Source organism: Neovison vison, chromosome 1 (assembly GCF_020171115.1).
Source record: "Neovison vison isolate M4711 chromosome 1, ASM_NN_V1, whole genome shotgun sequence".
NCBI classification, from domain to species: Eukaryota; Metazoa; Chordata; class Mammalia; order Carnivora; family Mustelidae; genus Neogale; species Neogale vison.
Window position 1 is genome coordinate 34,411,462 of NC_058091.1, and position 72,089 is coordinate 34,483,550.

Sequence of the window (72,089 nt, forward strand, 5' to 3'; positions counted from 1 at the left end):
CTCTAAAGAGTTCAAGATGGTTCTATATTTAGTTTAAGCAACTTCTACACTTATTACTCTAATCCAGTATTAATGTCTTTTCTGAAAATTCACTGATTTTGAAAAGATATGCCACTGTTCATTGAATTCTTCTGATGACCAGACTTGGTTTCCCTTGACTCTTCAGAAACACATGGTCTGGAGACAGAAACATGAACCTGTTATTCAAGTATCTCTATTGTATCTGCAACAGTAGGAAGTAGCAGATAGGAGAGTACAGCTGCACATGTGCTGAAATTCAGCTAACTGAAAATGATTTACTAAGGTGAAATGGTTCATGAATGGTAAACATTCAAGGAATGAGATATTGAGGACTATGGAACTATTTTTGCGTAAGAAAAATTTAATAAAAACTTTGAAAAATGTTCAGTATCAGAATTTTAAAATGTAAATACACTACATATAACACACACACAATGCATTCTAATAATTAAAATAATGAATGCTTCAAAGTACCACAAAATTTAATAGAAACAGAAAACTTTATTTTTAATTACATCCTTAAATCTGCCTACCAAGATCATAGTAGATAACCATTTAAGAATTTTTATTTTATCGAAATTAGAATTTTACATACAAAATCAGCTAGATTTTTTAAAAAACAATAAAAACTCTTATTTACTGAGGAAAAATATGAACCATTTTGATGAATGAAAAAAAATGAATGTGAACAGGACAGAATGGTTTTCTTTTTATTTGCTTGGTTGTCTCTCCTATTTTTATTCCTACAAATTAATAAAGTCAGAATGATTTTATTTGCTTCATTGTCTATGATCTAGTTTGACACAAATGTGGATTACTTTGGTATCTGCTGAGACATAATTGAAAAGGTTCTTTAAGACTGAATAACACATTAGATGGGTGTTCAATATTTTGAAAACTGAATAAACAAAACGAACTGAAATTTGTGGTCACAGAGGATTTGTCATTTTTCTTCCTTTGCCCATATGAAAATACATTAATAGAAAATTACCAATGGAAAAACATTTTAAAATTTGTTACATTCCTATCAACTTTAATAATAATGCTTAGTTAGCAATTATATCAATTTCTTTCACTAAGTATTAATACTTTGGAATTAGAAGTAGACTGATATTTGTATTTAGACATTTCGAAACACATACCATATAAGGAATTACATAAAATAGTACTTTCTTGATACTTGAGATTTAACTTACTATTCTATTCAAAATAAATTTATTTTTGATATATAATAAATTGTTGCTTAAATCTCACTTGCCTGAAATTATTACTTCAAGGAACTATTTGTTACTTTTAACTACTGATAATCTTTAGAAAATAAGAACACCTATTTTCTTATAAGGATTTTCTTTTTTGGAAAAAAATAAAGTTCTAATGACTTCAGTGCACTTATGGATCCTCCCATAACAAAGAATTAGATGCCAGAGTGACTACTCTTATTAAAAAAAAAAACATTTAGAAATGCAAACTGGGTTAAAGAAAAATACTTGTATTACATTTTGTTATTCCAATGTTGAAATGTGACTTATACCTCTTAGGAAGCAACTTTTTTCTCTCACTTGTTAGCATCTTGTGTTAGAATAGACCACAGCGGTGCATGGGCCCCTCTGGTATTCTGCACCTTTAAAGATATCCACAACCTAGGTCACTCTTGTGGGGGATATGGGAGGCCCTCTATCTGCCAGAAATAAGAGCAAGGGCCTAGTAATAAAAAAAAGTTTTTGTAAATTTCTGTATTTTAGGTTTGAAGCACTCTCTATTAATTTTAAAATCCATGATTTTTATTCTGACACCAAAGGGTTTTCTTTTTGTTAAAAAAAAAAAAAAAAAAAAAAGACCACATTTTAAGGTGCTGCCTAATATATATACAAATGTAAGTATGTCACTTGAAATCTAACAACACAATGCATGAGTCCTTTTCTAGATGAAAGATTTCAGAAAATTTATTCTTCATTCAGCATCTGAAAATAAAATAAACCTGAAATGGTAATTTTTAGAATTATAACGTGAAAAAGAAGTCTTCCATGGTTGAACCCAATTTACAAAAATTTCACATTTTTCTAAGATTTACCCTGAACACGACGACACTCCTCTTTAAACTGAATTGTGTGTGTGTGTGTGTCGGGGGGGTTATGGGGGACTCGAGGGTTGTGAAGTGAATATTTTTTGGTAACCACTCACTTTAAACTTCGGGAAAAATGTGTTCACTATATGACAAAAGTAAATCAAGATCATTACTCTTCTGTCACAGATGATTTCCTGGACTTGAGAACAAGGTCTTTAATGGATGAAGAAAGTTCTTGAAGCTCTTTGCGAGTAGTGTTGGTGATATTTTCTTGTTCTTTGTCTAATTCATCACTCAAGGGATCATCTCCCTGTCCAGTCTTCTTATTTTGACTAACTAAATGCTTTACAACTAAACCTTGATACTTTACCAAAAGAGTATGCTGATCCTGTGAAAAGAGAAAAGAGAAGAAAGATTAACAAACATGATTTAATTTTCTATGGAACAAACCGGATTTGTTCAACCAATACACCATGAATCACTGGCTAAGTAAGCAGAAAGCTCAAACTAGTAAAATCCTTGCTGGCAAGTAGTTGACAGGTTAGGGGTGATCAAACATGAATACGCATCATTTTAATGTAAACTGACTCAGCTAAATTCTATTAACTAGAGATTAAGTCAAAGTGATATGGAAGTTCAAAGAAGCCAGATTCCTTTTAGTTGAGAAATCTCTCAGAAGAATTTGTGCAGGTTAAGACTTTTGGAACTGGTCCTTGAAGAACAGGTTCAATTTGCATAAGCTGAAATGGAAGACTTCTTTTTACCATAGATCTTATAGAATCCCCAAAAGATTCTTGAGCTATGCTGAGTTTTTAAAAATCAATCTTCTGATTCACCGTTCACATTCTTAGAACAGGAAGTCATATTAATATGTTTTTGTGCCTTATTGTTCATGATGATTTATACCTATCCATTCAAAATATTCAGAATCTAAAAGCTTTAAAAGTTTCAAGTGTGTGGAAAATGTAATACCTCTGGAATTTTACTATTAAGAAAAGCAATGATCTGTGGCACACATCTTCCAGGTGCATGGAGCATGCTGTGGGTCGAAAACTGAAACAGAAGGACTGCTGTGAGGTGCAGAATAAGAGCAGGGTCTTCCGTGACTTTTAGCTGTTCAGCCAGTGCTTGTCGATGCTGGAACAGTATCTGCCTAAACAAAAATAAAATCACAAAAACACATTCGCATGTTTTAACAAGCTCTTACCAATTTTAGTTCTTCCCTTCTGTATTCATTTTTAGCTTCTCTAGTTTAATTATCTAGCTCCACAAACATCTTCAGGGACATTTTAAGTATGAAATACAGACACGTAACCCAAAATGCTGTGGATAAACTAATATACTAGAACACGACAGAGAAAACGATATAGTTGGGATCCTCAAAGTGTAATTTTTATTTTGAGTTGCTGCGGATCAAACAGAAATGCACTGATACAGGTAAGATTTCCTATAAAGAAGGTCTCAAAGCTGGTATAAAGTTCCCAGGCTTGGGATTAGGGAGCCTTGCTACCTTATTGATACTGGTCAGAGAGGGCCACCTATGTATTGAATATGCTTGACGGGATGTAGCCGTTTGGATATAAGCATTCTTTGCACAAGGTTCAGAGAGTCAAATTCCAACTTCGGTTATGAAATATCACACATCTAAGAATTTATTAATAATACAGATTAATTCAATGTTACCTTTCCCTTTTTTTGTCTCCCCTTTTCACCATAATATCACAAGCTTCTGCTGCAGAATCCAGACAAGAAAGAAAGTCCTCTATGCTCTGAAACAGGTATTTCATACAGTGATTTACTTTTATTAACAGGTTGCCTAAAGAAATAGAGTCACTTAATGGTTTTGTAATTTTACATCCTAAATACAATTTTTTAAAAAGTCATTTTGTTATTGAACTTGAAATTATGATATAGGATAAAATGATCCCAGCCTGTTCTCCCCCTTCACCTCTAGAAGAGATTGAGTTTATATTTATTCTGATAAAAATCTACTCAAAGATCACAAATTCTAGTCCCATTATCTAAACAGAATCAAACTTTACTTACCTTTTCATTCAGAGAGCTATGGAGTTTTGTGAGAGCTACTTTGGTTTCTTCTGATAATTTACTTAAAATTTTTTTCCTTACCTACAAAGGGAAAAAAGTTCTCTTGGCATTGTGACTTTGACATGTGGTAGATAGAAGATCAAACAAAAGAAAACAAAGCATATCTATTACTATAATAGAAAAAAAAAAAAGAAAGAATGCAGAATGGAATTTACCCTTGTTTGTGAATTTCAGCTTTCAAACTAGGGACAAAAATATGCTAAAAAACATTCTAAAATTGGAGAGCTAGCCAACAGCCAGTCAGCCAATCAAGCTAGGTATAGCCCTACTCCTCCCTTTTGGCCCAGAAGCGGAAGAGAAAGATGAGAGCAGGGAGAGAGAGAAAAGCATTCATCTTTTGGGGAAAAGAGAATTTGGGGTTAAGAGGCTACTCTCTCCATTTTCCATTGGGGTGGGAAGAATGTTCTTCCCTAATGCCAGATGAGGGGGGTTCCCACTCCCAAGTTCCAGAATGTCTATAAACTAGAGAACTTGCTCCATGGCTGGCTGGCTGTTAGACTCTATGGTGGGTGGAATCTTTTCAGCATCCCTCTCCACATAAATGTATCTTGTGAAATATGATGGCTTTCTTGACCAGAGTCTCATGGCCCTATGAAGTGTGAAATTTCTGGTGGACGCCTAGTGGAATGGGTTGACTGAAAGTTACAGTGAATCTTGGAAGACAAAGGAGACCTACTGACTCCCTGTCACATGCCACTTCAGTTCTTCTGTAGCCCCCGAAGGGCATGGGACAGGACCCCATGTGTTTCCCACAGCAGAGGTTGGCATAGAGGCAGAATATATGGAATTGTCCAGGCAGTTGGAGAGTCACTGCTCAGGCTGAAGGAGGGAAGGGGTACAGTACTTTGCTGGGGTAGGAGGGAGAAATAAACGTGTCTCTGTTTGGAGGTTTAGGGGAAGGTCCTGGCTAAAGGGGGGGTCACATGCTAAAAAACAGCCTCAAAACAACCTACACCACCTGTGGGGCAAGAGATACATAAGGCCACAGAATTGGACCTAGATGATAACCAATGATATGCAGTCACACTTATGAAGCACTTCTGCCTCCTTCATTTTTCTTAAATCTCCAACTTTAAGTGGATCTATAGGAATAGAGAAGAGGAGGAGGAATCGTAGAGACAGATCACACCATAGCTTCTCTAAGCAACTGGGAGCCACAGCACTACCTCACATTTTGAGAGAGGAAGAAATGAATTTTGACTTTAGTTTGAGATTAGCATTTTAACAAAAAACTGCAATTCATCTAAATATTGAAATGAGATGTTGTTACTACTCAGAAATGACTGTGAAATTATGGAATCTGGCCAGAAAACAGTAAAGGGATTGGCAACTTAGCCAGAAAAACAAATGCAACATAACAAAAAGGAGGAAAAAAAATAAGTGTTGATTCCAAAGTAATTAAGCATTATTTTCAACAGACTGGTTATATCACCAATTTAAAATAAAAATCTGATTCTTTTTTTCTTAAAAACCCTTTCCTTTATTTTACTTTCCTTTAGACTATTTCTTATGTGAGAAAATAAAATATGCTTTTATTTCAAAACATAATGCATCAAGAATACAAGAAAATCACTATCATACTTCACTTGTAATGGCTGCAGGATCGTCTACTGCCATCATTAAATCCGAAGCCAAGAAGTTGAAAATGAGGTTAGTGATATCAGTACATACTGTCTTCAGCAAGTGCTTTGTAAGAGCAGCTTGTGTATCATCTGGAAAATGAAGGTGCTTTATTAAAATGAATGTCCAGGAACAATTATGAAAATCAATGAAACAACAATATTAAGTATACCTGTAAAGAACTTCACCCCTTTTTCAAATAGCCGAATATTATTGTATAGATTTGAAACCTCTTCTTGCAAGTCCTTGATGGTGCGCTTTCTACCAGTTCCAGAGGCAGAAGAAGTTGAAGACATGAACACTGAACGTACCACCTCAAGATAAGTTTTATTAAGAGGTCTGTGCACAAGATAAATATATTTAGTTTATTAAAACGTACTGGGTTTATGCATATAAGAAATTTTCCTTCTATGGAAGTAAGCCTTAAGAAAATACCTCTAGATTTTCTAAACAAGTAAGATTAATTTGGAGTATAGTTCACAGGAATTTGTCCTCTAATCCTAAGACTTAAATAACTTAAATGCATTATTTTTCTCAGTTTTAAAGTACTCAAAATTACTGCACCAAAGACAGCAAGAATAGCAGTAACAAAAGCTTTAATTCAAATTCAGTCCAAAGTAGTTTTTAAAAGTTAATTTGGAGAATAGGACATAAATCTGTTCCCCACACACAGGAAAAATAAGTTCTCAATTTGTAAAATTCTAAAAGAGAGAATATATTCAAAACTTTTTTTTAAAAAACTTTTTATGCTCAACAACTTCAGAATAGATTATTTTAAGTAATGGCAAATGGTTAGTAGTAACTATCTTTTTACATACAAAAAATATGATTATGTACTGTATTCATGCATCAAAAATATTCAGTGAAAAGAAAAAAAAACTACAAAAGCTGTATTTCTGAATTCAAAGTTAGATGCATTGGGCTCCTGGATTGCATTTATCAATGCTTACACACTGGAACTAACTTGAGGGGAAACTCATGTTAGCTAGTAATGGTCAAGTTATACACAATTTCTTTTACTTCTGTATAAAAATAAATTTAGCTTGGCTCAATTATAAGCTAGTGCTGTCTAATTTGTTCTCTGAACATAGTTTGTTACTTTATTTCTCCCTAAAAGTGTACTGTGTACTCTCTGTCAAGTCTAGATAGATAAAGGTCTTTTCTTTTAGTCGTTACTTTTCAAGGTATGTCAAGAGAGCAGCCAGCAACTAGTGTTGGTGTTTTTCTCCCAACTAGGACTGAAACATTAATGACCCAGGATGCCTCCACATTCTTGCCTTTTATTTCCCACACTGCCTCACCCAAAGCACTTACATGTTTGTTAAACTGAACAGCCCCTATAGGCAAACAAAATCTAGAACTTGGTGGCTGGATTAAATTCTAAGCTTTGAAAAGTAAAGACCTAAAATCTATATTTACCATGATGCTGGGTCAAAATTTTATTTAATAACTCATTGAATTTCTATCATAAAACAGAAAAAAATATGTTTTTATACTTACTTTATTAAGTACTCAGCAAGTTCAGAAATAAATTCCCCAGGGGCATCTTGTATGTGTTTTCTCAAAACATCTTCAATTTCATCCTGGAACATAAAAATGATCTCTGGCTTCTTCTTTCCTATGGTAGAAATGCGCAATAGGAAAAAGAACAAAACATAAAGCAACCTAAAAGCAAACAAGGCTCATTAACATATTTACTAAGATGGTAATTCATTCACTGCCTACCATAAAGACTCCCACATTGCCGGTGACAACAGTACCCAATGAAAACAATTTTAAAAATAGTGGCATTTCTTATGAGTAATAATTTTCTAACTTTAAAAATTTTTTTTTTCTTACTTTATTTAATGACTGTTTTAATGTCAATCAAAAAATAATAAAGATGATTTTCCCCGATCTAACCTGGATGATGCAAATCGTGGCAAATCAAAACAATCAACTGGGTTTCCGGAAAAAAAATCTTTTAAGAAAAAGATAATTTCTCTTTGTTGAACAATGTATACCGAGCAGAATATCCTTCTTTATAAAAATGAATAGTTACTAAAACTCAAATCATCCTTACAATTTGTAGAAGATCTTCAGGAAAAGTCTTTATAATCATATGAACTCAACTCCAATAGAATTAAGCTAAAAATTGTCCTTTGGGAAAGGCAAAGATGACGAAATATCATAGTTTTACACTCATCATTTATTTTTCTTCTTACAAAAATAATTCTTTGTATTTTTGTACACCACACCTGTATGGCTCAGTGGATTAAAGCCTCTGCCTTCAGCTCAGGTCATGATCCCAGGGTCCTGGGATCCAGCCCCACATTAGGCTCTCCGCTCGGCAGGGAGCTTGCTTTCCTTCCTCTCTCTCTGCCTGCTTCTCTGCCTACTTTGATCTCTGTCTGTCAAATAAATAAATAAAATCTTAAAAAAAATAATTCTATGCCAGGGAAAATTTGTGTGCAGCTACTATAATGGAAATAATTGTTAAGTGTGGAAATGTCATGCCTTCTCACTGACTTAGATAAGCATGGGTTGCAAAGAAAGCTAACAATATTTCTAATATTAACGTTGTAAAAATATAAAAGTGATTATTTCCAGCTAAGTTTGGTTATTGTAAAAACTTAGACATAAAAATAAAAAATAGTAAAATAAATAAAATAAAAACTAGCTCAAAAATCACTCTTCGCTATGTGTCAAGATCTAAGTAAGTTGCCGTCACAGCTTTAGAACAGATGGACATGTTAGAACAGACCCACTATCCTTTCTTTTTGAGATCTGCTATCCTCCGCTCCTGATCTTTCACATCACAGTTTCTGCTTTCTCTGTTTGTTTCTTGCATGCATTTTACAAGTTATTAAATTATGTTTCTATCTAGTAATCTTTCACACTGAGTTAATGCTGTATTTTAGCTGAGAACCTAATTATATCCCCCATTTCAGAGATTTTAACACAACCCCCTTTCAAAGGCACTGAAATTATATCTTTTTAGGTAGAATGGTTTTACTACCTTTATAGCCCCTCTCCATAATTTGTGCATAAAAGGAGTATCACATGCCTCATTTAACAATTACTTACGGCTACAGATATTAGAGAAGTATTTTATGAAATGCCCCTTTTCTCCCACCCCTCGTACATCTGAGGAATAGAAAAATTCATTTATCAATGAAAAATTAAAACCCACAGAGGACAGTCTTAATACTATTTAAAATAAGAACAGGGCTAGTATGAAGAATGTTTTAATTAATATTATTTTATACATGTTGAGAACAGTAGCTATTTTTACCTATCTTAGAATATTTTAAAGATAGCTCTTAAGCAACGATGCTATCATGAATAGTAGCATATTAATTGCTGAAGCCATGTCACCTGATACCTATACCTTCCAGAGCTAGCCCATACATAACGAGCTCTGTGGAAGAGGTAAAATAAGAAATTTCAAATTATCATCATTTCAAGTTTTTTTTCTCTCTTCAGTTTTGTTAAGTAAATTTATTTAAAACACAAACATAAAAGAATCATAATTTTACTTAGAAAAACTAACATATCCCTTGCTAACTTAACTGTGCCAAATGCTAAATGCTAACAAGTCTCCAAAAAGGAAGATGGATATACTTAATTCTCCTGTTAGAAGCAATTAACCAATTAGCATAAAATCAATGTTTCCTACTTGAATATGCAGAAATCCATTTTTTAATAAAATATTGTGATTTGTTTTGTAGGGCAGTGGGAAAGCATAAAAATGGCTGTATAAGCTGAAACTGTGCAAGGTCTTCTCATCAAACAATGGGAAAACTTATGATTATTCTGTGATTTTTTAAAAATGTCTGTGAAAACATTAAGAACTCTTACTGTTGCTTATAAATGTAGAGGGAAATGAAAAAGAAAACCAATACTTATTATTTAGTATACTATAATTTAGCTTATCAGAAACAGTGGGCAACAAAGTATTTTATTTCTTTGTGAAAAACTTACAAAAATAGTCTGAATAGAGCTTGCCTTCTTCTAAGGCTATAACTTACAATACAGAGCAAGCACCTTTTCTATGCCTTGGGAAGATGTCATACTCCCTTCTTAACTCTGGATCAGTTCACAGCATTTTATCCTTTCCCCTTTCAATGTTGTGAAACATCTCTGAGAATTCCTTTAATATGAAGTTTTCTGCCAACTTCACATCCTCTAAGACATTTTCATCCTTTCTGTCACAACCACTTCCCCCATTTACATCAGTAAGTGCGCCTCTGCCGAGCTCCTGTGGCTGCGTACCTAGTCTCCTGAACAGTGGCAATGCCACCATTCCCACAGTCAGCTAGTTCTTCTTGAACACCATTTATTCATGCTTCATATTTTATTTCCAGTGTTATCACTTTTCATTCCTTGGCTGCACTTTCATCTTTGTTGGCCAATTCCCTTTTGATTATCCATTTTGCAAAATGTCATATGGATTCATCACTGGGAGACAAGGAGGCAACATAACTACATGGTTTGTTGTCTGTGCATAAAGTGAAGAAGAGACGCACAGTGATCAGACTTTGAAATAAGTGATGTGACTGTCATAGCTCATGATGCACATGTATTATTTATGTGCTGATCAACGGACTGAGGAGCCAGCACCTATGTCTGTACTTTATGCAATTACTCACTGTTAATACACCCTGGTAACTAAAATATGAACCGTGTTGTTGTGGCATTGGGGTCAGCAACTAAGCTGTGGTAACTGAAATTCGTGTCCCCTCACTGGGCAAAGCAAGGTCTTCTTGCATTAGCATATACATCTAATAATATACATCTTAAGAAAATTGTTTACAAAATCACACACATATAAAAGAGGAGTCAAATAAAGCTACATACCAGTGTGAGATGACTCATCATCACTATCCTCTTCTTTCCTTCCTTTCTTCTTGACTTTTTTGATTTTGTACTCTCTGGCATTGCTGCCACCGCCTCCTCTCACACTTCCACTGCCCTCTGGTGGAAAACGGTATTAGTGAGTAGAAAACGATGACACTACGTTGTCATATTTAACTTTACAGCAGAACAATAAAAGCCAAATAATTGAACTTTTAGCTGCTTTTTAAGGTGGGAGGTATTTTTTTTTAAATTATAATGGAAGTTTTGTAATTTGGTCAATAAAAAATTAATAAAATGTGAAATCTCTTGAATTTGAGTAACTCACTTAGATAGCTTACCAGCTCTAAAGGCAACCTCTTCCAGTCTCTTCTTCCTTCTCTAAAGATACTCTTTTCTATAGTTTTGTCTGACTTTTCCTTGGCCAAACCCATTCCTTTACTGGTTCTTCTCCCTTCCCCAAAAGAAATGTGCCCTCCTTTGCCATTTTTGTTACTACAGCTTCATTAAAATCCCATTACAGTACTTCACAAGTTTAATTACCCTCAGTTTTGTCTTTCTGGTTGAAAGATTATTATTCTTGTTTACAGGAGACATCCCGAGTCTCCCACCACCCAATGAGATAACGAATTTTTGAGAACAGGGAGCATGTCTCACTAATGTTTGTATCCTTGGGGTTAAAGCAATGCTTGACACATTAAAAGGTGCTCGATAAATGCTTACCACAAATATTAAATTAGATGAGTAGAGAAATATAGTTATCAATCACCTATTGGCTAAAGACTAAAAAAATACACATTATGAGACAAACTAAAACACTGTATATAAAAGTAATGTTACTGAGGTATTTCTCTGCTATTACATATTTACATTTAAAGTATCTATTCAACAAAATAGAATACTTATCTAGAAATGGGATTGAAACATGAAAAATAATAATACACTTCTTCATAAAAGACTAATTTTTCGAGAAAGTAAAATGACATATAACTACAGATCTTTTTCTAAATTCTAAGTACAATTCCTTTAAATTTTATCATGTCCTATAATTTTAAGTTCTATTAATTTATTTTCCCTTGCTTTTATGATAGAAAAATACAATTTTCAAAAGCAGACCTATGGCAATAAATTTCTTATAGGGAAGACATTTATATTTGACATTATTCCATGCACTATACCTAAACTATTACAATATGATAGTACTATAATTGAGATGATGACCAGATGACTCTGAATTTTTAGAAGGAAATAAAACAGACTAGCTATTTTGACATAAGTGCAACCAACTGATTAAGGTGAATTTATAAGTATATCTTCAAATCATATGATAAAATATGCATGGCTGTGAACAGTACTATGATTTATTGGAGTAGTCTTCCCAGAAAAATAGAGAGAAATTTCAAAGTTTCAAAATCGAAAGACTTTGTAGAAAAAAGTGTTTGAAGAGGAAAGCAGCAATTTTAGAGATATAGGAGTGAATTTCCACAACAAATAAAAATGAAGTTTTGGGGGTGCCTGGGTGGCTCAGTGGGTTAAGCCTCTGCCTTCAGCTCAGGTCATAATCTCGGGGTCCTGGGATCGAGCTCCACATCAGGCTCTCTGCTCAGCTTCCTCTTCTCTCTCTGCCTGCCTCTCTGCCTACTTGTGATCTCTCTCTCTCTGTCAAACAAATAAATAAAATCTTAAAAAAAATGAAGTTTTTATAACACATATCCAGTACAGCCGTATTAATGAAACATGTCGATTATCTAGTTTCTTTAACCCTGATATAGCACTAATAAAACTGTTCCTACTATAGAAAGAATGGAAAACAAAAATAATTTCCAAATGCAAGTTACTAGTATACCAGTGCTACCTCAAATAATTTCCAGTGACTCTTAATTACCAAAAAGAAAAAAAAAAGAAAGAAAGGAAAGAAATGAGATGTCCTTGGGAATTTCAATAATTTAATAAATATTTACAGAACACCTAAAATACCCCAACAGGTGCTCTAAGAACTAGGAAACAATAAACAAGATGTACAAGGTTTCCCAACAATAAAACACAAAACGGTGATAAAAGCAATACAAAAAGACTGGAAGATAATATATGGAGAATGATTGTGTCTACAATTTCAGGTGGTGAGAGAGGCCTCTATGAGGAACTGACATTTAAAGGCGAGCTCTGAATGACAAGAAATCTGTTACCTGAAGTTTGAGAGAGAACATTCAGGTAGAGGGAATAGCTAGTGCAAAGGCTTTCAGGTAACCACAAACTTGCCAAATTTGGGGGGCGGGAAAAGGCTACTGGTCTGGAACATAGAGAGTGAGGGGGCAAACAATGGGACATGGGCTGGGTCATGAAATTAACTTAGTTCTCACAAAAAAATAAAAAGAATAAGTAATCACTAATATTTCCATTATCATAATCAAAACTTAATTCATTTAAAAATGAATCAACCAAATAAAAGGGTGTAATAAATGTAGAGTTCACTGCAATAAATAAACGAAACTCATCTTTGAATCTTCTTGGTTAATAATAATAATAATAATAATATAATAATAATAATAATTACCTGTTGCTTTTCTCCTTCGTTCATCTTTTTTATCCTTTTTACTTGTATTAATGCTTTCTAAAATGGAGACCTGTTTCAGGTCTTCTTCAGTGATTAAATGAACAGGATTATTTTTCATTTCCTGAAATAAAACATGCTTTTCTTGGTAAGCAAAAATATATGGCATTACAGAAAACACAAAATAGTTAGTTACATATTCAATTATTATTATTCATCCTAATTATTCTTGTTTGAGCTCACTGCTAAGAAGAACTATAGAGCCTGGTCCAACAGTTGCCACTCTGAGGCTATGTCTCCTTGCTGAAGATCAGTCTCTTCCCTTGCTCTTGACTTTTTCAATCTGTGATCAAAAAATAAAAAATCCTATCTGGTGTCTGAAAAACTGATCATACAACAGATGCAATCCTCTTCAGCTGATTTGGGTTCTTTACCACTGCTTACTGGGTGACCTTGCTTTTTTTCTCTTTGAGGCTCCCAAGTCCAGTGCCACTTGGATACCTGATTACAAAATCTCTATCCTCCAACCTAACAGAACAAGCATGTAGGATGAGTTGTACACTTAATCATATAATCTGTTTTTTCCTCCAGACTCATTCCTGATCTCTGCTTTTTAAAAAAATTTAGGTTAAGACTAATGAACTATTTCCATGTTCAGAAACTGTTTTTTCAGCATGGGACAGAGTTCTAAATCTGCAGTGACAAAAGTACATTTTCATGTTAAAAATGGTATTTCCCACCACAATGAGATATCACCTCACACCAGTCAGAATGGCTAAAAGTAACAAGTCAGGAAATGACAGATGCTGGTGAGGATGTGGAGAAAAGGGAACCCTCCTACACTGTTGGTGGGAATGCAAGCTAGTGTAACCACTCTGGAAAACAGCATGGAGGTTCCTCAAAATGTTGAAAATAGAACTACCCTATGACCCAGCAATTGCACTACTGGGTATTTACCCTAAAGATACAAACTTAGTGATCTGAAGGGGCACGTGCACCCAAATGTTTATAGCAGCAATGTCTACAATAGCCAAACTATGGAAAGAACCTAGATGTCCATCAACAGATGAATGGATAAAGAAGATGTGGTATATATACACAATGGAATACTATGCAGCCATCAAAAAATTGAAATCTTGCCATCTGCGACAACATGGATGGAACTAGAGGGTATCATGCTTAGTGAAATAAGTCAATCGGAGAAAGACAACTATCATATGATCTCCCTGATATGAGGAAGTGGTGATGAAATGGTGATGGGGGGGTTAAAGGGATAGGAGAAGAATAAATGAAACAAGATGGGACTGGGAGGGAGACAAACCTTAAGTGACTCTTAATCTCACAAAACAACTGAGGGTTGCTGGGGGGAGGGGGATTGAGAGAGGGAGGTGGGGTTATGGACATTGGGGAGGGTATGTGCTATGGTGAGTGCTGTGAAGTGTATAAACCTGGCGATTCACAGACCTGTACCCCTGGGGATAAAAATACATTATATGTTTATTTTAAATAAATAAATTAATTAATTAATTAATTTAAAAAATGATATTTCCCTTTTGGTTTCCTAAAGAAAAATGTTTAGAATGTTGACAGTTCAAACAGCAGAATCACTTTTTTTTCTTCCTCAAAGTTATTTTTGTAGTTGGAAGGAGGAGCAAAAAGAATGAAAACTGATGACGTTTTTATCTTAGTGCAAACAAAAATAATGTAGCCATTTAGTGACTTGGGAGATAACATGTGCTAGACTTTTGGTAAACATCTCTTCTTTATTTAAATTTATCTTTAGAAAGGAGAAAAGAGGCATCATCATCCTTCCTTTGAAGATGTGGAAACTGAAGGTCTATTTGTCTAAAGTTGAACAGTAAACAAGGTGAGAATGGAACTCAGGTGTATTGGTAACAATCTTATGTACTTTTACTCTGCTGCTTTGTAGGCAAGACAGAAAATTATCTCTCCTTTTTAAACTGTTAAAGAACTTAAAAGGAACAGAGATGAATACAAATTATTTACATACTTAATAAGCTCTCATGGACTTATTAACAGTCTATGATAAATAGGCTTGTTCTGCCTCTCACGAGCAGCTTTATAAGTAGATGGAGCTGGTAACTAGAAACATGAATTGAATAGTCATTAAAGCAGACCTGACCAGACCTCTGCTTCTAGAAACTATGATAGCACTTGCTCTCAGGAACTAATCAATTTTTGATAGTATCAACAATTTCTTTCCTCAGTAAGTTATCCCATTTGTGCATCCTATGTCCATAACCCTAGATAGGTAAAATTAATAAGGTTCTACCTGATTTAGTAAATAAACAGTATAGTGATTGATAGCTATACTGTATACTTGTACATATAATCCACAGATATAATTTTTGTGGATTTCAATGTTGGACCAATACCCTTAGGTAACTTAACTGTGAAATGTATAATTTCATTTATATGATTTCAATTTGTAAAATTATTATACATTATAAAATTATAAATGTAATAATCATAATTATAAAATTTATAAATTTTATAAAAATATAAAATTATATAATCAGCTCCTTAAGTTCTAACTTGTATGTCCTGATGGGAGTGAAGAAGAGGAAAAACAAATCGAGAAGAAATAAAAAGGAACGATGCATTAAAAGGAAATGATGCATGAAACACAGTGTTCACTTTCGGGTGTATGCCGCTTACTCCATTTTTCAAAAAATGTCAGATGATTCTAACGTGAAAATCCTATTAAGATTAGTAGGAGAAAGGAAATCTGGCTTACCTTTCCAGCTTTCTGGTGCATCAGTTCACCGAAGAGTTCTGTGCAGTTATTTATGAATTTCTCACTGACTACGACAGTGTCACTGAAAACTACAGCTGAAGCCTGCTTGCTGAATGCTCTCATCACCTGCTGAAGCAACATGGCAGCATCTTCAACTGATAAAGAACTGGGTAACAGAGGCTAGAAGCAGAAACAAAGTGAAAACAAGTATAAATACAATAACATACAGATAATCCATTTGTTACATATATGCCCTCCCTAGGTGATCTCATTAAGTCTAATAGCCTTCAGAACCATCTCTATGCTGATACCTCCCAAATTGTATTTCTGCTTTCATTATCACTCTGAACTCTGGAGTCATATGCCCTCTGTATCCCTAACATCTCTGCTCTTGTGCCTAACAGGCATCTCAAATACCACATGTATGGAACGACACTGATTGCAGCCGCCTACCCACCAACACCTACCTCCCACCCACCTTTCTCCATTGTTCCCCCATCTCAATTAATGGTACTGTTCTCCATGCAGTTAGCCGGCCCCAAATCTATATGTCACACTCAGTTCCTCTCATACACCCATAAACAATCCATCAAGTCCTGACAACTTTACCTACAAAATAGATTTCTTAGCTCCTTGGACTATCTGAAATTACTGTTTTCATTAACTATCTCTACCTAGGAAACTTGTGTGGGCACCACATTCCTAGCAAGTAAAATGGTTCCTTGCACACAGATGGTACTTAAAATTAGTTACATGAATGAATGGAACACCAAAATCTGGAACCTCTGGAAACTTGTGTATCCAAAAAGTAATTTTTTACTTTATAAAGACAATCTGGGCCTTGCCTAGTAATAATGGGATGGCCTCTTGTTTCTTTCTCTTCACCTGTACTTTTCACTTTGGCATAATAAAGGCAGGTCAATACTGAACACTGAAGTAAAACTCCAACAGGAGTTTTAGTTTTACTAAAGCAGGTCATGTTAGTACATGAGCAGAGATTAATGAATGGATAAAGGATACACAAATACTATACAGTGGCTAATACCAATAAACTTGTAAATACTTGGATAAGATTGTGAGAAATCTCATCAGTATCAATGGCAAGACTGTTATGAGTATTATATTGTTTGCTTACTTATTTTGAGATTTATGGAATTCTGGATGTTCACTATCCCTATCTAAAAGGTCATTCTACCTCAAAACCTAAAAGTCTTTAAGCATTATTAAGATTGTTTTTGCCATAACAATGTCTGCTACAATTTGGCTACAAAGCCAAGACTATCTTTATGTATCCTAATTATTAAAATGACCACATACTGGTGAGTATCAGTTACCATTGGTTTAATGAAAAATTAACAAGAAGAAGATAAAACATACTGCAATATCGACCCATGTTCCAGAGCTGATGGCTTCCTCTACTGATGCTTCCACCTGATCCACAAGTCCTTGACCAACACAAGCTGCTTTCAAAAACAAAAGTTGTGTCGTCTTATATCTTTTCTTTATGTAGCTCACAGCATCTGGGATTCCAAGTCTGGACAAAGCATCAAATTCTAGAAATACATCACAAATAGAAATGGAATAGAAATTGTCAATCATTCCCATCTTTTAGAAATCCTAGAAAAAATAAGTTCTACCAATATCTATTCTTTGTGAATGCACTTCCAAATTTTTATTACTAAACATAGCTGTAGAAAAATTAGTTCAAATACTTCTTCCATCCCAGCTATGTCACACCCTCTCCAATTGAGGGGTCAAAGGGAAACATGAAAATTACAGACCAAAAAACTACAGAAATGGGGGTGAAGGAGAATGTAGTAATTTACAGAAACAAAAAGTAGAATTTATTTTGCTTATTACAGTTAACTAAAGGTATCAGATAACTTAAGACAAAGTAATTCCCTAGTTTAATTTAAACTAGACTTAGCATATAAACAAAAGTAAAAAAAAAAAAAAAGACTTAAATTTATAGCCATTAAGGTTATTGGAGGTATCTATTGTACTCTCTGCCCCCAAATAATCTATTTAAGAAAATGGATTATAACAAAATTCTAATCCAAGTCCATGGTTGAAGAAACTGAAAGGCATAACAGAAAGTGAAGAAAACATTAAGTGAAACCCAGTATTCTAGTATAGATTTAAATTGTTTGAACCATTAGTATCTTACAGGTTTATTACTGAGAAAGCAACTAATTTCTTACATGATTTGACTTGGGTTATGAAACTGATCAAACTAAGTGAGCTACATGTACATATATAATGTATATGACTATTATATATAATATACATATGCTAATTGTTTTAATGATTAAGTTCAGTCAATCTACTTTACCCAAATGACAGAACCTCAGAACAAGGAGTGAGAATAGCTTCAGTGTTTCTGAAGAAGTGAGTGACTAATAAAAATGCACACTGTAAAGCTGATAGCCAATAAAGTATTTCTAAGATTATGTATCTGAATAATTGGGCAACTTCATAAAATATAAGATATAATAAGTAAGATTTTTTTTGTGACTTAAAATATACTTGAAGTTGAAATAGTATCACATCACTGGAACATTGGTAACAATCAATACCAGTTTTGGCCTTCCCATATTAAAACTCTTCAGTAACTATGAAATTAAACTCAGTTCCAAAACCAACAAAAATCTGCAATTCGGCTGCTTTTACATTCACAGAGAACCATTATAATCTTTTGTCAATAGTAGAGCATGTGTGTACTCCCAGGACTAATAAAATACTTTCTAAGAACATGTGCAATAGAAGAAAGAAATTTTAGTTTCAAAGACAAGAAGAAATAGTTACCTAGATAGCCATTCTGTCTGAGAAAGGAATCCACCCAAGTACTTTGTGTTCTGGAGTAAATGTCAGGGATAAACACTGCCTTATCCTGTCTCCCACCAACCACAGTGCCTCGTAAACGTCCACTATTAACGAGTTCCTCAAGGACAGCTTAAAACAAAACCAAATACAAATAAATCAGAGCAGGTATAAATGTCAAAGAGTAAAATACTATTTCACAATTTAGTTATTCTCCTTTAAAAAAGCAATTTTAAAGTTTAATTGCATAAATGAAGACATTATAATTAGATAAAACTTTCCTGCCATTTATGAAAATATTCAGGTCACAAATTTAGGAAATTCTGGCGACTAGCTAAAAGTACTGAACTTGTAACACAAACTGGTTAATATTAACATTGAATTTTTTTTTAAAGATTTTATTTATTTATTTGACAGACAGAGATCACAAGTAGGCAAAGAGGCAGGCAGAGAGAGAGGGAGAGGAAGCAGGCTCCCTGCTGAGCAGAGAGCCCGATGTGGGGCTCGATCCCAGGACCCTGAGATCATGAGCTGAGTGGAAGGAAGAGGCTTAACCCACTGAGCCACCCAGGTGCCCCTAACATTGAATTTTTTAGTTAAGAGCAATCTGGGGGGAAAAATGCCATTATTTATATGTTTGAAAGTGGATGACTAAACACTTTGAGAATAGATAATATGCAATCACTAAGTGTTTCCAAATTCAGTTTCTCCTATTTAGAACATTTAATGTACTGTTGAATCCTATTGGCTAGTATTTTGGTGACACCTGGATCACATTAGAATCAACTATGTTTGAAATAAAGCCATGAAAAACAATTTTTAAATTTTTTTTAAAGATTTAATTAATTAATTAATTTGACAGACACACAGTGATAGAGGGAACACAAGCAGAGGGAGAGGGAGAAGCAGGCTTCCCACCAAGCAGGGAACTTGATGTGGGGCTCGATCCCAGGACCATGGGATCATGACCCAAGCCGGAGGCAAATGCTCAACTACTAAAGCCACCCAGGCACCCCAAGCCATGAAAATTTTTATGTTATTATATTTATACTGTTTTTTTTTTTAATTTTTTCATTTTATTTTTTTTAAGATTTTATTTATTTATCAGAGAGAGAGAGGGGGAGAGAGCAAGCACAGGCAGACAGAATGGCAGGCAGAGGCTCCCTGCTGAGCAAGGAGCCCGATGTGGGACTCGATCCCAGGACGCTGGGATCATGACCTGAGCCGAAGGCAGCTGCTTAACCAACTAAATGTCATTACATTTCTACCATTTAAATTGCAACACATGTAAGAGAAGTATAATGCTTAGGTTAAGAGGATGGATCTAGATTTGGACACCCTTTAAGTTCAAATCTCAACTCTGTCACCTACTCCCTGACAAAAACTGGGCAAGTCATTTTACTTATGCTTGCATTTTCTCAGCCATGAAATAGAGATAATAGCAAGTGTCTCCAATAATTGTTGTATTCAAATAAAGTGCTTGGAATAGTAGCTGGTGTATGATGAGCACACAGTAAATTTTAACTGAATATCATCCCCACCACCACACACCATCATCATTAATCACCCTCATCATCGTCAAAAGGCTAATGCCAGTTGAGACCTGGATAGTACTGCCATTAACATAAAATACACGCTTTTTCATTTAAACCATAACATTTAACTAAACATTTCATTGTTTAAATACCAAAACACCCTGAAAAAGACAAAAGCAGATAGGAAGGAGTTATTCCTAAGCAAATTAGAAAGCACAGTCAATACATGACTGGCAAAGAAATGTTCATGAAAATCAGCCTTTACCAGAAATAAAAATTAGCTTATATGAGTTACAAGATTTTGTTGCTGAGTAAATTAGGATAACATTAGAAAAGTCTAGATTTTTCAACAGACTGCAACAAATAAATTTCATGACTGTACAGCACAAATCCGTGCTAAATTAAAAGTTATCAAATTATCAATTATTACTTGAAAAACTACATGAAATCCCACCAATCGCCAATTTGTAGATTCCAATATATGTCACATTTTTTAAAAAAAATATTTATTTATTTGACAGACAAAGATCACAAGCAGGCAGAGAGGCAGGCAGAGAGAGGAAGGGAAGCAGACTCCCCGCTGAGCAAGAGCCTGATGCAGGGCTCGATCCCATGACCCGGGATCATGACCTGAGCTGAAGGCAGAGGCTTTAACCAACCCACTGAGCCACCCAGACGCCCCATATGTCATATTTTTAATTTTAAATTTATTAAACAAAAAATTTAACTCCATATTCTGAAAAATATAGGAAATTAAAATTAACTTTTGGTTTTAAACATGAATTTCTTTTCTATCCTTCATTTTAATTCTTCTATTTGCACAGATATCTGAGCCAAAAGATTAAGTCATTGTTTTTAAAAGTTATTCCACCAAGACTTTTAAAAAAACCCTCAAAAACCTGGTAACAGCTTCACAAACACACACATAATATAGGTAATGAATCAAGACTACTCTGGAGATATTACAATGTTGTTTAAATGCTAAGAACATATTTTTACTGGTATCCTCTTTGTAAAATGTTTTTATTTCTTAAAATATTTTATTTACTTACTTATTAATTAAGTAAGCTCTATGCCCAAGGTGGGGCTTGAACTCATGACCCTGAAATCAAGAGTCGCAAACTCCACTGACTGAGCCAGCCTAGCACCTCTGTAAAAATTTTTTAGACAAACACTATTTACTTTCATGTTAGAAAATGTAGCAAGAATCTGTGAGAAACAAAGTGAAAATTATTCTTAATCCTACAATTTTAAATATCTCTATAAATATATATGCATAGCAGTATTTTACACACACACACACACACACACACACACAGTTTGTTTTTTCATTCTATTCCTTTGGGGTAGCCAACACTAAATGTTTGGTGGATATAACAGATATATACATGAAAATTGGTATAGAGAAGCTTTTCAATGAGAAATATTTCAGTTATGTACGTTTTAAGGTTAAAACAAGTCAAAACGTGAAAAATTAGTTAAGTTTCACTTTAATAGTCTATTTAGCAGCTAATTAAGTGACATATAATTTAAAGCAAACTCACAGTAAAGCAGCTGCTCTTGAAATCCGTATTTTGAAATGAGAGAATTTAATGCTGTAGGCCTTTATGGAAAGAAAGAAAAAGACCTTAGTCATTCTAGAGTTACACATATTTATGAATTATAAAAATAACTAGGATAGCTAGTTTATGAAAAACACCAATGAATTTAAAAGAAAAATGAAGGCAAACATAACACCAGATTTTACAACATTAATCAGAATTACACTACTGAAATTCCAGGGGAATTGATTTGTATTCACAATCCAGGATCAATTCACTTTCTCACCAAATTCCCTCCTCAGATTTAGGGGTATCTGATCAGCTTTTATTTTATGTTTTTCTTTATTCTAGTCTTTCTCTCTGGGAGGCTCTTTCTCTACCTAGGAATAGCCAGGTGACTGTTATCTGATTCTGTTTTTGAAGAAAAGTGAGATTATACATGTAGTGAAAGGAATCTGGAATGATATTCTCCCAGATTAGGTGGATGACTGGAAGGGAGCCACTTAAAACGCTCCTTTTTGTTTATCACTATTTTCTGTAATGACTGCTTTAAAAAAACAAAACAAAACAAAACAAAAATCCCGGCTTTAATGAGGCATAATTTACATACAATTCAAGCATCTTAATAAATTTATGAAGTTGAAGAACCATCACTATAGCTCTCAACTCTAGAATATTTCTATCACCCAAATAATTCCTGCACAGATGTTTGTAGTTAATTCTTGCTCTACCCCTAGTCCTAGAGAACCACTGATCTGCTTTCTGCCACTACATACTTGCCGTTCTAGAAATTTCATAGAAATGGAATCAATGTATGGTCTCTTATGTCTGGTTTTTTTCACTTAGCATCATTTTGAGGTTCACGCACGATGAAGCCTGAATCAGTATTCACTCCTTTTTATTGCTGAATGGCATTCCCTGTATGGAGATACCACATTTTGTTTATTCATCCCTCAGATGATGGACATTTGGACTGTTTCCAGTTTGGGGCTATTATGAATAATGCTGCTACAAACATTTTTTTTCATGCCTTTGTGTGGACATATCTCTTCATTTTGGGGGGCAGATCCCTGAGAATGCTTTTCTTTTATAATTATCTTTTTTTTTTTTAAGATTTTATTTATTTATTTGACAGAGATCACAAGTAGGCAGAGAGGCAGGCAGAGAGAGAGGAAGAAGCAGGCTCCCTGCTGAGCAGAGAGCCCGATGTGGGGCTCGATCCCAGGACTCTGGGATCATGACCTGAGCTGAAGGCAGAGGCTTTAAACCACTGAGCCACCCAGGTGCCCCAATTTTTTTTTTTTTTTTAAGTAAGGGAAATTATAAAGAAAACAACACAGACTTTCTTTTTATGACTATAGTTTTTTTCCCTATTCATTTTAAGCCAGTTATGCTTGTTTTCTGGTTGAGGTTTATAGTCTATGTTTTTATTTTTATGCATATAACTAAAAGACTTTTTAAGTTATTCCAAGTACTCAATTGATTATTGAAGATGTTATGACTTTTGTCTATAACAAACTTGGGAGAGCAGAAACATTTGTCTGAATATGAATTGATATTTAAAACCCCTATGTTTGGAAATTTTGGCTAAATTATTATTTTTATGAAATTTTCATGCAGATCATTTGTTTTTTTACTAAGTTAATTTATCCTACTGTTTAAGCTAAATTATCTAGAGCCCCCAAACCAATCAGGTCCATTTATGTGCTTGAAGTTTGCTCTCTGCTTATATTATAATTATTACAACCTTCTCATGTTTTGTTTTTTTTTTCTGTTCCCTTCTATCTGAACACATCCCTACAAAAATGTGGAGGGCTCCTTGAAGGACTTTATCTTAAAATTTCTGCGTGTATAACTTATTGTGGATTTTCAGTAAACATGTAATTGAACCACACAAAATTTCTAGCTTTTTTTGTACAATAAAACTTGGCTGTTGAATTTTTATTTCAATTTGGAATACAGTGTAGTTTAGTATACCTATATATGTCCCTGTTCTAAGTATTTCCCATTCTTCTTTCTGGCTACCTATCACAACGATATCAACCCTTTTAAAACCAGAGATGAAGGTGATTTCTCTAAAGTTAGACCAGAAAAGTGGAGGGGGTGGGGAGCTTCTTATATTTAAGAGCCAAATATGATGATATGGTACATTAAATGGAACTATCTGGAAGCCACACAGCCTAGCAAAATCTTTTGAGGCTCAGAATTTGTTTTGCCCTCACACTTTAATAATATACCTCTTCAGGGCTACTGTGAGTCAGAAAAAATATTATTTGCCAAACCTGATGGTAACTACACTCACCACAATAATTAGTCAAAGAAAAAAAATGTCAATAGGAAATTATATTTTGTTCTTATTTTTTGATCAAGTAATAAACACACATAGTACAAAAAAGGTACAAAACTGAATCCCCCTATATTCTCATCACTCAGCTACCCAGTACTCCAGAAACAACTACTGATACCAGTTTCTTGTGTCAGGACACAGGCTGTCGGAGCCTATGTGGACAAAGGAGGGCGTCCACATGGGGCTGACAGCTGCAGCAGCAATGGGGTATCAGTTACATAAAGGGGAATCACTCAAATAAGCAAATTTAGCTGACCTTTGAACAATGTGGATTTGAACTGCATGGGTCTACTTTATATGTAGATTTTTTTTAAAGATTTATTTATTCATTTGAGAGAAAGACAGAGAGTAAGAGAATGCATGAGAGGGGCAGAGGGAAAGAAAGTCCAACCTGACTGAGCATGGAGCCTGGTGCCGGGCTCGAACTCATGACCCTGAGATCATGACCTGAGCAGAAACCAAGAGTCAGATGCTTAAAACCAACAGTGCTATACAGGTGCCCCTATATGTAGATTTTTATTTTTATTTTTATTTTTTTTAAAGATTTTATTTATTTATTTGACAGAGAGAGATCACAAGTAGACAGAGAGGCAGGCAGAGAGGGAGGAAGGGAAGCAAGCTGCCCGCTGAGCAGGGAGCCCGCTGCGGGCCTTGATCCCAGGACCCTGAGATCATGACCTGAGCCGAAGGCAGAGGCTTAACCCACTGAGCCACCCAGGCGCCCTATATGTAGATTTTTAAAATACACATATAGTACAGCACTGAAAATGTATTTTCTTTTTCTTATGACATTCTTGGTTTTTTTTTTTTTTTGGAAGATTTTATTTATTTGAGAGACAGAGTGAATGAGCACGAGTTGGGGGGATGGGCAGAGGGAAAGGGAAAAGCAGACTCCCTGCTGAGGAGGGAGCCCGATGACATGGGACTAGACCCCAAGACCCCAGGATCATGACCCAAGCAGATGCTTAACTGACTGAGCCACCCAGGTACCCCATCTTTCTTATATTCTTATTATTTTCTTTTCTCTAGCTTACTTTATTGTAAGAATAAGGTATATAATTCATATAACATACAAAAGATGCATTATTCAACTATTTGTCACTGGTAAGACTTCTGGTAAACAGGAGGCTATTAGCAGTTAAGTTTTGGGGGAGTCAAAAGTTATTCCCAGATTTTCAACTGCAGTGTGGGGGTTGGTGACCCTAACCTCTGTGTTGTTCAAGGGCCAAGTGTATATTAAGGATAATGGGAAGCAGGTTTCTCAGGGCCAGAGAAGGGAGCTGCAAATATGGAAAAGAAGAAAACTAGGACAAAACTGGGTGCTTGGAAGGGAACTGGAAGTATCAGTGTGAACTCATGGTTTTCGATAAAAAATACAAAAATATAGGTAAATAGAGGGGTGTATACTAACGTGTCTGTGTATCCCCTAACTTTTCTGCTGAGGGGGCTTGGGAGCGTTGAAAACCAAATAGCAATAACCAATTTAAGAGTCCAGCTCTTGGTTTCTAAATAGTATACTCAACTAAGAACCAGGCAGGGTTCCTTAAGGAAATGGCTGATTCTAGGTTTGGGGCAATAAAATTATGAGCTGAGCTTACAACTTCTTGTTTTACCAGAAAGAAGAGATGTGTTCCAAGAATGATGGGGTAGTATTAAAAGGACACAGAAGTCAGCATGAAGGGTGGGCCAATAGCTAAATCAGAGCCAATTTAAAAGTATCTAAATAATGGTAATAATAGATTTTAATCCAATGGATAAAACAGGGAGCCATGAGTCCATACTGATTTAAACAAATGAATAAACTGAAAGTTTGATTTAAAAAAAAAAAAACCAGCGTAACTTATAAGATCTCAAACTGCCCTCCCTACAAATACTTAATTATAAAGAAAAAACAAGTAGCTTTATGGCAAGTCTAACAGATATCTCCTTACTAAGAAGTTATACTGCATACCATCAGTAACTAGAAAAATCTAAACTGTCTACTCCCTGCTAGGATTCAAAACAGGAACACAGAATCACTTTGGTTACATTCCTGTCAAAGATGCATAACCTGAACATCAGCATGAAAAAAATAGCAGACAAGTGAAATTGAGCATTTTATAAAATCACTGGCCTATGGTATTAACAAAAGTGTCAAGGTTATGAAAGTAAAAAAAAAAGACCACATTTAAGTGTTCCAGACTGAAGAGGCCTAAGGAGACATGACAATTAAATGCAATATATGATTGTGAACTGGGTCCTTTTACAGTAGAGGACATTATTGGAAAACTGGTAAAATGTGAATGAGCTCTGAGGACTAGATGGCAGGAATGTCTCAATGTCAATATTCTGATGTTTGTATTGTAGTTATGTGGTTATATAGGACAATGCCCTTGTCTGTAGGACACAGACTAATGTATCTGTGGTGATGGGATACTATGTTAGGAAGGAACTTCCTCTCAAATGGACAGAAAAAAAAGGTTCTCCTGAATTTTTCTGTAATTGTGAGATGATTTTTAAAAAAAAAAGGAAAAAAGAAAATTGTTGCACTAACTTGCACACTTTCTTCTCTAACCTAGTTTTTTGTACCAATGCCTTGCATATATTGGGTGCTCAATAAATGCTTTTGATTTGCTGAAGGACAAAAGAACAATGTCCCAGAAGGTAGTAAGAGTAGAGGAAGTGAGACTGGTTAGAAAGCTACTACAATAGTCCAGCTAAAATACAGACTGAAGTGGGAGCAATGGTCATGTCACATAAGTAAAGATTACATAAATCTTTAGAACACAGAATTCAAAAGCCTTTGTGTTCTGGAAAAGGGGGAAGTGAAACAAAGAATGGTATAAAGGATGACTCCCAGAACTGTGGCAAAACCAACTGGATTAGTAACATTCACTACTAAAATGGAAACACAAGTAGAAGAATAAATTCAGGTGGGGTAGGGTAGGGCTCAGGGATGATGAGTTATTTTAAATATGTTTAAATATGCTGAATTATGCTTATAAACATTATAAATGCTTATAAAACATTTTAGTAGAGATCTGTGTGGGTAATATGAGTCTTAAATTTAAAAGAAAGGAAAAGTCACCTAGGAAGACAGTGCCACACTAAGAATAAAAGATGGCCTGAAACAAAACTTTAAAGGCTAGGAAAGGAGGAATACCCAGAAAAGGTGACTTATAAGGTACAACCAAAGGAGGTAAGAAGAAAGCAGTAAAATGTTATGTTAAAAACAAAAACAAAAACAAAAACAAAAAGGAGAGGAACATTTTAAGAAGACTTAAATGAAATTAAATGCTGCTGCCAAGTCAAGGAAAACAATGTCAGAAAGTATGCATTAAAGTTCATGATATTGACGTCATTACTTTGTAACCTGGTAAAAGCCAGATGGGTGAGCTCAGAAGACATCAACTCTTGAGATGGTTTACTTTAAGGAAAGGGATAAATAAGGTGGGGTAGACAGAGTGGAATGTGGGGTTGAGAGAGGTTTGATTGTTTTAAAATGGGAGAAATTTGGACCAAAAGCCACTGAGACAGTTAATGACACAAGAGAGAGGACATAATTGAGAATGTCCTCCATATTGGAGAGTCACTCGGGGTCCACACATTTCAGAAATTCTTTTTTTTTTTTTTCGAAGATTTTATTTATTTGAGAGAGAGCAAGAGTGAGAGAGAAGGCATGACTGGGGTGAAGGGCAGAGGGAGAAGCAGAACCCTGATGAGCAGGGAGCCCAATGTGGGGCTTGATCCTGGGATTTTGGGATCATGATCTGAGCTGAAGGCAGATGCTTAACCAACTAAGCTGTCCAGGCATCCCCATTTTCAGAAATTCTTATTTTAGAAAGGTTCAAATGATTTTGAAATGAACACTGTTATTCATTAGAACTGTAGGATGGCATTTAGTCTGAACCCCTCTGAGGTTCAAAGGAGTTAGGTAACTGACATCTGCTGCAGCTCACATGGTTACTGTATGATAGAGCAAGGGCCTGAGGACTTCTGACTTTAAACGGCCTGCTCCTTCCATGATCCCAGGATGATTTCATATACTCCTCTAGTTGTTCTGTAGACCCACATCTGGGGCTATGAGGGTGATTAACGTGGGGAGTGGAAGGAGATGTGGGCTGGAGAGAGTCTGGTTACATTCTAGGGCTCTGGAATCCCCACTCCCGTTTCACAGAAGGAACCAATCCTTCTGTACGTCTAAAAAAGTAGGGTCCTGAATGAGATTTTAATTAAAAAACAAAAAAAACAAAAAAAAAGAAAGAAAAGAGAAAAAGCTCATAAAAGAAAAAAAAGCCCACCATGGTCAAAGATATGTAAAAATGTACCTATTTTAAAACAGGCTTAAAAAAAATGAAATAGGCTTACCGGGTAATGGCACTGAAGAGTCCACGGATGCGTGCTTTATGTCGAGCTACGAAAGCTTCAGTAAATATTACTCCTCTATTATCAATATCAATGTGTCCATTAATAATTCTACCTAGTCGCTGAGTTAGGGCCTGGGGGTAAAGATGCAAATTTTTATTAATTTGAAAGAACAAAATTATATATATATAATTGTATAGTCTCAATAAAGTTATGCTGCTAGTATTACCCATACAATTGAACATTTCAACAAACACAAATTCAGAGGCTCTATAAGATAAAATGAAGATTTAGGATCTAGGAAACTTCATGTCAGAGCAAAATCGAGAATTCAATGAGTCAAATAGCTGGTATCTTAAATGGCTTTGCTACTTCCTAATAAGGGCTTTTTTTTTTTAAAGATTTTTAAAAATTTTATTTATCAGAGAGCGAGCGAGCGAACACGCGAGCGCACAAACAGGCAGAGGGAGAGAGGGAGAAGCAGGCTCCTTCCAAGCAAGGAGCCCAATGCAAGACTCGATCCTAGGACCCTGGGATCATGACCTGAGCTGAAGGCAGTGGCTTAACCCACTGAACCACCCAGGCGTCCCAAGAAGGGCTATTTCTAATGTAAAATAAAAGTGACTGCTTAACCAGTTTTCTAGATATAGGCAGCCTGAAACATAAAGGCAGCCAACATATACACATGGGTCTTCAAGGAGACCCTATCTGGAGTTTTGAACACTGAGTAAAATAAATGTAATTCCAAGATTCTGAAACCTACACAAATATTAAGACCTAAAAAGTTCTCTTCTCTGATGCAATTATTAACAAGTTTATCTGTGCCCAGAGATCTATACTAGCAGATAACATGATTTCCTGGTAATCCTGAGAGTATTTCTAGGACTAGGGCTGGGGTCAGGTACATCTGAAATAAGTCTGGACATATTTCACATCCCAAGATGAGTTAGCACTACTTAGGGGAGTAGCTGATACTTTTCTGATATAGACAAATGCATTTCAACAATTTTTTTTTTGCATTTCAACAATTTCTTAATGAGCTTTTAGAATACTGCCTGTGATATTCAGAAAAACTAGAACTGAAAAATGTTAAGAAAACATACACATTTCCAGAATGTGTCAACAGTGCAGTTTCCTAAGAAATCATTTGGGTCTGTTCTGATACTCTTAAAATGTGTTTTACAAAAAATTTTTTGACCTTCTGTGATTAAAATATATTTGCTCACTTAAAATAGAACTTAGGCTCCTGAAATACTATATAAAATAGGTCTGTATTCAAATGGTATTTTAGATGCCATAATAGGAAATCACTCTTTCAAAATAGGTGAGTATATCTGTTTGTATTATAAATTAGTCTCATGCAATTATGGTTTGGTATAATTTTGTAAGCTGAATTTTCTTAAAGTGATATATACCTAAGAAGAGATTTGGCTTTTCTCTTATTTATTCCAGTAAATACAAAACAAAATCATCATTTATTGAGGACCTCCACTGTTCCAGACATCTCACTAGATACACCATGTGTATAACCTTACTAAGTCTATGAAAAAGCTAATTATTCTCATTTCAAAAATATGTAAATTGAAGCACCAAAGAGTTGAAATAATTTTCCTAACACGAAATAACTAAACAGTGGCATAAATGAATTCAAATTAAAGTCTGTTTAACCCCAAAGTCCATGCACTTTCCATTGTACAAAATAAATGTCTGCAATTCTAAAATACCAAACTACTTAAAGAGCAAAGAAATAATCATTTCTAAATGGTCTCATCAGAGCCATAAATGTTCAGAAGTATCCCCAAAATAAACTGCTACAACAGCAATAGTCAAAAAAATCAAGTAATGATAAGAAAATCTAGTTTTTTTCTTCCAATTAAAATTCTTTATTTATCTGAAAAGATATTATACTATTAAGAAAAAATACCTGTGTCAGAAAGTTTCCAGGAAGATCATAGGTTTTACACAGCTCTGATATGGTGACCTGACCACTTTCTTGCAATTTATCATTTACCTCTTCTGCTAAGCGATCCAGATAGTTCCTAATAGTTAAAAAAAAAAATTACAAGTAATGATTTTCCTCTTTTATGTTTAATTTCTGTGCAATAAAATATGCCAACAAAATAGTGAATAGGGTATGTTTAGGTACACTTGATTCATGACTCATATTCTCAAGATTATTTTTTTCTTATCCATGTAAATATGTAAGGTCAATCAAATGATAAGTGCTGGGATTATTTTTTAACAATGTAAATACAATGTAAATTCCTTCAGTCATTTTTCATTAATATTTTTTGGAAGAATGTTTTGCTTTCAGAGTTAAGACTGTAAAGGAAAGATCCTAAAAGTTATGTTTTGTGCTGCTTTAAGATAACAGGAAAAGAAATCCAACTTTTTATTATTTCCAAGTACTCCATAAAATCAAGCACTTATTAAGTACAATGATCCTAATAATGAAAACCAGCATTATGAGAGTTCTAAACAAAATGCCAAACTGGTCACAACTGTTCTAAATTTAAACACTAAATTATTTAAACACTAAACTGTTCTAACTTTAAACATGAAAAAAAAATAAAGAAATACAAAAAAGTGCTCTTAAATACTGTACTTACTCATCTATCAGTTGTCCCAACACTAACTGAACATGTTTTTCTGATTTTATAATGTCACCAATTCTACTTTCAATATGAGTCAGATCCACATTAATTACCTGGAAAATAAATAAAATTCTATTAGTGATAAGTTCATATTGTTTCTTGAGTTTGTTACATATTAGAGCTATAATATTACATATTAGAATTATAAATACAGTGACTATTAGAACTATCTACTTAAAAACTTACTTTCTCTAAGATGAATTTCAAATTAATTTGAAATATTGTGAAAAAGTCTCAGTCAAATAAAAAATTAGAAGCTTATTGCTTACTAACTTTCATTTCTGAACAATACATTTTCACTTGCTAGGACAGTTTGCATTAAGAAGCTATATTTTCATACAACAGGCACCACTTACACAATATTTTCCAGCCTCTTGTATACAGTGTACCTTGCTAATGACATGCACACTTATATTTTTCTAGAAATATCTTCTACTTTTAAAAATATTTCTCTACTCCTTTCATATACTAAAAGCATGTAATAAACATGAAAATTATTTTCCTCTCCAAATTACATTAACTCTGTGACTACATAAAATGACAACTATGAGTTTATCTGGTAAAGAATAAGCAAGTAACTGAGAAAGAAGAATTTATTTTTATTTATTTATTTTTCTAAAGATTTTATTTATTTATTTGACCGACAGAGATTACAAGTAGACAAGAGAGGCAGGCATGGAGAAAGAGGAAGAAGCAGGCTCTCCGCAGAGCAGAGAGCCCGATGTGGGGCTCGATCCCAGGACCCTGGGATCATGACCTGAGCAGAAAGCAGAGGCTTTAACCCACCCAGGCGCCCCAGAAAGAAGAATTTATTAAATCATTCAATATATTAGAACTTATTAAGTTGATTAAATTTATTACTGAGGACTATAAAACTATTTCTTCACAAACATTATACAAATACGATACCAGCATTAATGAATATTTAAGTCACAATATCAAAAACTTGAGAAAGTAAAAAATTTTATAAATTTAAAATTTACCTGTTGCAGATCAACAATGTTCACTCGACCTTTAAAGAAAAGACATCTATTAATGTCATATTTACATACAAGTACACACAAGCCAAAAAACTGTAAATGTCAACAGATTTACATTATGGGCAGTCGAAGTCCTCCTTCTACAAAGGACATAAAGCCACAATAATTAATGTTTTCAAATACAAATCATTAGCTGAATAATTATTTATGGCTGAAGGCACAGGCAATAATTTATTTTTTGAAGTTTTATCTGTCACATCAGGCCAGTAACAAACAGCAACTGATACACAAGTTGGCCAGACCTATAGACTTAAGATTTACCTCCTATCACAATTTATCTACTGTGACCAAAGGGATACAACTAAATTCAGATGAACTTTTAAAAAATTTTTGGAATGAGTACATTTCCACCTATTGGCAAAAGAAAATCTGTTAAGTATTCCAAATTATAGCTAATATTTTATTAGTATTATGCTGGAAGATGAATCAGCACCAAGGGTGTATCTGATAACATCTACTGAAGAGTTGTTTTCATAGTTGCTTCTATTTTAATCAAATAGTATTCAAATTAGCTCAGTAGTTTGTTTAAATTTTAAAAAGATAAAAACTTCATATGCTTGTAATAGCATTTCCTACAATAGGTATAGCACCATATTACTTGCTAATTTACAAACACATAAAGTTAAGTTTTTAAAAAGAGTGTGGTAGTATAGCCTCATGTTTCAGAAATCTATAATCCTTTAAAATCTCTGTTCTCCTTTCATAATTACCACCTGATAATAGATAGCTGAGTAACCTCCCTTGAGTCATGCAATAAACTCATGAACTATGAATAGAAACAGTTGATTAATTCACCTATAGGAAATATAACTCCTAAAAATAATATTATTATAATAATAATATAATTGGGTGGTCCTATACCCTCCAAATCATTTATTATCTATGTTTTAAGTTTTTTTTTTTTTTTATGTTTTAAGTTGTTTTTTCCCTTCCAAATAACCAGAGGAGAAAATTGAGGAATTACTTACCACCTCGGACATGTAGCTCGTCTCTCATTTCTTTACTAATTTGAGCTGGTGTAATATATTCCTTCCCATCAAGTGTGTGAACTACTTCTAGCTGTTTTTGAGCAATCAATTTATTCACAATCTCAATGCAGTTCCGCTCTGACAACCTGAGACACACAAGAAGTTTTAAAATGCACTCGATACATTTGTGCTTAACAAAATTAACAATGCATGAAAACGGGCTTTTTTAAAAAAAAAAAGTTTGGATGAATAGTCACTAGGGTCTATATTACAAAATCTGTATCTCTTATTAGTAATAACCATACTGATTCAGTAAGTTAAAAAACAACAACAATTCTTGGGAGCAAGCAGGTTTACATAAACTTAAGTCATGTACCTAATTGGTACAAACCATTCTATGACAGAATTTCAAGTTTGCTCCCCTCTCTGGACCTGCTTCTACTCTTCAAATCTGAATAGAAAAGTGAGGACATAAAATTTAGATAGGAAAAAATCCTGCTCTTTTAACTTCAATTTACAGTTTAAGGTCAAAACAACAACAACAACAAAAAAAAAACAAAAAAAAACCAAACCAGAATTTTCTTTTAAATTAAGTGTGTGATTGTTTCCCTACTACTATTGATACAGCTTAGGAAAACCAGGACGGTAACTGTTATCCAAGCACTTAAGTACCTGCCCTAGTTTGCTCTCAGTGCTACAAAATACCGTATTAAAGGATTTAAGGTCTTCAAGCCCCAGAAGGCACAAAAACATCAAAGGTGAGAGACAGTCCACAGAGAGAGAGCATTCTGTTAACACTGTGCATGTGTTCTGTAACATAAAAAGAAGAGTTAGGGTGCCCAGAACACATCCCCCCACGATTAGTGGGTTTGCAAGAAATGCCAGTGTCCAAGGAGTCCTTAAAAATGACAGACGGGACCATGGGTCTGGCCTAGCACAACTCTTCTGGTGCACAAAAAGGCAAAATGTCTCAAGAGTCAACAGGACATTCGCTAAGTACTGTATTTTGGCCTTAGCCTCTCCTCTCCGGCTTATTCTAGGTCAGGTAATGTACAACAGGCCGTGACGCCGTAGGGACTTGACGGGTAAATAAGGCTCAGAGGGACACTCTTCAAACAGCTGGAAGTCGCCAGCCTCGGCCATCGAGAGGGCGGGGCGCGCCAGCTCTTAGCTTGGGCATGGCTGGGGGGTTCTTCGGGGCGTAGAAGCTTTCGGGCTTCACCGCCCAAAAGTATACTTGGAACTGCAATCCAGGCTACGGGAGAGAGGAGAAGGCAGAAATGGTGACACAGGGTGGGAAGGTGCGGGGTCCAGAGCCAGGGATCCCCGGCCTCAGATCTCGGCGTGGCTGCCAGGGGCTATTTTGGACTCCGCAACGGAGAGGGAGGGTCGGCACCTCTGTGTGGCCTCGGCGAACTGCGCCCGCTGGAAGTCAGCCGCCAACCGCCTGATCTCTTCCCAGGCGTCCGCCATCACGGCCCCAGTCGCCGAGCCGCCGCAGAACTGCCGACACGTCAGCCTAAAGGCAGCGGGAGCCGAAGCGGAACAGGCCGAGCGGAGGGACAAGAGGCTCCTCCCCCGACGCACAGAGCGCGCGTGGTCCGCGCCGGCAGGGGCGTGCCGGAAGAGCCGCAGCCCCGCCCACCTCGCACGGGCGGGGCGTTCTCCGTGTTGTGTAGCTACAGGTTTTAGCTTTTGGGAGACGGTACTGAAGGTACGCGTTGTGGGTGGGTTTTTTTTGTTTTTTTTTTTGTTTTGTTTTGTTTTGTACAAAGGTGACTAATTCGGGTACCATAAAGACTGGGAATTGCTTTAATCTCATTCTGGATTTAGAATGTTAGTTTTTCCTATTTCTCCTCTGGGGAAGGTTGGCTCCACCAAGCAACGAAGAAATAGAAACATACGATGATACCTATGTAGAGTTATGGATGAAATAGAGAAAGCAAAGGACACGTTTATTTTGCTTTCCCCTGCATAGATACCAGTAAAAGCTATTGAATCTGGAGTAAATTTCTTGTCCCCTTTTACTTTTATACCAAAGTCTTCACTTTAAAAGAAAAAAATTGTCATTCCTTTTAACTGCATGCCCTACAGAGTAGGTGAAGGGGGATTGTTAAAGTTTTTTTCCAATCTCAGTATCTTTTTCGGGGTGACTCATATCCACTGCCACAAAGATAGTCTACTTGTCCCGTAGAGTTCCCAGCTTTTTTTTTTTTTTTTTTTTTATTTATTTGAGAGAGAGAGACAGTGAGAGAGAGCATGAGCGAGGAGAAGGTCAGAGGGAGAAGCAGACTCCCCATGGAGCTGGGAGCCTGATGTGGGACTCGATCCAGGGACTCCAGGATCACGCCCTGAGCCGGAGGCAGTCGTTTAACCAACTGCGCCACCCAGGCGTCCCCAGAGTTCCCAGCTTTATTTAAAATGCAGAGAACCCGGTCAGGAAAACTGTTTCTAAGTACTGCCACCAAATAGCCACACCATCTGGCCATGTGATTGCCAACCAAGAGGTGAAACAGCAGAAGTCAAGAAGGTAACTTGGAAGAGAGTGAGTGGTGTGGTTCCAAAGAGTATCAAGCTTCAGAACAACCAGAAACATTCATTCATATCACAAAGACTTACTGATTCTCTATCAGATACCATGGACTACCTTGGTTGGTAAGGCAGACATGATTTTGCCATAAACAACCTGTAAAACTAATAAAGCAAATTTTTAAAAAACGTACTCAGTATACACTATAGTGCAGTAGGGAGGTATAGTGTACCATGTGAACACTGGGCATTCAAACTTCTTCCTTACCATATAAGTCTCCGTGAGCCTGGATTCTACTTTTCAGCAGCATCACACCACATGTGAAGTACTGGCCTAGACACACCAAACCCTTTCAGGACTCCATATCATTCTGGAATGACTGTTCTATTCCTCACTGCACCATACTCCCATTTATTTTGTAACTTATTTTTCCATGATGTCCCAGATTAAATAAAATAAAACTCTTTAATGAAATTAAATAAAACTCTTTTAAAATAAAACTCTTTAATGAAACCTTTTTAAATTTGTACAGTTGTTTTGTATGCAGTGTCTCCACAATTCTTTATTCAGGTGTCTATAATAGCAAGCAAAACTGCATTTCGTTTTTACTTACTACATTTCTAAATAGTTTGAACTCCTCAATGTTCCATAGCATTAGTATAACAAGTGGTACATAGTGCCTGATATATTTCATATATATTTTGTAAATAAGTCAGTGTAAATGTTTTGGTGCAGCATTTTACTTTGGTTAAATAAAAACATTTATTCTCTTCTTTAAAAGGTTTTATTTATCTGAGAGAGAGAGAGTGAGCAAGAGAGAGCTGGAGTGAGGGGAGGGGCAGAGGAAGAGGGAGAAGTAGACTCTGCTGATCAGGTAGCCTGATACGGGGCTCAGTCCCAGGACTCCAGGTTCATGATCTAAGCTGAAGGCAGACACTTAACCAACTGACTTACCCAGACAACCTCATTTACATTTATTCTTAGGAGGCAATAATTTCTTAAAAAGGAATAATTTATGATTGTATTTTATAGAGACTAGACTAAAATGCTTAGCCACTAGCAAGATGAAGTTATTTAAATTTTAATTAAAATTAAATAAAATGATACCAACAATGAACAAGTATAATTTGAAATTGAAAACACAATGTAGACTACATTAGCACCCCCAAAATGAAATACTTAGGCATAAATTTAGCAAAATAGCTACAGGATCTATATGAGAAAAACTACAAACTTTGATGAGTGAAATCAAAGAAGAACTAAATAAATGGGAAGGTATTCCATGTTCATGGATAGAAAAAACAAGGGGGGGGAGGAAATCTCATATTGCCAAAATGTCAGTTCTCCTCTGAAATATGATTCAATGCAATCCCAATCAACCCCCCCCAAAACTAATCGGTGGATATCAACAGACTTATTGTAAAGTTTATATAAATAATAGTCAGAATAGCCAATACAATATTGAAGGAGAACAAAAAGTTGGAGCACTGTCAGTACCCGACTTTAAGACTTACTATAAAGATAACCTAATCAAGGGGCACCTGGGTGGCTCAGTGGGTTAAAGCCTCTGCCTTCAGCTCGGGTCATGATCTCAGGGTCCTGGGATCGAGCCCCGCATCGGGCTCTCTGCTTGGCAGGGAGTCTGCTTCCCTTCCTCTCTCTCTGCCTGCCTCTCTGCCTACTTGTGATCTCTGTCTATCAAATAAATAAATAAATAAAATCTTTAAAAAAAAAAAAAAGATAACCTAATCAAGATAATGTGGTATTGGTGAAAGAATAGGCAAATACATCAATGAAACAGAATAGAGGGACCAGAGCTAGACCCACATAATTATAGTCAACTAATCTTTGACAAAGGAAAAAAGGCAATACAATGGAGAAAAGATACTTTTTTCAACAAATGTTGCTAGAATAATTGGACATTCACAGACACACAAAGGAATCTAGATGCACAACTTACAGCCTTCATAAAAATTAAACTGGATCACAGATCTAAATGTAAAATGCAATGAGAAAGCCCCTAGAAGATAACTAGAGAAAATTTAGATGACTTTGGGTATATCAATGACTGTTTAGATACAATACCAGAGGTACAACACAAGAAAGCAAGAATGGATAAGCTGGACTTGATTAAAATTAAAAACTTCTCTTCAAAAGTCAAAGTAAAGAGAATGGAAGATAAGATAAACTGGGAGGAAATAGTTGCAAAAGATATATCTGATAAAAGACTATTATCAAAATATATGAAGTCCTAAAACTCAACGGTAAGAACGCAAGGAACCCAATTAAAAAATGGGCCAAAGACCTTAAGAGACACCTCACCCAAAAAAGGTATACAGATAGCAAAACAACATATAAAGAAATGTTCTGCATCATGTCATCAAAGAAATGCAAACAAATAAGATACCATCACACAGCTATCAGATTGACCAAAATCCAGAATACTGACAATGCAAATGCTGATGAGGATGTGAAGCAATAGGAATTCTCATTTGTTGCAGGTGGGAATGCAAAAAGGTACAGCCACTTTGAAAGACAGTTTGGTGCTTTCCTACAAAACTAAAAATACTCTTACTTTATAATCCAGCAATTGCACACCTCTAGTGTTTACCCAAATGAGTTGAAAACTTATGTCTATGCAAAAACCTACACACAGATATTGAAGGCTTCTTTATTCAAAATTGCCAAAACGTGAAAGCAGCTAAGATTTCCCTCAGTAGGTGAATGGATAAATGAACTGTGATACATCCAGACAATGTAATATTATTTGGCACTAAAATGAAATGAGCTATCAAGTCCTGAAAAGACGTGGAGAAACCTTAAATGCAGGCAACTAAGTGAAAGAAGCCAATCTGAAAAGGCTACATACTGTATGTTTCCAACTGTATGACATTATGAAAAAAACAAAATTATGGAGACAGTGGAAAGACCAGTGCTTGCCAGGGGTTGGGGAGGGTGGAGGAATGAACAGGCAGAGCACTGAGGACTTTTAGGGCAGGGAAAATACTCTGTATGGTATTATAATGATGGACATGTGTTACTATATGTATGTTCACACCAGTAGGCTATAGGACACCAAGAATGAGTCGTGATGTAAACAATGAACTTTGAGGGATTATGACATCTTAATGTAAGTTCATAAGTTGTAAGAAATGTTCCTCTCTGGTGGGGGAGTTTGGTATGGAAAGGCTATACCTGTGTGGGTGTGGAGATTATATGGGAAATCTCTATACCTTCCTTTTAATTTATCTATGAACCTAAAATTGCCCTTAAAAATAGTGTTTAAAATATTAAATAAAATTTAAAAGCAAGTTAGTCAGTCATAATAGCTACCTTTCAAATGTGTAACAGTCATATGTGGCTCATAGTTATCTTATGGTACAGTATAGAAAACCATTTTCACCTTCACAGAAGTTCTGTGGGACAACTCTGACTTTGACCTTTGATAAATGCTCATGTTTGTTTACTCTGAGATCCTAAGACTCAAAACAACGATCTGAACTTAGCAGCCATATACCTTAACTGCAGCAGTATCAGTTATTTTGAAGGAGAAATAAGAATTTGAATGGGGACCATTGCAAAGTTGGCTAGCATTGTGGTACAGAGTAGAGGAGCTTTAAGTGATCTAATGTATAAATAGGGTAATGGTAAACAGTACAAGTGGCTGCTGAATAAGAGATGAGAGATTCCTTTCAAGAACAAACTTCATGTAGATTTAGAAAACAGAGCTTCAGTTCTCTAAAAACACAAAACAAAACAAAACCCTTTCTAACAGCTTGTGTCTACAAACGTAAGTAAAATTTTGACATGTATTATGTGGGAGGGACTCATGGTCTTTTTAGCTACAGTAGGTCCATGATTGTGACGTCCTCAGACTCATTTTAAATTTGAAGACTAATAAAACATTCTAACATAATGTGGATTGATGGTTTCTTTGATAATATAAGATGTGATATTGTAAAGTTTCTCCAAGATAAACTGTTCTTTTAATAAAATTTGAAGCATTTCCCCCGGTTTACTAGTATATAGTAAAATTTGAATTGCTTTCTCTACCCCAACTAGAAAAATAAACCGAAACAACTGCAAAATGTATATTGTCAAACAAGTCATTGCAGAGAAATTACAAAGACATTGTGTTAATTATGTCACTGATATTATCTTATTGTAGTCAGGGACTTAAAAATTACCTTAATACTACCATCAAAAAGGGCACTAAAATCTTATACATAAAAAGCATTAACGCCTTAGGAAACCACTATGATTTACGAGTGGAAGAGAAGCAAAAAGGTCAGAAAAAGATGAAACTGAAGAACTAGCAATAAAGGAAACAAGAAGGTATAGGGGATGGAAGAGTTAATACCTCTACAGAGTCAAAAATAATGAAAATAGATGCAAGCCCATTAGCTAGTAGAGCAAAGAGATTATGACTTTTAAGAGGGGATTTTTTTCCTGCTATGATAGCAATGGAAGTCAGATTGTAGGATACCTCATGAGCAAATGTAGGATACCTCATGAGCAAAATAACTGGAGCAAGAACAAAGAGAACAAAGATCAGATGTTGCATGAATAGAAGATAAGTCAGTGAAGAGAGAGATTATGATGATGTTGAAGAGGTAGGCAGCAATCACTCAGGAATCAGAGAATTGCAGCATTATAGGTTAGGAAAGGCTCTTCAGATCACTCATGCTAATATCCACCCGCAGTAATAATTTCTCTGCAAGGCCCTGGCTGATCATGTACTTTTTGCTTGACCATTTAAAGTGATGAAGTATTCCCTTTTTTGCAAAGTATGTTAATCCATTTTGGGACAGATCTAGCAGTTAGAAATTCCTTCCTTATACTAAAGCAAGATCTCTTTCTTTGTAGCTTCCACATTCTTTCCTTGGGTCCACAGAGTGACTCTAATATATCTTTCCCATGACAACCCTCCAGATATTCAACAAGTTCCTCCTGTTTTGGTTCTTCAAGTTAAGCATCTCAGATCCTTTGATTATGTCTCCTGACTGAAGTACCAGACCTCTAGTCCTGGCCACCCTCTCTTATGGAACTGTAGTTTGCCAATATCACCTTTAGAAAGTGATGCCCAGAGGAATGTAGTATTTTGCATGTAGTCTGACTAGAGCAGATAACAGTGACATTAATTTCCCTAGATGTTATATTTCTGTTAATTGGACTCTTGGCTTAAATGGAGCTGGTAATGCACTATATCTGACTGATCTTTATCTAAATTGCTATCAAACTAGGTCTAGTCAACTCTGTACCTAAAAAACTTACTTTCACCTTGTTAGCTTTGATTGATTGATGGATTGATTCATCCCTTTGTCCATTATTTCAACAAATAGTATTTGAGGATGACTATCTGCCAGGCTTTGTGGTATGCCTTGAGAATACCAAGAAGAACAAACGGTTCTAACCAATTGAGATTATTTCAAAAATTAAGTATCACTCAACTTTGTTCTTTCTGACATCACTTGTCATTTCTATATTTTTAAAAAATATAATTAAGCTTTTATTTAAGTTAATAATAAAATTGATTAAGAGAGAAATAAGGATATATATTGTGATAAGCTGATGACACTGGTATGTTAGGATCCCAGATTCAAAAAATTTTAGAGCTAGAGGGGACTTTAGGGACATCTAAAAGTCTGATTCATTTATTTTATAAAGTAGAGCTAACATGTATCTTTGAGTGTGATTGTCTTAAATATCTTATTTCTCCTTTTGTCTAAGGGGAAAGTCATGGAATGACAGCTTTTATGAACTAAAAAATAAAACTTTTATGGAATTCCAGAATTCAGATTTATCAGTCTTAGAGAGAGCAAATTTTTCAAGACTTAAAGAACTCATGCTATTTCATAAAAATCACTGTTTTCTTTACCAAAATCTTACAAAAAGCCATCTATTTGCTAACTTATTTTAGAATATCCTTTGCCTTCCTATATTTTTCTTTTTCTCCTCATTCCAAAATGAGGTTTACATTTTTTTTTTTTTATATTTGTAGGTTCTGTTAGGGGGGAGTGAGAGAGCAAACTTCTTCTCATTGTGATCTTTCATCTTTATCAGTAAAGCAATAACAGGTGTTCCTTGTGGTCCACATCATTTTATCATTGGAACATAATCTTTATAGCCTGAACTATGGAGTTAAATGCATGTGAATACTTTATAAAGTATTAAATTATCTATGTATTTATGCCCCCCCTTACTCCTCACTACTGTTGTGACTCTATTGTCATTTCATTTTAGAGCCATATTTTGTGAAAATTCTTCTGCAAATATATATATTTATTCCCAAAACATGAAGTATTCATTTGGTTCCAAGGGAACAAATTCTATAGTAGTCTTTTGTGGATTTGTACCCCCCACACACAAATTTCTTCACAATGCTGTATTTAGAGTCAGACTTATTAGCTCCAGGCATCACTTGCTTTCCTGTGTGCATGTTTGCACAATATAACTGCCAGGCAAAATGACAAAGGCAAACATGCAAAGGAACAAGTTAGTGTTCTTGTCAGTGCTTGGGCGTTGCTCTCAAAGGAACTGAAATTCTTCTATTTTATCAACCGAATGGAATGTAAAGAAATATATGGGCAGTTTGGATCATCGCTAAGGCAGTGGTGTCTAGAATGGTATGTAGAGTTAATAGTCATAGGGACACATTCTAAACAAATGTACAGCCGAACAAGGAAAAAGTCACACTGGCTCAAATCTCCAGGAATGACTTAAGTGTCTTTTCTTCTCCTTCTTCTTCTTCTTCTTCTTCTTCTTCTTCTTCTTCTTCTTCTTCTTCTTCTTCTTCTTCCTTCTTCTTCCTTCTTCTTCCTTCTTCTCCTTCTTCTCCTCCTCCTTCTCCTCCTTCTCCTCCTCCTTCTCCTCTTCCTTCTCCTCCTCCTTCTCCTTCTCCTTCTTCTTCTTCTTCTTGGCACGTTTGACCACTTTCACCTACTTCACCCACCTCCAACACCTCACCCTGGCAACCGACTATCTGATCTCTATCTATCTGATCTGACTATCTGATCTCTATATCTATGGTTTGTTTTATTTTAGATTCCACATTTAAGTGAGATCACAGAGGATTTGTCTTTCTCTGTCGGGTGTCTTTCTTCTTTATCTCTTGTTCCTTCTCTCTTGATTTTCTCCTCCTCCTCTTCCTCTTCCTCCATGTATTAATCATTAATTACACCAAGACGGTATGTTACAAAGAAACTGAGGACTTGTAACACATGCCACATTATAGCAGCAGCAGTGACAACATCTGGAAGTTGTTAAGAGCCACCCTGGCATTCCTAATAGTCACCTTTTTAAATTCCATTCTGAGGAGATTGTCTCTGAAAGTAAGTTCTGGTCAAGCTCCTAAAAGTGCCAAAAATCAAGGGTTGTTGGCACTTAACTTAGTTCGTGTGTGAGGTAAAAATGTCTTCAGATATATAGATGCACAGTCTATGTGACTACAAATCTTTAAGTAGTTCTTATTTTCTCTCAAGTTAATCTGTTTCTTTGAATCTTAAAATCTGTGTTCATATTTTAAGAAGGTTGAGTTTGTTTATGAGAGATGTTATTGCTGCTGATAACTGTTATTCATCATAGTAACTACATTCCCATGTAATTTTTACATAGATTAAACACTTAATATCTTGTTTACATCTGTTTGAACATAGCAATTCCAATTGATTTCATTTGGTCAGCAAATACACAGCACATAAGCTCACACTCTTCCTTTTAGTACCCACAGTAGACCACTAATCAATGATGGCGTTTGTCTTGCTAAGCCTGGAAATGCCCGAGAATCTTTCTCAAACAATATTCCAGCCAACTGCCAACAATATATCAGAGTTGGCACTTGCTATGAAATATATTCCCCATTCTAGAGCAAGGCCGTACCTCTGAGAAATAGCCTAATGTAAAAAGACCTCTGGGCAGTGGCATCAGAAATATAAAGATCAGCCGTGGATTATGTCGACGCCTCTCTGAATGGGGAGTTGCACCCGGAGAATCAGATACAGATCCCAATTTCTCAGGAGCCAGGCGAAAAGATAATTCTGGTTTGGACTTAGAGTAAATGTAGAATGGAAACAAAAAGAGAAAACATACTTTGGGGTTATATCTGTAAATCTATAAATTGTGTGGCTGTCACTCAGGTTCCTCTTATTCTACTGAGCAGTTTTTTGTATCTCAGAGTGGTGCTTTATTGTGATATCATAGGTGCTTCCTGGGACTAAGGATCCAAAGTAGTGAAAGGGGACACATTTGCTTTTAGTTTTGTTTTACCACAGCAGAGAGGAAGGAGCTTCTTAAAAGACAGAGTTCATTCTTTCTCTAGTTGTTCTTACTGTTTGGTCTCAGGAAACTTGTGGTCTTGAACAGTCTGAGGATCTCTCAAAAAGCTTTTATATATGGGTTATAACTATTAATATTTCCTGTGTTAAAATTAAAGCAGAACTAAACTAGTTATTGAAAATGACTACAGTAAAATGACAACATAAATAATATTTTTTTTGGAAAATTGATCTGTAGAACAAAAAATTTAGTGAGAGGAGTGGCATTGTTTTATGTTTTTTCAAATCTTTTTAACTTTTGACTTATTAAAAGAAAATTTAGAAAACTTTATTTGATATGAGTATTTTATTGAGAAGAAACAAACTATTCATAAGCAGGGAGACTTCAAAACTAAAAGTGGTGTAAGTATGGCTTTCAGTGGTTACAGCTCAGTTTCTAAAGCATGAACGAGGGAGTGTATTGTTTTCTGTTGTGATTGTTACAAGAAACTCTCATTCCTTTTAGGGTAGTGGCACTCTATATACTGATTTGTTTGCCTATCTGCTTCCTTGACTGGCTAGGAAGCTATAAAGTCATGCTGATATGAAGAAAGCATAAGTTTTGTTTAAGGTCAGAGTCAGCACTTCTGGAAGTCAGGACAACTTTAAACTTTGGTTACATGACTATTAATGTTTGGTGTTCGGGTATATTCAGATGGTGTCCTTCATTTTGAAGCTTAATAGGAGCTTCTTAATTTGTTATGATACCACATATCATGTAGTCTCTGGAAAACTCCACTATATACTCAGGAAAAAATAAGTGTGAAAAAGACAAATAATGACCTAATACCATTTTGAAAATAGTTTTCACCTCAGAGACCCCCTGAAAGATTGTAGGGACACCAGTTGTCCCTGACTGACCCTTTCAGAAGTGATGCTTCAACCCCTTCTGTGATGACTGCTGACCTGAGATGGAATGAATACGTGAAGTCTCTTGCTAGGGCTGTTCTTGGCATTTCATCATTTAAAAGTATCAGATCTGTGGAAACAACATAATCAACTGAGATAATCCATTCAACAAAATGTTTATTAAAGAGATTTTCATAACTTTTACAATACTTACATTCATAATTTAGAGAAAGTATTACCCCCACCCCATACAAGTAAACATAGAAAGTCAAGATCTGGAGGAAAATACTGCAGGTATTCAGGCCATATAGCTCTATATAGTTGGCTCATTCATTTATTTAATACATACTTATTAAAAACCTATCCTGGGCATAGGGGATGCATGAACGACCTTCATTGGTTGTTACCTTCATGTGAGCTTACATTTTAGTTGTATGACTCGCACCCCAAATACAGCTTTTAAGCAAAACAAAAACAAATATGTCAATTATAGGATTATCATTGGCCAAAATTGAAGAGAGACCCTCAGGGGAAGCAAAGGTTTTTGGAGATGTGCTATAGTAAATAGTTTTCCTACAGTAAACGTCAGAGTAGATTTTGTGAAGCTATTTATTATAGCCTCCATTGATGAAAGCCGAGGACATGGGAACAAAATGGAGCTGGGAGTATCACAGACAATGCTTTCTGTGAAACTAGCATTATCATTCATTTGTTGTAGGTCTTAGAAGATGGTGACCCTAAAATGAAATTACTTTTCTTTTTTCTGTCCACATTTCATAGTATAAGCCTCTATTGGTCCATTAGAGCTGTGGTACAGCTTCCCCAAAATTAGTCCCAAGGTTACACCTTATAGCAAGAGGGCCAAGAAATGTGGAGAAACACAGATTATTTGATGGGAAGTAAATGTTTGATAAAGTTGATACTTTGAGGGAGTATTTCTTTAGATGGAGGGTTTTCTCTTCTTGTTTTTTTCCAGAATTGGAAAGAATGATCTGTGTCATGGAGTGAATTGTGTTTTCTCCAAATTTATATGTGGAAGTCCTAAAACCAGCACCTCAGATTGTGACTGTTTTTGGAGATAGGGTCTTTAAGGATGTAATCAGGGTACAATGAGGTCATTAGGGTGGGCCTTAATCCAATATGACTGGAGTCCTCCTAAAGAAGGAAATTTGGACACTGAAATGTACGGAGGAAAAATCATGTGAGGAGAGAGAGAAGACAACCATCTACAAGCCAAGGAGAGAGGCCTCAGAAAGCAAGCCTGCACCCACCTTGATCTCAGATTTCTGGCTTCTGGAATTGTGGAAAAATAAATCTCTGTTTTTTAAGCCACCCAATCTGTGGTACTTTGTTATAGCAGCCCTAGTAAACTAACACAACATGCATATATGATGAAGGGAAGGAACTATTGAAGGGGAAATAATCAAAGATGAGAGAAAGGGAGGAGGCAGCAGAGAGGTGGGAGTCAAGGGGAGAAAATTCCAGACATGTAGAAAAGTATGAGATAAAATCACAGATAGTTGGTGCGTGGTCTTTTGAAAAACAGCACCAAAAGATATCCAGGTCCATTTCCTGGAATTGATGAATATTACTTTATTTTATTTTTTAAAAAGATTTATTCATTTAAAAGAAAGAGAGAGAGTGTGTGTGCCCACCTGTGTGGGGAGGGGCAGAGGGAGAGAATCTCAAGCAGCTTCCCCACTGAGCTTAGGGATCAGACCATGACTCTGAGATCAGGACCTGAGCTGAAAACAAGAGTCAATCTTAACGAACTGAGCCACTAAAGAGCACCTATGAATATTACTTTATATGACAAAAGATGTGATAAATTAGGTCACTTGAGATAACAAGTTTATCTTGGATTACCTGAGTAGGCCCTTACCATAATCATGTGTGTCCTTTTAAGGGCGAGGCACACAGAAGGGGCGAAGGGAATGTGATGTAGCCTGGAGCTGAAGAAAGCCTGTAGCCACCGGAAGCCGGATGAGGAAAGGAGAGAATGTATTTCCGGTATTTGAAGCCAACAAGTTTGTGGTCATTTCTTATAGCAGTCATAGAAAACCAATAAAGATGGGCTAAGATTGGATATCACAAGGGAAATTTCTTCCTTTTAGACATGAAGTACAAAAATAGGGTTGTTTATACACTAATTGCCTTGGAAGGGTGAAGTAGTTGACATAATTAAGACTATTCATTTTCCAAGTACTAATGCCTCACAAACTTATCTGATTTTTTTTTTAATTTGGTAGAGACCCCAGAGTTCAGACTGAAGTCCAAATATAATAGAAAGCATTGAGATTTAAAAAAAATTTTGCCAACCTTTTACCAACAAACATCAAAACCTCTTATTTTACTTCATGAAGTATTCGTTACAAATTTTTAAAAAGTCAAACAGTAACCAAAGGGGTCAGTAATGAAACTCCCAACTCCTCAAGATATGCATGTTTTATAAGTAAAGTTAGAAATTTCCAGTTGCTTTTCCTGAGGTCAAACCACATTCATAACAAGATTGCTTCTTTGAAATTCTGTAACAGTACAATGTTCTAGATTGTGATATACTGTAATAGAGCAAAGTCTAATGGATTTTCCACATGAAAATCTATAAAATTGCTATGATTGAACACTGCTTCAGAACTTGATAAATACATTGTTTATCTAAAATCTTGTATGTGTTATCATACTTATTCTGTCAGGTGGGTGGGGGAAATTTGGGTGAATGTTTGTTGTTAGCAGAAGGATGAATTAGTTTTGCAGTATAAGTTGGCATTCCATAAAAACCCATTCACAAAATAGTTGCTTACTGGAGTTGTTCATCATTTTGGCTGAGAAAGAAAGGCACATCTGTGTTCTTTGCAATATGAGACATTCATTTTTCAAGCAAATGATATGCACTAGAATCGATAGCAATATGAGAGAAAAAAGACTCGGTACCTAGTTTAACTTGAGACCTCGATTCCAACACTAGAGACAGAATTGAGATTCAACCCTATAGCTACACTATGAAAAGCCACACATTTCACTTCTATGATGTGGAGGCTTCACACATTTCACTTCTGTCTACGATGGCTTTCTTTTGAGTAATTTGGTAGAGAAAGCAACATGTTGGGGCGCCTGGGTATCTCAGTCAGTTAAGCGTCTACCTGCAGCTCAGGTCATGACCCCAGGTTCATGGAATCATGCCTGCTTCTGCCTCTCCACCTGCCCCTCTGCCTCCTTGGGATCTCTCTCTCTCTTTCTCAAAGAAACAAATACAATCTTAAAAACAACAACATCAAAAAAGAAATGTGTTTAGAAGTCCTTCAAGTATTTTTAAAAATGTTTTATTTATTTATTTGATAGAGAGAGAGAGAGAGAGAGAGAGATCACAAGCAGGCAGAGAGGCAGGCAGAGAGAGAGGGAAGAAGCAGACTCCTTGCTGAGCAGAGATCCCAATGAGGGGCTCGATCCCAGGACCCTGAGATCATGACCTGAGCCGAAGGCAGAGGCTTTAACCCACTGAGCCACACAGGCACCCCATGAAGTCCTTAAAGTATTACTAATTATTTTTTTAGCTAGGTTTCAGAAATTTGATATGTTGCTTTCTTAAACAACAAATATGAAATTCTCTAAGCATATAGCATGAAATCATGTTCTAAACCCAAAGTGGTTTTTCTTCCTCATGGCATTTGTTCAATAGCACACAGACAGACAGTGGAAAGGGACATTGTACATATATGCGTGTGTGTGTTTGTGTGTGTGCACACATGCTAGGGAGTGGTTAGAAGGTATAAAAAACCAACCACCAGGGACATCTTCTAGCACTTCTTGAACGCCAAAGATTCTTTGCCTCTAAACTCTGACATGCTTCACCAGTTTCAATTCTCTTTTCAAACACCAGCAACCGGTCTTATGAGTTTCCTGGCTTTAAGGTCAATGTCATTCATTTTTGTACTCACACATTCATATAGCACAGTGCCTTGAGGTGAGATATTGTCACATTATATATTAGATTATTACAGTAGTCACTTACCTGTTTTGCCAATTTCAGTTTACATTTCTATAACATATTTATATTAAAATATAATTATTTTAAAAGCATGATTCATGCCATACATGCTTTTAAAAATACTTAATGGCTCTGCATTGGTCAAAACAATGAAGTACAGACTCCTAAAAATCTCCTGAAATAACCCTATACGTTCTGTCCCCAACTTACTGCTCCAGCAATATACAAATCTTCCTCAGCACCCTTAATGAAGGCTGGCATCCAGCCACATGCCACATGGTTGTCCCTCTCAAAATCTGCAGGATTCCTGTAGAGCTCTGAATATTTGTACCTAATAGTTTGTCTTTCTGAAAGGTACTTTCCTTTCTTCTTTATCCCTAGCCATGTAATTTTCTTCCTCCTGTTCTCTAATAGCCTTTATCTGCTCTCCTCTTGAATAATAGAAGGATCTTAGAAAACTTTAATTTTTTCCACCTATATAATTTTTAAAGTTTATTCCATTATCTTATTCTCCAAATTAGTCAAAGACTAATCATGCTTTTAAAATAATTATATTTTAATATAAATATGTTATAGTGAAAGTGGTAGCAAGAATTTCAGCAAAATCTAAAAAGTGAATCCAGGCAAATTACTAATTGATATAATTTAATCCTAATTGATATGATTGATACAGTTTAAGACTACTGCCCACAAAGCAGCTAGGGAAATATTTTGAAAATGTTGGTTTGTAAGAGAAACCATAAAGAAACATTTTTTTCACCTTTGGAGTAGTTAAAAATTCCTTATACATCCGCCCCCCCCCCCAAAATACTAACCTAAAAGAAAACCATGAGAAATTAAAGTACATTAAAATCAAAAACTTTCTTCTAGGATAACAATAGATATTGAAGACACAAGGTGGTAGACAATAGTTTCAACACATACATCTGACACAGAATTTGTATGCAAGAAATATAAAGGACTTCTACAAATCAGTATGAAAAATACTACAACCCAACAGGAAAATGAGCAAAAGATTTAATAAGTACTTTACAAAAGAGAGTATTTAAATTTCAATTAAACATTTGAAATGGGCTAATCTGCTCTACCTCATTAATTATTAGGAGATTCCTAATGACATGAAATGAAAACTAAGGTAATGATAAAACAATATACATCCACCAGAATAGCTAAAACTAAGACTGATGGTACCAAGTATTGGTGTGTATGTGAAACACAGCTGGCGGAAATATAAGTAGATAAAACAATTTAGAAACACTGATTGGCTTATCTACTAATGCTGAACATAATGAATATTTTATTCTCCAAAGTAAAATCCAATAGAAATGCATGTGTATTGTAGTAGGATGGATAATGTCCCCCTTAAGAATTTGCACCTTAGTCCTCAGAACAAGTATTACCTTACATGACAAAGGAACTTGGCAGTTGTAATTAAATTAATGCTATTGAGATGGGAAGATTATCCTTGATTATCTGCGTGGCCCTGCTGTAATCGCAGGAGTCCTTATAAAAGGATTGCAAGAGCAGTGAGAGAGAGGGCAGAATGGAGTGAAGCCATGCCAGCAGGCAGCCTCTAAAAGCCTGAGGCGCAAGGCATAGAATGCCCCCTGGAGACTCCAGAAGGAACCAGACCTGCTGACATACTTATTCTTATCCCATTCACTTCATTTCAGACTTCTGAACTCAGAACTATGAGAGCAAAAACTTTATTTTCATTCATACCATGTCAGCTAGGGCTAGATAAATTTAAGTGCCCAATAATAATCCTTGGGGGAAAAAATGTGTGAATGAATGAATGCAAATAACTTTTATTTCACTCTTACTCTGATGGTTAGTTACCACAGTGTACAATTCTAGGTGGACAGTTATTTCAACACATTAAAGAGTTTTCTGGCTTCTCTCTTATCTTTCAGTTCTTTCCTTTGCAACTTCAACTGGGTGTCTAGCCTCTGTCTCGGTATTACAAGGATGGAGGTTCCTGTGATTTGCCCTGTCGCTTATGACCACTCAGACCTACACATACACAGGCAGGCTACAGAATGTTGTTTATGAGGCTTGTGATGCATAAATGACTTTTATCTTTTATTTTTATTCAAATATAGTTATTTTATAGTGGCTGCTCAATAACTACACTGTTAAAAGTTTTGGAGGATATAATCTGTTGTTTATTGTGGGCTTTTAAAAAAGAGAGCTCTGTGTTTGCATCCTAGATTTATTTATTTATTTATTTATTTATTTCTTAAGATTTAATTATTTATTTTAGAGAGAAAGGGAGAGAGAACATGTATATGAGTGAGGAGGAGCAGAGGGAGATAATATCAAACAGATTCCTTGCTGAGTTTGGAGCCTGGCCGGGGGCTCCTTCTCACAACCCATGAGATCACAAACTGTTCCAAAACCAAGAGTCAGATGCCTAAAGGACTGAGCCACCCAGACACCCCTAGATTTATTTCTTAATAGTTGTGTGACTTTAGGCAGTTTGCCTAAATTTTTAAGGTTAAATTTCCCTCATTTCTTTGAAATGGAAATCATGTTAAATACAATTCCCATAGTTGGTTGCAAGGTCGATATTTGTTTTTATCTGTTTGGTTAATATAAGGTGAGGAAATTTGGAATAATTCTTTTTTCTAACGAAATAAGTTATAAACGTTTTGTTTTGTAGGTCTAGAAAACTTTGGATTTTGGAGCTCCCTATAATCACAATGATTCAGTCTGACATTATCTTGATAGATAGGACTTCAATCTTACTGTTCAGAAACCTGAGAATTTTTGCTCCTAGCACTTGGAGGGTTCAATCTCCTACTACAAAATGTGTTAGATGTAATGCAAAAACTTTTTAAAATTTATAAGGGAATTCCTCATTGTCCATAAATGAAGAAAAAGCAGGAATCTGGTGTGGTAAGCCAACACTGGATTTGTGGCTGCATGAAGGTATTTTCTGATGCAAAGAGGCTTGTATTTTCATGGCTCAATAACCTTGTACCTGCACAAAATGATTCTAATAGTCAGTTCCCTCAAAGGAATATTTTCTCAGTAAAAAGTTAAGCTAGAAAAGAAAATATTCCCATCAGCAAAGATACATGACAAGGTCGCTTGTTCATCCTTGGTTCTGGTTCTGGCTAGGGCAAAAAGAAAGAGTTTCTTAAGAATTCCTATACACAGCACTGACCTCTTGTGGAATTGTTATTCAGATTTATATAATCCCAATCCTAGGAATTAGGATAAGGTGGTCACGGGTGTCTGGCAGAAACAAATAAAATTGCTCTCCAGAAAAGTCCACATTTAACTCCAATCCTATCATAATTTTTGTAGATTTAGATTACCAGAGCTCAAAATTCAGAATTATAAAACACCCAAGAAACAAGCCATCATGAGTGAGAATCGGTATGAACAACAATAGAATTTGAAATTTGGTACAGCATCCGTGGGAGCTTTTGTTTTGCTTTGTTTCATTCTTCGTTAAGATAGGACAGACTTAAGTATGCTTCTAGGACAATATCCAAACTAGATTTAGATGGAAAGAATCAGGGCAAATAGTTGACAGAAATCCTGAACACACCAGAAGAATAGAGAACAGAGGTTGAAGGAAAAGGGCCCATTCATCCCTTGAGGAAGGGAAGCTGAGGTTGAAATATGAATTAAGCAGGAACAAGACCGTGACTGAAGAGGGATTCCATTTCCTCAATGTAATAGGAAGACTGAAGGAGGTGAGAATGAGGAGTGGAATTGAAAGCTCGAGGTCATGAGTAACAGTTTAGATTTTGTAGGGTTGACAGGAAGATTAACAAGAGAAGGAATGAGGATCAGTGTTGAGTGCCTAAATGTGGACTTGAAAATTTGAGCTATATTCATTTTGTGAGGTTGTGGCATTTTCTGCCAGGTGTGGGAAGATGGAAGCTGTAAAAACCAATTACAACCAAAGGCATATTTAGAGCAGGGGCAAAGGAGTAACTGCAATTCTTGCATCAAGAAAAATATGAAATTCTATTTAATACTCAGATTTCAAGAAGGAAGGAATTGTGCATAGAAATTTTGAAAGCTTTTGTTGAAGTTGAAGTGATTATAAATTTTAAAGTTTTTATGTTATAAAGATTAAACATTAGCTATCCAAAAAATTTATTTAACCTGAACAAATACTGGACAAATGAACTCTGGCTGAATTTCTTTATTTTTATCCGATTATATTGATTGCCATAAATTCTAAATTGTTTTCCTCTTTGCAAAGCATGGAATAAAAAAATCAACCTTAAAAAACTCTTTTAAACAGTATATTAAGAAACTGGTTGGTTACTATGCATGTTAATTTGGAGTCTTGACAGCCAAAGAACAAGTACATGTATGAATTTTAAGTGATTTCCTCCATCATCATTTTAATGCTCCTGGAATTATTCACTCTGTTAGGTGCTCTAATCATTTATTGATTTTCTGGTAACTAGCAAGGCAGCAGCAACAAAAGCCTTACCACATTTCTGTCTAGAATTACTGCTGTATCACAGCACCTGCTGTGAGGAAAATTAAGTATAGATGAGAGATCCTTGTTGATTTTACTCCCAGCAGGTTCCACATGGAAAAAAAAAATACATTGGTCCAGGACGTCCTGAAACAAGAGAAAAACGAGGAGAAATGAAGGGAATATGAAACAATAAAAGGTAAAATAAGGTGGAAAAGTAAACAAGGTAGGACATAATTTTAAGAATTGTGAAATTCAGAGGCTGAAAAGAAAGGGCATCCCCAACATTGGTCTGGTAAGAGAGCGAGGCCTGGGAAGTGCCCATCGTCAAAGGAAGTCAAGAGTTGGTCTGATGCCAGTGCCCTTGGCATCTCACCCAGTTCCTTGGCAAGTGCATCTCCTTTGGAGGCTGCTAACAGCTGAGTACCCCTCAGGGGGAGTTTATGAGAGCATTAGGTAATACAGAACCCTGTTTAACTTAGTTGCTCCATTCCATTTTGCTACTAAAGATTTCATAAGTTGCCAATAATTTCCTTTTGTTATTTTAACATTGTACTGTTGGGGAAGGCAATGAGAATTAGGATGACGTCTATTTTAGGCCTGACTAAAATGAAATCAGGACCAAGAAACTTCTTGCCAAGCATCTCATGTACATGAGTCTATTTTGACTTAGCCTAGGAAGCTCAAGAAAGCCACTATTTCCAAACCACCCAGTTGTTACGTGCTACTCCCTTGACAGCACACTGCTTCAGCCCATCCATTTTCTGCTTCTGTTTCTGCCTTGGGAAAAGGAGGCACCCTATGTGGAGTAACTGAAAATGAACAGAAACATGCTCACTGAAAATACGGTTAAAGGAAGTAAATTTTTATTTATGAATGTAAAGGTGACAGCTTACAAAAAGTGGTGCTATAAAAAAAAAAAAGAGTCCAAAGAGAAAGTAAAATAAATATCTCAGTGTTTAAACTTTGCACATAAGTCCCTAATCTAATGCCTTTTTTTTTTAAGAGGAAATCCCCTTAAGTCCTCATCCAGAGGTCACCTGATTGTCTACTTTTTCTCCCACTTACAAATGGTACATGGGATAGGTAGATCTAGATAATCCTGAGAAATCCACTCAATTGCAGACCCCATGAGGGCAGAGACCATATTCATCTTATTCAGTTTTGGATTTCTAGTGTTTATGCCTTCCACACAGTAGCAGCACAATAAATATTTGTTGAATTAGTGAATAAATGAAAATTAGTTGCAGTGATCAGGAAATCTAGACCTTTCCCATTACCCAGATCTGTGCCATATTCTGAGAGACCTGAAAAATCTCAGTTATGATGTTAACAGTCTTGCCTTTTAGAAACAACTGGGATGGAAAATGTTTCACTTTTTTCCTGAGGTCTGTTAGCTTTATGTTGAATAACCTAAATTGTGAGATTTATAGTTGAGAATATTGGCAACTACTTAGACTGAAAACAAACTATATTCAAAAAATAGTGATCTCCAGGGAGAAAATTGATTTTCTTTTATTAGCTTCTTAAGCCAGGCTTATTTTTAATGTGACTTGCATGTCTAAAACATAGACTCTTTCAAACTTAACTCTAAGTTATGATGCAATAACATAAATATTGTCTCAACTAAGAAAATTTTGATCAAAGTAATAAGCTGCTTATTGCCTTGTTTCAGTGTAAAGTAGTTGGACCCCAGAGACTAATCCCATGACAGCAATAGACTTTGAGTAGTACAGATTCTTTTGGCTTCTATTTCTGAAGAAAGATCATGAATAGCAAGACAGCTGTAAACAATAGAAACCTATTCCCTTACAACGTGATTTTAAATGAGAGAGAAAACATGTCAGAATATTATTAGTATGTGTTATAATCAAGGATGTATGCCAGGAAATAATCTTTCCATCTGGAACGAGTGAGATAACCATAAAATATACTGATTAAGAGCACAGACTCTGGAACCAGACTGAGGCACTGATGCCCTGGCTATACCACTTAGTGGCTACATGATTTTAGTAATCCTTAACCTTTTCTAGGCTTCAGATCCATATGTAAAAGGACAGTAATAATATTACCTATATAATAGGGTTGTTGGAAAAATCAAATGAGTTAAGATGAAATTCCCAGAAAGTGCCTGGAATATCGTTAGTGCTAGGTAAATGTTTAGTCTCCCATCCTTTCTGGTAAAGTAACATGGAGAACTTGAATCATCCTTTGGAGAAACTTTTATGAAAGGGAAGAAAGACAAGAATCATCTCAACATTAATTCTATCAACACCTTGGCTGTTTTCTCTATGCATTTGGGCAATCATTATACTACTGTTTCTGTCCTATGATGACTTTATTTTGGTAGACCTGGAATGTATTTATAGAATTCTTTGGAAACCAAACCCCTGGTGTGTTTCTCTCTTGGTTTAGACTAATATACCAGATTTGAGTAGTCACCCCTTTGAATACAGCAATCAGCCCCCAGGAGTCTAGCGGTCCATCTTTAACTTCTTTGCTGAGGCCTGTTTTTCCAGGTAGGTGACAGTTTTGGAAAGGATCTGAGATACCTCTCCAGCTTGTTCTCTCTAATATGTGACCACATCTGTCCACAGAATGCAGGAATGCATCTTTGCTAACACCAAAGCAGGAAGGAGCACCTCTCCTTGCTTCCACCAAAGCGACCTGCCAGTGTGCTCTTGCCCTCCAGAGTTCCTAGGCAGGAGGCAGTCACCAGTCCGCATGGGCCTCCTAACTCTGAGGCACACATCGAGTTCTCTGAGTGCTCCTTCTGAAGATTCTCTGCACCCCACCTCGGCTCACAGCATCCCAACCGCTCTCCCCACAAAATCCTTTCTTTTAAATCCTTTCTCTATTTCTGCTAACCCATTTATACTCTCTGTATGAGATTTAGAGTTGTCTAAATTTCCACCACATCACTTCGAAATGTTTAAGTTTTATTGTATGTTGTCTCTTAACAAATTTTAGTATCTAGTGCTCATCATATCTTGGTGCCTCAGTTAAAACTTCCCATTTTGTCCTTTTACAGGAGCAAAGCTTAGTTCTATGAGGGCATTAATGATAGACTTTTTTAAAGTTTTGTTTTTTTTTTCCAATCTAAAATTTCTGTTTCCTGAAAGTTTCTTTTTACAGGATGTGTTACTGTCCTCTGTCTTTCATCCTGGGCCCTGCCCTCAACAGTCTGGTGGTCCCTAACTGTCTGCTCACATTTCAGAGTGAGACCCAAGTAGGTGAGAGGAAGCCTTCTCTGCATGTACACAGAGTGGAATATTGACTCGTGGGTTTCTCTGTAGCATAATCCAGCCAGGCAGTTTTACTGCAGAACACTAGTCATAAAGGGATCTGTTAGGGCTTTCCTCTAGGGATGGTCATCCCAAGAAAGAAATCCCCCCAGTCGTCTGCTTTCGATTTATGGATTATTGAAACTGGATTGCCAGTTTTCTCCAAGCCCAGAAGTAGAAGGGTATTAGGGTTTCACCATTTATAATGTAGTACTTGACTAACACAGTCTGTGGAATCAGCCCTACCATCTTTGTGGAAGTGATATTTAGATGACAACCTGAAGGTTAAGTCAGGTGACCGATATAGGGAGTACAGAGACTGGTTTAGCTGTGGGCACAGCACATCTGAAATTCTTTTTTTTTTTTTTTAAAGATTTTATTTATTTATTTGACAGAGAGAGAGAGATCACAAGTAGGCAGAGAGGCAGGCAGAGAGAGAGAAGAGGAAGCAGGCTCCCTGCTGAGCAGAGAGCCCGATGCGGGGCTCGATCCCAGGGCCCTGAGATTATGACCCAAGCTGAAGACAGAGGCTTTAACCCACTGAGCCACCCAGGCGCCCCAGCATATCTGAAATTCTTGAGCAGGATTATTGTTTAGTAAGTTTAAACATTTGGGGTATTGCCAGAACCTGATGGACAAATAGAGCAGGTAAGTTGGTGTAGAAATGGTAGACAGAGGGCAGATGTATAAGATATTAAAGACGATACTTAGAATTCTGGATTGATTCTTGGTGTAATGAGAAGCCGTACAAAGATGTTAAGGAGAGTGGCATGATTAATACTGGGTTTCTAATAAAATAACTCTGGCTGCTGCAGGGAGAATATATTTTAACAGAGCAGAATTGTGAGTCAAAGAAGAGTTAAAGGCCCCTGGGAACTAGAGGCTATTGCTGTAATTCAGAGTGATGACTTGAAAATGAATGCCAAGGATGGAATTCCAATCCCAGTAACTGCAGAAAACTGGACTGACTCTTCCACAGATAGTAATTATAATACACACACATATGCATACATATATACATGTATGTATGCATACATCTATGCACACATGTGTTTGTGTGTGTATATGGTTAGAAGGAATTGAAAAATGGCCAGACGCAGGCAGAACTTAGAATTTAATCCTTGAAAGAAGACAGTCATACACACTGGGTGAAATTGACATTTATATAATTTTTTAAAAACACAAGTCACATGCCACCTGCATGATGTAGAATATCTTTACCTAAACTGAAAGCCAGAATTCTACTGGTTTGACAAATGAGAGGATGGAGTTTGAGAATGCCAGAGTGACTGAACATTTAGAAGAACCTCCTGCAAAGGAGGAGTTTATGGAAAGAGAGACTAAACATATGAAGATGAACTCTTTTCAAGTCCTTGGCTGACTTCTGAACCATATATGCATGGGGGAGATGCCAAGAAATCCATTAGAAAGTAAGAGTTGAAAGGATGGCAGATGGATAGAAATTTTAGATGCTTCTCAAAGCAGAGAAGACAGAGGTTGGTGTTTGAGTCCTTTTATATTAGGGAATTTGGTAAACCGCAGGGATTTTCTACCCACCCACCCTTGCAAAGCATAACATTAACCCTCCATAGATTCTAAATAATCATCCAGTAATTTAACTTCCTTGCAGAAAAAAAACCCAACATTTTCTGGAGAAAAATAATAGATCCAGCATTTCTACAATGAAACACAGTATCTAATATACAACACAAATTTTTAGACGTGCAAAAAAAAAAAAAACAAAAGAATGTGACCCATAATTAAGCAAAAAGCAAATGAATCAGATGTGAAAATTAGCATACAAAGACTTTAAGCTTGATTTTGTAAATATATTAAATGACCTAAGGGGAACAATAGATATCAAAGGAAATGAGAAACCTCAGAGAAATATCAAGAGATGAGAAATCTCAGTAAATGTTAGTTCACAACCTACAGAGTTCCCAGAGTGAAATTCAAAACTGGCTCCCATACACATAAGGCAAGCGGAGACCAAATAAAGTGGTACCGACCTGTACCACTACAGGTCAGTAGATGGTAATTTTAATAAACACCTTGGGCATCTGCAAGATGAATAGGTCTCCATAACCAACGACCAGAATCTAAAGTTTATATAGAAGCCTCAGTGGGGTTCAATCATATTCAGTCCAGATTGTTTCAACAACACATTCCTCTAGCAAGTCTGTGTCCTTGCAGTGGCTCCTAGAATGGCTGGAATGTACATTTCAATGACAGGGAAGAGAACGAGGAGCTTCTGATTGCCTGGGTCCCCTCAAGAGTCAATTAGCGGTTATGTCTTTTTGATGACCTCCTGTAGTATTAAGGAATGAAAATCTATAAAAAAACAAAACAAAACTAGCCATTTAAGAATTGAAATGTACAGTTTCCGGAATGATAAAAATTCACAGAATGGGCTCAACAGGAGATTGGAGGAAGCAGAAGAGAGTCAGTAACTAGAAGACAGGTCAATAAAGATGATCTCATTTGAAGAAGAGAAAGAAAACCAACATTGAAGAAAGAAATAATATAACTGCAGTAGCCTATGGTATTATATTGAGTAATATAACATATGACTAGTCTGAATTTCAGAAAAAAAATGAAACACAGGCTGGGGAAGAAAAATATTTGAAGAAAACAATGGCTTCAGGTTAAGTGAAAAACATCATCTGACAGATCCAGGAAGCTCAGCATTTGCCAAAAAAGATAAACATACAAAGAGGAGTCACGCTTTAGGCTCATCATAGTCGAAGTGTTGGAAAGCAAACATGGATTTCTGTCACATTGCGCACACAGGACTGGTGATATGAATGTTAGGTGCCTTCTCTTTAGAAACACAGAAGAGGGACGCCTGGGTGGCTCAGTCAGTTAAGCTGCTGTCTTTGGCTCAGGTCTTGATCCCAGGGTCCTGGGATTGAGTCCTGCATTGGGCTCCTTGCTCAGTGGGGAGCCTGCTTCTGTCTCTGCTTCTGCCTGCCACTTTGCCTTCTTGTGCTCTCTCTCTGTGACATTAAATAAAATCTTAAAAAAAAAAAAAAAAAAGAAAAAAAGGAAACACAGGAAGACTGAAGACAACAGAATGGCATCCCCAAAATGCGGAAAGAAAAAAAAAAGTGTTGAGCTAGGGTTCTATATCCAATGAAAATACTCCTAAAATATGAGGGCAGGGGCACCTGGGTGGCTCAGTGGGTGAAAGCCTCTGCCTTCAGCTCAGGTCATGGTCTCAGGGTCTTGGGATTGAACACTGCATCTGGCTGTGTGCTCAGCGGGGAGCCTGGTTCCCCCTCTCTCTGCCTGCCTCTCTGCCTACTTGTGATCTGTCTCTCTGTCAAATAAATAAATAAAGTCTTTAAAAAAAAAAAAAGAAAGTCAGGAAAGGAGGAACTGAGAATCAAAACACAGGATAAATAGGAACCAAGCAGCAATATATCCATAACTGCATTAAACGTACGTGGTCTGGCAGTCCAAGCCAAAGGCAGAGTCGGTAACAGGAGAGACGAAATTGAAGGATGAGATGGAGGGATGCGTTGGTAGTAGATTCTGGCTAATGTAGAAAGTGTGTATTGTGAAAACTATCTGATATGAAGTGATAGTGCTCTATTTTATACATTAGAGCTTTCACAGATTTATCAGGCCTAACGTTAGAGCCGCGAACAGAGCTCGCTATCCCTAATGGTTTACTTCATTCCCTGCATCCGCTGGAGATTAAAGCTCCCACCCAGATACTAAATTATCTTTTTCTTTTGGATGTTTACAGTCCGGAGGCATTGAAATACCTCAAGAATAATAAAACAGGAGAATGGGGGCCGATACACCCTTGGTTATTTCTTCCCAGAGTTATTACTTTCCTTTATATCATCCAACACAATGTAGTCTGTATCTATTTTTAATGACACCCAGGGGATAAGATTCCTCTTGGCAACTTAGAGCAATGCTTAGCAGGTTTCTCTGGAAAGGAATGTTTTAGATGTAGCATGAATCCCTCGTGCTGCTCTTTGAGTTTATTTGAGTAAATTAAGCATTTGTCGAACACCTGCTGTGTGTAGTACACTGAGGGATGACAATTAAAGGCAAAAACAATAATAAAAAAGTGTCTTTATTTCTTACTAAATTTAAATATATGTATGGAGAGAACTATCTAAATATTCAAGCAGTTAATTAAAAATGTAAGAAATATGACAACTATTAATTGACTGGTAAAGATAGTAAGTGCAATATAACTCCCTAAGAAATATAGACAACTGTGAGATGGGCTGGTTAGGGACAGCTTCAGAGAGAACCGAAGACTGTCCCTGACCCTGAAGTCAAGGTAGGGTTCAGACTGATGGAGAAAAAGATGAGAGCTCATTCCAAGCAAAGAAAATGGAAGAACAGTGCTGTGTGCTATGGGTCTACATGTGCTTGAAAACCAAGGGCCAACTAGCCCGACTACAGCAGAGGTTTTGAGTGGCTGTGCCCCAGGGTCTAAGACAGGAAAGGCAGGCTGGGAAGAGTTTATGGAGACAGTGGATTCCGGTCAGGTTATTTTGACTATCACCAGGAAGCTGTTGGCTGTAGCCAAGGAGAAAGGTAATATGGTGGAGACGGTATGAAAATAAACTTAGTTTTGAAGAGTTGCCTGGGTTGGAGGCACGAAGATTCCTCTTGTTTTGACTTGAGTACAGTCAGAGGAAGATTTGAGCAAAGCAGAGTAACATGTGACAAAAGAATAAGTACATTTACTATAGTCCACCTTTATAAAGCAGATAAGAAAATGCTAATATTGTTAATTGTGGAACCATTCTAATGACAACATTACACTTGTTGAGTATCTGTGAATTTTAGCGCAAGGGAATTTATGTGACCTTAGTTACGATCTTTTAGTAATCATACAGTTATATCTTCTAATAGCCTAGCACTCAATTTAGATGAACTACCATGGGTCCCCAGGAGAAAGGCTCAGAATTTAAAAGTCTGTCACTGCTGTGACTTTATTATCTCTCCTTTGTTCACGGGGCATGGCAGCTTTCTATAGAAATGCAATTTTTTTATTAATAAAAATGAATTAATAATGCCTCCATAGAGGTTTTCATTTTGTATTTCATTTTGGTTTCAGGCTTATTTCAACCTTCTTTGTGATAAAGTGGAGGCACACTTTTATCTTTACTTATTTGCTGTGGAAGATTTATGTAACTCAGGTACCAAAATATCAAGAGCACCTGAATGAATATGGAAACTTTAGAGTGCTAATTGGCAATATGGTACATCACCAGATAAGCACATCAGATGGTACTCTTCGAAAGAAATATCAAAAGCTCTTTTCTTCTACTTTTCTTGATAACAGCTTTATTTATTGTGAAGCGTTGTGAATCGGGTCCACAACCCAAGCTGGGAAGGAATTAGAGTAGATATTTTAATGTGAAAAAAACTTTAGAGAAAAATGGATTCTTTTGGAGCTTTTCTCGTGATATTGTAATCTGTACCCATGATGCTAGTGGGTGTCAGTCAGTGAAATTCCCTATGAATTATTCTCTGCCTTGCTTATGTCTCCCTGGCATATCAAGAAAGCTATCTATGTCCAAGAGGGCCCTGGCAACAGTATGGAAGAGGACTCTGCAATTTGATGATGCAGTGACACTACCTGTTAGATCATTTCAGGGAAAAATTTGGTAATAGGCTGGTTATGATTTATATAGTAATATTATGGGTGAAGATGTTAGGAAACGATTTAACTCTGATTTATTTTCATTTTTGGCTTTTATATATGGGTTTGAATCATATGTGTTATTAAGATTTGGTGAATGCAGAGCTCATTTAAGGTTATCCAGAATTCTACAAGCCTAATGCAATTTGAGTACATTAGAGAGAGTCAGAATTACTGACTTTTAAATGAATGAAACATTATATGCTTCAAAGTAATTTTATATGTAGAAGAAAGTTTAGTAATTATTAAGATGTAGCTTTTGACTTGTTTTCCTGGTCTTACATAAAACCTTTAGACAAACCAGCTTTAGACAAACCATTACAAGAAATCAGGGAAAATTTTCTTACAAAAATATCCTGCTCATTAAAATCTGGACCAAACCTTGGCCAGACCATTTCCACCATGGGGAAATTTCAGGATAATTATTCTCCACTAACCTTTAAGAAGTGTGGAGAGGGCAGCCGTTCAGAGATGGAAAAAGATTATTTTGTCCTCCATCCTCCTGTTCAGAGATTTCACATGAATAAATTTTTAGTTTGCATGAAATGGAAGAACGCTACATATAAATAAGAGTGATGAATATGTGATTATTCACATGTTGACTTTTATCTGCATCTCACAATAGTTTAGAGATATCTTAGTTTGGCATGGCTCTATTCTGGCTATTTTCACTTGCATTTGCAAGTATTTGTGTATGTCTGGGTTTCTGATCTCAAGAATACTGCACTTCCTTGCTTTATCTCTTCTTGTAATTTCATGCGGCTTATGAATCTTTTTCTCATCAATTTTGCCTACTTATTTGAAGTAGCATATTAACAAAAGGCATTCAAAAACATGACTTAAAACAGATATTATAAAACAGCTTCAAATATTCAATTTAGCATGGAGTTAGCAGAGAAAACAGAACCTGCTTTGTATTCTCTTCAAAACAGTGGAAGAGTCCTGAGTTTGACTGTAGCAGAGCAAAATCATGGTAAGAGAGGGAGAAAAAAATTAGAAGAACTTCTTTTTACTTACATTTTTTTCTTGTCCTTGGTCTAGCCTTCCAGAGCAAATGTGATACAGTATTATTATGATGCCTGTTCCTAATTGAAATCTATTATTTTATTGTGATTGCATTTAGGCAATCAAATCCTATCCTGTAAACTGATGGTTATCAGGGGGGAGGTGGGTAGGGGATGGGTTAAATAGGTGATGGGGATTAAAGAAAGCAGTTGTGATGAGCACTGGGTGATGTATGGAATTATCGAATCATTATATTGTATGCACAGAGAAACCTGTAGAGAGATAGAGAAAGCCTGTAGATGAGGCTCTAGGAAACGGCCATGGTATACACCATCTGGTCTCTGTTCTCTTGACGAGTGTGGTTTATCAGAGCACAGCAGGGGGGACTCCCACCCATGCATGGGTGGTAGACCAGAAGGCAAGAAGTTCAATCTCCTAGATAGTCCCATTTGCTGTTTATTTCTATGTTGAATTACTTTCCCCTTTTTCTTGATCCTATGTATCTTATATAAATTAGGTAAGTAACCAATTTACATTATAGAATTATTTTATTGTATTTTATTTTGTTATGTTTATTATGTTCAGTTAGCCATGTATCTGTAACTATAAAAGTATAGAATTTTAAAATGGCATTGTGAATGCACAGTCAAGTTCTACTTCGTTGGTCTTTCAAGAACACTGCCTTGATTAGCTTTAGGAAATAACTGTCTCTAGGTGGCAGCATTTCAAGCCTTTGTAGTATATATTTTTAAATGTGCCGAACAAGGTGGCTAGTGATGATTTGAGGAAACTGCCTAGTTTGCTGAGAAAAATCAAGGACTTGTTCAAGTTTTAGGCCATTTTGTCATTAATTGAAACCAAACTGGCAGGAAAATAACTGCCAATGAAATAAAATAAGACTGGGGGCACCTGGGTGGCATAGTCAGTTAAGCAGGTTAAGCATTTGCTTTCCGCTCAGGTCATGATCCCTGGATCCTGGGATGGAGCCCCACATCAGGCTCCCTGCTAGTCAGGGGGTTTGCTTATCCTTCTCCCATTATCCCTGCTCGTGCTCTCTGGCTCTCTCTATCTCTCTGTCAAATAAAGAAAATCTTAAAATCTTAAAAAGAAAGAAAGGTTGGGGGGGGGCAGAGATTGAGAGAGAAAGAAAGGAAGGGACCAAGACTGTGTTTTTGTTCACAGCTGGGCTTTCTAAGGTGATTCTCCACCCATCATAGCATCTAGAGCTTTGATGGAAAGAAGACCCTCTCCAGGCAACCTTCGCAGAGTGTGTGAGTGCCAGGAGCATTCTCTGCTCCAGTGTCTGTATGGCTCCCTCACCCCTTTAGCAAAGGGTAGGAATTATGACCTGGCCCCATTGGCACGCCCCAAATGATACCAGGTTGGATGTCTATCATTACCACTAACATTTAGGGACTGCTTATTGTGTGCTAGCTTCACTGTCTTTACTTACGTATGCTCACAGTAACCCTGACAGGTAGGCACTTCACTTTGCAAATGAAGTACTAAGACAGATAGAGCGTAAGTGATCTTGTCCAAGGTAACGTTGCTAGAAAAGTGGCAGAACTGAGGTTTGCAGTCAGCCATTGTGCTCCGGAGATTTTGCACTGATCTAGCATGTTCAACTGTATAGTCTTGACCAGGGAAAAGGCCTGGAGAGAGTGAGAAAAGTATAGCAACCGGTGTAGCATAACCTTTATTGGGCTTAAGGGGAAAATATCACTTTTTTATGCTCAAGGCTCTGCAGGGGATTCTTCTGATGCTTTGGCATCTACTTTCTGACCCAGTAGTTCAATTCAATTCAACACACATTTATCGAGTCTCTCTTATGATCTAGGAATCATGTAAAGTGCTAGGGACACAAAGACAGGTAAGATACAGATGAAACTACACATTAAATCTCAGGAAGGTGTTCTTTATTTTATAAGTGTCCTCTGATGGCAATTCTTTGCTGATGTCCTTGAAGGAGTGGAATGATACAGCGAGAATGCAAAGCTCCAAATGCATGCTTATTTCTTAGTAGAGGTCAGCCTGCCTTTTTGTGCACAACCTCAGGTCATTCAGTGAAATACAACTGAAGATGTGCATGTCAGATGAATCTGATTCACAGTGTCCTCGCTGGCTATCAGTAGTAAGCCATGATTGCTTGAAGCTGCTTATTAACCTGCTGACTCCAGATGAGCTACCCAGACCACGGACATGCAATAACATTAATGGAAGAAAAAGAGTCAACTCTTTTTTTTTTTTTTTCCATCTCTGTATTTTAGATGATTTTTGCTTCGAACCTTGCTTCATTTGTTTTTTAACATAGAAAATAGCGTGTGGAAAAATCCATCATCTGTTAAACAGCCATGCAAAGAATAACATGGCCATCCTACCTCTCTAGCAATGAGGACATCCTCCGAAATACTACCATCAAATCACATGACTTACTTGAAATAAATAAATGGAAACCCCATCTGCTAGCTGTTTAGCAGCCACTGAAATAACCCCATCATTAGCTGCTTAGCGCCACTGAAATTCCTTGATTCTGTGATTATTTTCTACAAATGACTTTGAAAATTCATTAGAAATGCTTGAACCTCACAGATATGTTCACAAGACAGACTTCATAAGACTTCTTATCTTCATCGCCTATCAGTGGGTTAAGTGGCACATTTCGAGGGAGAGGTAATTTGGGGCCACGTTATTGGTATCACCCCAAGTATTCCATGATAGTAACCACAATAACCAGTAAGTACTGAGCCAGGCCCTATGCTAAGTATTTAACAACATATCATCTCATTTAATCCTCCAAAACATCGATTTTTCATATAAGAAAACAAACAGTCTCAGAGAGGTTGCTTTTCCCAGGTCACAGAGCTAATGCGGCAGAGTGGGGCTATGCGCCTGGGAGATTTATCAAAGTCCATATTCATTGCTACCTTTCCATAATCTCTAAAAAATTATTTTATTTATAAACTCTAGTTAGTGCCTACTCACTCAGCATATCATAGCCATAAGCCATTCCCGAGTCCCTGGATTTTTATGGATTTATTGTGAGAAATAAATTCATTTCCTAATTATATACCGTCACTTCTTCCAATATCTTCATTTTACATCTTGCCATAGTCATTATTTTATCTTCATTTGTGTTGTGGATTTCACTAGTGTCAGTATTAGTTATCTACTGATGAAACAAATTACTCTAAAACTCTGTGGCTTGTTGCAACAATCATCACTTATTATGTTTCCTGGTTTCTGAGGGTAAGGAATTCAGATAGAATACAACAGGGATGAATTATTTCTGCTCCATAATGTCTGAAGCCTAAGCTGGGGTGGAATCATCTGAAGGCTCACTCTCGTGTCTGGCCGTTGATGCTGGCTGTCAGCCGAGGGTCTAGCTGAGGCTTTTATTGGAATATCTATACAAAGCCTCTCCATCAGTCCTGGGCTTTCTCACAACATGATGGCTGCTTTCAAGGGAAATTATCTAAAGATAGAGACCACCAGTGCAAAAGCCAAATTACCTTTTTTTTTTTTTTTTTTTTTTTTAGTGTATGTGTGTGTGCATGCATGCAACTTTATTAAAGTATAATTCACATATTATACAGTTCACTCATTGCAAGTGTACGGAACATCTTTCAAAGTCTCTACCATTGGCATTCATATAAATGGATGCATAGTTAAATAAAATACATGCTAATGCTGAGGTTATTCATAAAGTGAAGATAATTAGGTGTTCTTGAAGCATTCCATAAACCATCTCACCTTCTCAGATTATAGTTGCCTTATTTGAAAATATGGTCCTTGCTAGAAGAAAAAGCCTGTTGAGTACCTGGGTATCATACATACATACATACTCTGCATCTTTGTCAGGAACCTTCTATTCACGTATGACTACCCCAAGAATAATCACACAAAATAGCTGATAAACGTGACTTCTGTTGTGGAAGAGTACGGAGTTCCAGCTGTAGACACTACTGATGGGCTGTCCTATATTTGTTCCTCCCACTTCATTGCAAACAAATCTCTGATATTGTTCAGATATATGACTGAAATGTGAGCAGGGAAGGTGGAATTCCACTCAGGCCCTCCTGCTCCAGGGAGTTAAAAGTGGAGTGAAGCCCATATTCTTTCATGCCTTAGGAGTTGTGGTGTGAGGGAAAGGCACTTGGAGGTGTGACAGCCATTTTGTGACCAGAAGAGGAGGGCCAATAAAGTAGTAGAGAAGACCACCCAGAGCCCCGACAGTTTTGAGCAGCTATAGTAACCAACTCTGAAACTTCTATTTCAAAGAGTTTTGATAAGATACATAAGTGTCCTTGATGTTCAAGACATTTTAGAATAATTCTTTTTTTTAAAAAGATGTATTTATTTTAGAGAGAGAGAGAGAGGAGGGGCAGAAGGGGAGAGAGAGAGAGAGAGAGAGAGAGAGAGAGAAACCTAAGCAGACTCTGCTTCTGAGCACAGAGCCTGAAGCGGGGCTCAGTCTGGTTATCCTGAGATCATGACCTGAGCCAAAACAAGAGTTGGACTTAAAGGACCGTGCCACCCAGGTGCTCCTGTTCAAGCCACTTTAATTCACATATTTCAATACCTGAAGCAGAACTACTTCTAACTGACAAACTCCTGTGGAGAAAAACCAGTCATGCTTATCAGGAACAGAACCAAAGTATACGACTACTTACTTTGATTAATCTTAAGGTTATTATAATTTCTTATAATATAATTAAGGTTATTATAATTTCTAATTTTTCTTTTGGAAAATCAGTGTCAGTAGCAGTGTTTGTATCTTCTAGGCACCTGAGGCCATAATGACTGTGTTAAAGAAATATTAAGTTAAGATTAACCTAAACAATAGTTTACCCAAGTTTTGAACTTTATGCTTTAAAATATTACAGGAGATGAGGAGAAAGCTCTAAAGATCTGAGCCAATGATTTAGGAAATAAGAGGCTGGGGTTGGAAACTATAAAATATCTTTATGGAAGAGGCATAGACTGCTAGGCTAGGGATCATTTTGTACTACCAAATTGTGTGCAGGACTCCCACTGGAGTCAATCAGAGTCATATGCAAAAATCAATGTCAGGATCTTTCCCTGAAACCATAAATGAGGAAAGCTGAAAAATCTGAACTATTTCTTGATAAATGTCTGCGAGAGCACCAAATGTCAGGGAGGCCAGGTGTTTGATGGAAATGAATGTGCCTGATACTCTAATATTGTGGATAAATTAACAAGAAAGGAGAATTCTATTCACTGTCATTCCTTAAACTTGAAATGATTTTTTAAAGCCCTCAGAACTTCTTCAATAATTATTTTTTACAGATGGTTGAGAATTTTAATGAATAATATTCACTCTTTGTAGAAACAATATGAGTAGCCTTTTTTCTTTCCAATAATTTTAGAAAAAAAAAAATCCTTTCCTTTTAGACCTAAATTTAACCTGTAGGAGAGTGGTTAACTTCTGTGCACTCTTGTTGCTGGAGTAGAAAGTATTAGCTTACTATGCACTGCACCAACCACTTTATTATGAGGTTCTTTAACTGTTAGAAAGGAGGGTGAGGTAGAGAGGGTGCAGCATTTGGCGATGTCGGTTCTCTGAAAACCAACTTTTTGAATAATTTTGTCATGGATTTTCTGGAGAATAATTAAAAATCATCTTCTAATGATTAAAAATCATCCAGATATGGTTATGTAATTTAAATAGAAGCTGTGATTTATGAAAAAAAATAACGCTTTAATTGAGGAGGTATTTGAAGAGCCAGTACATAGAATTTTGCTTGAAGTCAGTGTTGATTAAAACTCTTTCATATCAGTTGTGATAACAAAGGGGATTTAAAAAAAAATCTTGATTTTAATCTTTAGTTATTAAAATTTTCACTGGCTTTACCAGGCTAGTTCTGTAATTTATAAGCTCATCACTCATGGGGATAAGTGGTTATTGTATTTTTGTTGCTGTCTCCTTCTTGTGGGACACACTTCATCATTTTTTATTAGAATGTTATCACTCTATAGTATTTATTAAGTTTGTAACAGAGATTTATACCATGCGTCATTTTAGGGTTTACTGTATGAGCTCTAAGGCTCATACAGTAAATACTGATATTTACTGATAATACTGATATATTGATTGAATGATCTAAGGTTTTTTGTTTGTATGAGACTTCAAAGAGGTTCTTAATGGGTAAGACCAAAGGTGTAGACAGTCTAGTATTTGTAGACAGAGTCCTCAAAAAATTTGCTATTTGCAGGAAATGTGACTTTCATGGTATTGTGTAGAATATAGGCTCTACAGATACTGCATTTGGCTCTCTTTTATATTCAAGGGACTGGAGGAGCACCTAAGAGGTCCCTTATCTTGGGAACCATACAGTGGGTTAGTGGAAAAGAAAAGCAGGCCCCTTCTTCTTCTTCTTCTCCTTTTAAAAATGTTATTTATTTATTTGAGGGAGAGAACACACAAGCAGTGGGAGCAGCAGGCAGAGGGAGAGGGAGAAGCAGACTCTCCACTGAGTAGGGAGATGCAGGGCTCAATGCCAGGACTCTGGGATCATAACCTAAGCTGAAGGCAGGCACTTAACTGACTGAGCCACACAAGTGCCCCAGGGGGCCACATGTTCTGACCCTTGTCCAGAGGTTCTTAGACCAAGTCATAATATCAATCTCAAATTTTTCTTATAATCTACTGGGGTCTATCATTTTATAGTTATCCAAACCCTTGTTTTTCAATGACATTTGCAGAGTTACAGGTTCAATTAAAGTACCAGTACACAAAAGTTGCATTTATTATTTTTATCTTAGAACAATCCTTAGGGGTGCCTGGGTGGCTCAATTGGTTAAGTGTCTGCCTTTGGCTCAGGTCATGATATCTGGGTCCAGGGGTTGAGCCCCATATCAGGCTCCCTGCTCAGTGGGGGAGCCTGCTTCTCCCTCTTCCTCTGCCCCTTCCCCAACTCATGCATGTGCTCTGTTTCTCTTTCTCAAATAAATAAATAAAATCTTCAAAAAAAAGAAGAATCTTTAAAATTTCAAGGTTATTTCTAGTTCCAGTGTTTTGGGATTTAATAAACTACTGCATAGTCTACTTCTACTCTTCATAATATAGCTCCTCTGGGTTGCAGTGAGCTCATCATAAAATGAGGATATTTCTATAATTGATCTCAAAGGTCCAGCACTAGAATTCTATTAATCTGTATGCAAAACCTGCTTATTCTTCGGATGAACTCTTCCTGGTATTAGTATTTTATTGTGTTTCTCTCATTGGGTAATAAAGGCTTACTTTGTGTATGTAAAATAATTTTAGGCATGAATGGTTAGAAACATTTTTTTGGCAAATAGCCTCTTTATTCTTGAATTAAATTGGATTTAAGCCTGACCCTGAAGGTAAAACCACTGTAGTCTTGTAGAATGCTCTAGAGTCTGGATTGGAAGTCAAGTCCCTGGGGGCTAGCTTCCGTCTTCACGTTCTATAATGCAAGTCTCTCTTTTCTGATCTCTGAGTCCTTAAATTCTCAAGTGGCAGAAATGCAGAGCCATTACTCATTCTCCCTTCTCCTGCCACCTATAACTGCTGTATTTACTGACCTGATCTCTGGATAAACTATGGCCTTGTTCTCTAAAATTCCAAGGGCCTTAGAACTCTCTCTCACCCAGTGCTCCTGGGCTTGTCAGGGGTGGTCTGGTGACCAGGTTCTCACAGACTTCTCATATTGTGGTCATGGGCCTGGGACAACACTGATGGGTATGAACACATCTAATGTCAATACTAGGGTGTGAGATGGGAGTCAGTGGTACTGGAACTCCAGGGCCTGGTTTTTCTAATAAGTCAGCACAGTGTTGGTGTGCATGTGATTATACTGTTGATGGTGAAGAGTACTGAATTATAAATGTCATTGTGAAGGGGCGCCTGGGTGGCTCAGTGGGTTAAGGCCTCTGCCTTCGGCTCAGGTCATGATCCCAGAGTCCTGGGATTGAGCCCCACGTTGGGCTCTCTGCTCAGCAGGGAACCTGCTTCCCTCCTCTCTCTGCCTCTCTGCCTACTTGTCATCTCTGTCAAATAAATAAATAAAATCTTAAAAAAAATAAATGTCATTGGGGAAAACTGGAAATCTGTGCTCATAACAGATACAATATAAGTGGGGAAAATTCAAAATTTAATTTGGTTATGAAAAAAATATTAATTATAGTACTTTTGTGACCCAGTTTTAACTTAGGTTTATTTTTTGAGCAGCAAAATAACAATTTTATATATATATATATATATATAGTTACATATGTCACATGGTTTTTATTACTTCATCATTCAATTTTATTCATGTACTTTTAGTGTTCATATAATTTAGTTCTCCACTCATGCAATGGGGTAATTGTTTTATATCTTAAAGGAAAATTAGATTGCATCTTGACCAAGGTAATTTTGAGCTTAAAGGATTTGTGTGAATGCTAATGAGTGCCCACCTGAGAACTGTCAGGTGCCTACAGGCAGATCTTGGGAAGCATTTTGAAACAGAGAACTTTTAATCACACATTAATTCTTTGAACAAATTTTTAAAAACAACATCTCTTGTTTGTTTCCACACGTTCATTGCAAAAGTAATGGAAATAGAGAAAAACTTATTATGTGAAATGATTATTTACCCACATAGCCCACAGATAAGTGAACACTGGTTAACATTTTGGTGTAAACTTTTATAATTCTTGTAAAATTCACACATACTTTTTTTGGATTCCAAATTGCTCCCAATCTATTTCTCTTGTTTCTACTTTAAAATATTAACCTTTTTATTTTATTTTATTTTATTTTATTTCT

General features: G+C 36.3%; 1 protein-coding gene across 1 annotated transcript; it reads right to left on the reverse strand.

Annotated features, from left to right (window-relative positions):
- Positions 1 to 502: 502 nt before the first annotated feature.
- UFL1 (UFM1 specific ligase 1) lies at positions 503 to 34,746 on the reverse strand. The gene is made up of 19 exons (XM_044245380.1): positions 34,603 to 34,746; positions 33,207 to 33,352; positions 32,182 to 32,210; positions 31,154 to 31,251; positions 30,469 to 30,583; positions 28,548 to 28,678; positions 21,857 to 21,915; positions 18,763 to 18,909; positions 17,335 to 17,510; positions 15,958 to 16,137; positions 13,203 to 13,323; positions 10,652 to 10,768; positions 7,313 to 7,430; positions 5,985 to 6,151; positions 5,774 to 5,904; positions 4,133 to 4,213; positions 3,770 to 3,855; positions 3,059 to 3,239; positions 503 to 2,474 (listed from the first exon to the last, which is right to left on the reverse strand). The coding sequence occupies exons 1-19, from the start codon at positions 34,677 to 34,679 to the stop codon at positions 2,256 to 2,258; spliced, it is 2,379 nt and encodes a 792-aa protein (XP_044101315.1). The 5' UTR covers positions 34,680 to 34,746; the 3' UTR covers positions 503 to 2,255.
- Between the last annotated feature and the right edge of the window lie 37,343 nt (positions 34,747 to 72,089).

What these genes read in the sequence shown, in the direction of transcription:
- UFL1 (XM_044245380.1), bottom strand. Translation starts at nt 34,679, where the DNA reads ATGGCGGACGCCTGGGAAGAGATCAGGCGGTTGGCGGCTGACTTCCAG. An exon ending in CAGACAGAATGGCTATCTAG is followed by an intron (nt 17,511 to 18,762) that starts GTAACTATTTCT and finishes ATGTATTTCTAG; the next exon opens with AATTTGATGCTTTGTCCAGA. An exon ending in ACGAAGGAGAAAAGCAACAG is followed by an intron (nt 10,769 to 13,202) that starts GTAATTATTATT and finishes GTTTTCCACCAG; the next exon opens with AGGGCAGTGGAAGTGTGAGA.